The 62885-nt window shown below is 44.7% G+C and overlaps 4 protein-coding genes across 4 annotated transcripts in view; 2 read left to right on the top strand and 2 right to left on the bottom strand.

Moving 5' to 3' along the window:
• The first annotated feature begins 3674 nt into the window (after positions 1-3674).
• LOC115073223 (sushi domain-containing protein 6-like) lies at positions 3675-15429 on the top strand. Its single transcript, XM_029571491.1, has 5 exons — positions 3675-3920; positions 6455-6602; positions 8155-8358; positions 11095-11245; positions 13538-15429. Exons 2-5 carry the CDS (start codon positions 6491-6493, stop codon positions 13890-13892), a joined length of 822 nt encoding a protein of 273 aa, XP_029427351.1. The 5' UTR covers positions 3675-3920; positions 6455-6490; the 3' UTR covers positions 13893-15429.
• Positions 15430-23330: 7901 nt separating this feature from the next.
• On the top strand, positions 23331-40931 carry NCCRP1 (non-specific cytotoxic cell receptor protein 1 homolog (zebrafish)). The gene is made up of 6 exons (XM_029571624.1): positions 23331-23678; positions 24589-24663; positions 28530-28626; positions 36581-36679; positions 39588-39726; positions 40656-40931. The coding sequence occupies exons 1-6, from the start codon at positions 23468-23470 to the stop codon at positions 40791-40793; spliced, it is 759 nt and encodes a 252-aa protein (XP_029427484.1). The 5' UTR covers positions 23331-23467; the 3' UTR covers positions 40794-40931.
• A 1612-nt stretch (positions 40932-42543) lies between these two features.
• Positions 42544-43100, bottom strand: SYCN (syncollin). Its single transcript, XM_029571456.1, has one exon. It carries the CDS (start codon positions 43012-43014, stop codon positions 42616-42618), a length of 399 nt encoding a protein of 132 aa, XP_029427316.1. The 5' UTR covers positions 43015-43100; the 3' UTR covers positions 42544-42615.
• Positions 43101-52893: 9793 nt separating this feature from the next.
• The window catches only part of LOC115073464 (interferon lambda-2-like), a 10716-nt gene continuing 724 nt past the window's right edge, over positions 52894-62885 (bottom strand). The window contains exons 2-4 of the mRNA XM_029571894.1: positions 59521-59661; positions 55703-55777; positions 52894-53118 (exon numbers count right to left, since the gene is read on the bottom strand). Coding sequence (XP_029427754.1) covers positions 52960-53118; positions 55703-55777; positions 59521-59631 — 345 coding nt within the window. The 5' untranslated portion in view covers positions 59632-59661 and the 3' untranslated portion in view covers positions 52894-52959. The remainder of the gene's footprint in view (positions 53119-55702; positions 55778-59520; positions 59662-62885) is intronic.

The raw sequence follows: 62885 nt of genomic DNA, 5'->3' as shown, positions 1-62885 counted from the left end.
AAATATCACCTGGCCTTGTCCATGTGTCTGGAGCCAGTCATTAAGAGGGAAGCATTTTAGTGTCACCAGTATGCTGAATCCTGTATGATGTGGTTCTCAGCCTGGTTCTTGATGACAATCCGACTAGTCTGGATGTAACAGATACTGAAACCCTGGTTTAGTATCCAATCCACTACAAGCAAGTTCTGAACTTCCTGTACCCACCCCTCAATACCAGACATTCTCAACTCCAGACAACAATGGATGTACATAGGCCTGGTTTTCAGAATAATTAAAATATGCACCTTAACCCAGTTCGTGGCCCACGTGTGTGTCAATATACATGATGAATATTCATTGGTATTCTGAGGACCAGACCTGGTATGTGACCCTCTGGGATCAGAGTTGAAAATCTTTGCATTTCCTCACCCAGCCCAGCTCATCCCCAATGCATGAGTCTCTTGAAGGGTACACACGTGTGCACACACCAAATGTAGCCATTTTAGTTTTCACTGAAAAGAATTTAAAACTGAATTTGCAGAAACTGCTTAGTGTGTGATCATTTCTTCACAATCCTGTAAGACATGATAACAGATGATAGCAAAGTACAGGATGTTTGTGGCCATCCTCCTTGGTCTGCAAGTGGAGTAAGAATGTAATTTTAGAGGGGGGTGCTTGTTGGCTATGTCTGACTGCATTAATCAATGGTAAGTTTTTGCTTTGTCATCTTTAACCTATGAGAATTGAAACTCTAGTGCGGTTGTTTGTATGACCTGTTTCAGTCCTTAGTTAACTTGCCACAAACTTCTGTATATCAAAAGTCAGAATAGCTTGGTGCCTGACCTGTTCATAACCTCCTTTGGACCATATTGGAGGAGTATAAAGTTGGATCTCCACCAAACACAAGTTTTCAGTGCCATGTGAATTAGAGGAAAAAAAGTGACTTTTTTTTTTTTGTAATTCACATGCACTGAAAACTTGTCTAGTGGGAGAGGGGATGAATCTTTTCTTGATGTCTACAAGAACAGTAAATATATCCCTCTGCAGTTTCCTGAGTGTTGAGACAATTGCTAGATCTCAATTTGATTTAATTTCTTTCCAAATCTGAGCTCAAGGCAAGTTACAAATCAGTTACAGTAAGTATTTCCTTGTCCCGTAGATCCTACTTAATTTTTTTTCCTCTCTCCTTTTACGTCTATGGCAAAAATGCTTAGTAAAGTGGGGTCTTAAGAGTGTACCTGAGGTGATGGAGGGTAACCTGACCTGCCCACGGTCACAAGGGGTATCTGGGAGAAGCAGGATTTGAACCCTGGCTTCCTGCGTTTTCTAACCACTAGCCTACTCCTTCACTCCAAGTATCTTTTTAAGAGTTGCCTCCAGCCATGTGGTCACTGGATTTCTGATACCTAACTTTAGATTTACATACTTCTCAGTTTTATGTTCACATAGAGGGAGAATATTTAATACATTTTTAATGTAGATCAGCTATCCGCACATTCACAGATGATTTCAGCAGTACTGTTTGAACATAAGTAGGGACCTTCATTTTTAGTTTTTATGTAATTTTCCCTGGGAATTTCAATGGTATAACAAAAACCCACAAAACAGTGGAAAATTATTTTGTTATAACACACAGGAGCAAAAAGCAGTGGAAGTGTTATTTTTCCACTGATTTATTAGAGCATTGAAGTTCCCATGAAAAATAAAATAAAAACATGCTCACCAAGGTCACTAAACATAAATTATATATAGGGTGCATTTCAAGGGGCCCTTGAGTATTTCACAATTAACACCCTTTTAATGCACAGGTGATGTGGCAAGGGACCTTGAAAGAGATGGTCATTAGCAAGTGGGGGAAAAATAAGGCAGTGAATAATACCAAGTCTCCTCCATTCAGTTTCAGTGTGATAGCGGCACCTATAACGTGACAGGCTGTGAACAGGGAGTGAGAAGCCCAGACTGGGAGTGGGTGTTAGTGCAAGGGAGAATGAGAGGGAAGCAGAGGCAGACTGTTGGTAGGTGGTAGTCAATGAATGGGAAGGACAGATGGAAGAAAGGCAGGGAGGAGCTGCAGCCTATCAGCTGCTGAGTTGATATTGTAGTAAATGGGGCAGGTGCTGAGGAGGGGCTGAACTGAGTGAATGAGCGTAGGGGGGAGAGATGGTGCAAGTTTGTGTGGGGGTAGTAGGGCTACTGCTGTAGGGGCAATCTGTGAATGAAAGGATTAGAGGGGGAAGTCAGTGACTGATGGAGAGGAGTAGGTTACCTGCTGCTGATGCTATAACTGGAGGATGGGGGGGGGGGGGGTCATTGTGAATGGCAAGAATAGAGATTATTGGTTAATAATGAGGTTTTGTAGAAGCTGACGGGAGGGGGGGGGGGGTCATTCTTAACTGGGAATAGTGTAAAGATGTGGGGGGGAGATCCTTGCAGCATGAGGTGTAGGAGTCACTGTTCATGCTAGCTAGAGATGGAGTGGAGGAGGCATTGTGGGGTCCTTCATCAGTGAGTAGTAGGAAGCTTTGTCTATGCTGATGGGAGGGGGAGTTGTCGTAGATTCTGATTGGGGTATGGGGTCATTGTTGCATGAGGATTATGAGGTGAGGGTCATAAGTGAGTACGGAGCAGGAGAAGGCTGTAGTGCTGGCGTTATTGGTGAGGGGATAGGAGGCTCTGGAGATAGTGATGGGGTATATATGTGTGGGGGAGGGGAAGGTAGATGGTTGGTGGATGGGAAATAGGTTCTGTAAATCCTGACTGGACTGGAAGTGTAGGAGACTCTCTAGGTGGTGTTTGGAGTCCTTGGTTATTAAGGAATAGGAGAGTCGTGGTAAATCTGACGGTGGGGGTGTTTTGGGTTCCTTGATCAGTGAGGAATAGGAGTTTGACATGATGGGGAGGGGGGATTCTTGGTCCATGAAGAGTAGGAGGTTCTGTAAGATGCTGACTTTGGGAGGGGTAGTTGTCTTGGTGGGTGGGGGTGTATGGGCTTCTTTAAGCAGTGAGGAATAGGAGTCTTGGTAATTGCTGATTTGGGGGGGCGCGGTTGTATGGTATTCCTTGCTCATTGAGGAATAGGGTTCTGGTAGATGCTGGGGGCAGGGGTGTATGGGATTCCTTGAGCAGTGAGGCATAGGGTTTGTGGTAGATGATGGGGGGGAATGGGCTTATTAAGCAGTGAGGTATAGGGGTCTTGGTAGTTGCTGATGGGGTGGGGTCATGGTATTCCTTACTCATTGAGATAGGGTTCTCATAGATGGGGGGGGGGGAGAGTGTGGGCTTCTTGAGCAGTGAGGAATAGGAGTTCTGGTAGATGCTGATTTGGGGGCGGGGGCGGTTGTATGGTATTCCTTGCTCATTGAGGAATAGGGTTCTGGTAGATGCTGGGGGTGTATGGGATTCTTTGAGCAGTGAGGAATAGGGTTTGTGGTAGATGGGTGGGGGGTATCGGGTATGGGCTTATTAAGCAGTGAGGAATAGGGGTCTTGGTAGTTACTGATGGGGGGGGGGGGTCATGGTATTCCTTACTCATTGAGAAATAGGGATTGCGTAGATGGTGGGGGTGTGTGGGCTTCTTGAGAAGTGAGGATTAGGGGTCGCGGTAATTGCTGCTTGGGGGGGGGGGGGTATGGTATTCCTTGCTCAGCGAGGACTAGGAGGCTCTGCAGGGGGCTGGCAAGCGGCAGCGCGCGCACCGAAAGGCTGCACGTGGTTGCCTGGAATTTCCAGGCAGTGACGTAAAGGAGCGAGTGGGCGGAATTTCCTTCGTGTCAGACTTGTTCAGATGTGAACTGCTTTGCCGTCTGCGTGCATCTCTCGCTGATCCGGAGCTCCGAGCCGAGCTCACCTCTTCCCAGACCGTCCCTCTTCTTTGCGCCTTTGGCTCGGGGGGAATCGGTTTAGCGGACCTGCTGCTGCTCCTACTCCCCGATCCGGGACAGGTAAGACCTCGTCGTCCTTAACCTTTGCTGGCCCTTCCTTCCATGCCATCTCTCCTGCCCCTTACCCCAATTACCCTCTCTCCTTGACCATCCTTTACACCCCCTCCCTCTCTTCTGTCTTTCTTTTTATTTAAACTTTTGCAGTCACTTCTCATCCTGCACGTCAACTGCTCATTTACAAGTTGCTTTCTTTACTTATGATGATTGAACTTGGAAAATATCAACTTTTCGGTCTGATCGTGGCCTTTTTCCTCTTACCTTATGCTCTTTCTGTAACGGCGGTATAGACTTTTTCAGATTTACCTTTCCCCGTCCTTTAGGAACGGCAAATGGCTGCAGCTAATTCGTTGTCCTCAAGGAAAGCGGGACAAGGTTAGCTGTTGCCGTTTATGGAGTTATTACATATAAGGACTTTTATATGTGCAAAGGGAAGCTTCAGCCAATGGTCACCAAACGTCCTGTAGCCATGGTTTGTTTCCGATTAGTTGTCTGGGTGAGTGAGGCCGGGGGGTGAATATACCCGACCGTGGGAAGGAAAATGTCCGTATGCCGAGGGAGAGCTTCCAGCAGGTCTAGATGTGCCTAGCATGGTTTGTGTTTCGTTTCCTCTTTCTCTAGCTCAGGAATAGGGGACTCTCCCTCCAGGCCGAGCTGTGTCCGCTCGGTGTCACGTCTGGACTCCCCCCACCGATGACAGCACGGCTTCTGCGGTGGCCGGCGAGCTTAGAGCACATGATAAATCAGAAGTTTCCTCACCCAAAGGAGGACGGCTCTTCCCAGAAAGAAGCCGAGGCCCGAAGTTTACCAATAACTTGTAGTTGTACTTAAAAGGACACGGCCAAGACAGCGGGGGGGGGGGGGGTGACTGTCCCAGGACTTCCAAGGCAGCTCCTACCGGCTGCTTATTCCTCACTTCTCAGGGCCGGTTTTCTGGGCATTCTTACTATGTGAAGATTCAGATGGCATCTCATGCATATTTATTTTGCATAATCTAATGAAAGCCTGATCTCTTGGCTGAGGCTCCACGACCAGAGTGTAAAAAAAAAAAAAAAATGACCTCGTCTACAACCCTGCGCGCTGACCACTAGAATCCAGCCCACCCCTCAAAATAATAAGTTGTGCAACGCTTTTAAATGCAATCAACAAACGCCACTAGCCCCTAGTAGTGATGTTTTTTGGGGAAAAAAATGAAACCAACATACTAAACACCCCTAGAACCTATATGATTCCATGCAAAGTAAATGTATTTAGGGACCGTCATCAAAATGCAAATAGAAAATTATTCAACAAAGCCAAATACACTGTAATTGTAATTATTGGTCCACTTTATGGTAATCCCGGAATTGACTTGTTTATACTCCGGAATTTTTTTGTAAAAATCTCTAGTTTATAGTCCAGATGTGTGCAACAACTGCCCCGACATGGAGCCGCGTTTAGAAAAGTTCTGCCGGGACCGTATGAGAAAAGCGATGGGGCGAGGGCCCCTCCGATGCGGAACAGCTGGAAACGCGTCTTCACGTCGAGGCAGTTGTTGAATGCTTCTGGACCATAAGCTAAATGCATCTGAGAGTTTTTACAAAAAATTCCGGAGTATAGGCAAGTGCACATCTAAAAATAAAAATGTGATTACCGTAAGGTGGACCTACGATTACAACTGCTCAGCCTTTGGGTTGGTTTTTTTTTAATGTTTTTCTATTGGCATTTTGATGATGGTCCCTTAATCCATTTACTTTAAACAGAGTCATATAGACCGTAACTTTGAAACAGCCATGCGGACGCACATGTACAGGTGTTTGCTGGCTCGCAAACATGTACGCACAATTTTAAATGGTCGCTCGCGTGTGTGGTGCCGCCTCTACCTGCGTAAGTGGGGGGAATTTTATAAGGAACATGCACTAGGGGTAGCACTTCCAAACCCCCCCTAGTTTACTAGCCTTCTTTTCTCCCTGTTAGCCCCAACCCTTAAAACTGCTGACCAGCCTAGATTTTTTGTTTTGGTACTTGCACACCATCCGTGGCAGGGGACCCCAGCGCGGGCCTGGGCTCACAAGTATTTACGTGCACAACAGTGGCCTTCCCTGACACACCCATGCCCCTTTTTCTGAACTTTTTACTTGTGAGAGTGCCGGGAGATCCGCGCGTGCGCCTCTTAAAATCAGTGCGATGGGTGCCGCCCGGCTTTGGCGTGCACCAGGCTTTTAAAATTCACACCATAGGTTTTAGGGGGTGTTTAGTATGTTGGATGCTCTTACTTCTTATTATTTGTTACTTCTTATGTGTTCAGACCTTTTATTAAAAAGGCCCTTCCTCTCCTGTATCATTTTAAAATTAGAGTTCTTAAAAAAAAAAAAAAATCTTAAAAAATAGTTTTCTTTTGGTATTAGGAGTTACCAGCTAAAGGGAGCTCTTTGCAATGACCTACTGTGCCCTCCTCCCCATTCTATAAAATGCCAGGCGCATATAGCGCAATGTTCTAAGAAATACCTGATCTTCTCAGTTTATATTATATATATATATGTTTACTTTTTAAATAGGTATTCTTCCTCTGACATTAAGCCTTGTCCAGTGGAATGGGAAGCGTGGAAGTTCGGCTTGGACTTCATGTGTTGGCCCCTGTCTGGCCTGTGATTTTACTGTTCCTGCTGTGCTTTGTCTGCCCTTTCACCTCGCAAAAGATTAGAGGTTTGCAACTTTCTCTTTTTTCCTGAACTGTTTTGTTGTAATGCACGTTTGGGCATCTGCTAATGGCTGGTGATAAGGCAGGCGTGACTGCCCCTCCAAAGTACCTCTCACTCCTAAAAGGAGGAGCTTTTTGTCCAGCGAGCAGCCCGGGGGGGGGGGGGGGGGGGGGGGGGGGGTGTCTCTCTCGCTGCTGTTGGAGTGATACTGATGACTCATTTCTGAGTCTAACAGGTGGGGGTGGGAAGAAGGGGGAGTCCCATGACAATAGGACATCCTTTTTCCAAAGGCAGTCTTTATGTCAGCAGAGTCTCAGGTGTGACTAGGTCAATCACTCTGTGCTCAAAACACTTCTGTTATTGTATTTATTTCCTTTGATTTAACACAAAATTGTTAAAAAAAACAAAAAACAAAACATCAATGTGGTTTACATAAAATAAATTTATACTGAGTTAAGCTGTAGCTAAGGAGGGAGGGAACTTGGCTAGGGGAACAGGAGATGGAAACTGTTCCACTAGCTAGACAGAGGCGATCCCATGGCGCCTCTGCTGGAGAGAGAAGACAGGATGGAATCTCTTACCACCCAGTCAGAGACGGGTAAGAACAGACAAGAGAGAGATTGGTAGGGAGGTGGAGGAGGGGAGGGAGAGGACAAGCTCAGGGGAAGCAGTGAAGGGGGATCCCACCCTGTCACACCACTTATTTTGCTGTTGGGCGTAGAGTATGTCGAATGAAGCTGCATCCCCCTCCTATCCCTGGCAATCTCTGGGCAGTGGGGTGCTACTCTCCCCCTCTCCTCTAACAATTCCCTGGTGGACTGTTTTTGGAGACCGACCCAATAGAAATAATGTACCCAAATGCTCCATGGTTCCATGGTCAGGAAGACGCCCAGGCTTGGAGGAAAGGGGCAGGCGTAAGGCTGAGGCGCCTTAAGTAGGAAGACAAAGGACTGGAGGTTGTGAGTGATTCCAGTGCAAAGAGGTAAGGGGGAAGAGGAGATGTGGAAGAAGAAAGTATGGGGACATTGGCCCCCTCCATGTGCAGTGAATAAAAATGGCAAGAGAAACATTAATTTAAAAAATGAGGAAAGGAATTAAATAAGAGAATAAAATAGCGCTAGGGTGGATACTATGAGTGCTGAGGACTAAAGGATTTACTTTTAGATGTAATTAGCATTTTTGTAGTGCAATCGGTGATTTCCATAGCATGCTATAAATCCAGGATGCATTGGTTTTTCAACTACGGTAGTACGTCCCTTTGTTCCTTAAACTATTGAGCTTGCCCTGTAAAGCTAATCTTGACCTTGAATTAGGAGAAGTCTTCTTGATACTGGGCTGACACATGTGACTGGGATTTAACCTTCTCGAAGCTTTTCCATTGGCTGGAGATGCGCCCGGTATTTGGGTCCCTATGATCTGTCGTCTCTCTTCCCGATGCTGATAGTGGGCTGCCCGGGCACTGGCAAGACCAATCTTGTCTGTTTCCTCCCCCCCACCCCCCCACCCCCCAATTCTCGCTTCTGACTTTGACCCGTTTTTCCTGACTTTTTCCTCAGATTGCCAGTGGCCCCAGCCCCCTGAGCACGGCGGTTTCCGATGCGCCTCGTGTCCGCCCTTTGGTGGTGGCAAAGCCTTTACCAGCACCGTGGTGGAATATTATTGCAAGGGTGGCTACACTCTGAGCAGCCAGTCCAGAGTCTCCATATGCAGGAAGGGGAAGTGGACGATGACCGGGGAGATAACTTGCCAGCCCCTTCCTGGTGAGTTCTTAATCTTCTCCTTTCTTTTTGACTGGGTGCCTCTACCTAATGCTGTTCTTGAGCGTTTTTTTAATGCTGAAAAAGAGATTTATAGATGCGCAGCCTACTAATGCCTGTTAATGTCGAGTAGGCAATGTGTACGCCCACCGGTTGGACAAAGAGAGATGAATGGAGTAGATCCCGCTCCCAGCACTTCTCCTTTTCTTAGCTGATACAAGGGTCACTGACAGAAGGGCATGACCTTCCCATAAAGCAGGGGTGGCCAACTCCAGTCCTTGGGAGCCAGAAAAGGCCTGGTGTTCAGGATATTCACAAAGAATATGCAGAAGGTAGGTTTTCGCATAACGGAGGCAGTGCATGGCATCGTGGATATCCTGAAAACCTGGCCTGTTTGTGGCTCTCAAGGACTGCAATTGGCCACCCCTGCCATAAAGAGTCCTTTTGGTAAAGAACTTCTAAAAATAGCCTTGTGCAAGCCTAAGGCTTTTCTTCCATGGTATTTTTAATTAGAACTTAATAAGTACCTATTCATTCTTCCTGGTTTACTGCTAGAGTGCAAAATTACAGTCTTTTGAAGGGTGGCACACGCTGGTCAAATTAAATTATGCAATTTCATAACATGAGCAAATACATTTTAAGAATTGTTATTGCTTGTATCGCAAAAAAGAGACCTTTGCTTTTTGGACTTGCTGGTTTCCTCTTGCTTCTTTAAGCTTCCAGCTCAGTCAAATCCAGGACTGGGATTCGAGGTCATGAGCCTTCATTTGCAACTGCCTGGAGATTTTTCCCTTATTTCATATCCTCTCTCACCTGGCTTTACAATGACAGTCCTTGACCAGAGTCGGCTCAGTCAAGAAGCCTGCAATTATGTACCCTAAATATGGCCACTAGGTGTCGCTGTTGTGCGATGGCTGCCTGGGATTCACAAAACACTCCGAGCTCTGAGCATTGCCTCCACGGCTTCCCCCAGCCCAGAATAGTCCTGGGAGACAGGGTCCTGGCCTGGGAATGAATCCAGGCTCTCCACATGGTTACCACCAGTGTGCTAGCCCAATCAGACCTGCTTTCAAGGCACAGGACAGGAGTTTGGCAACCCTGCCCTGGACTCTGGGAGACCTAGAATACAAAGCATGTTTCCAACACCAGGTCAAAGCTTTTTTAGCTACAGTCATGCATGCAAATTAAGTCTGATCATCTGCCAGGTCACAGCAGGTTGCTGACTTGGAAGCTTTTTGAGCTTGCTTCCTTTTCCCCATTGCATCTGGAGTGGAAGGTGGAGACTACCATTGACTCTGACCTTGGTACCTTTATGTAGTACAGAAAATCCCCACTCTTCACTTTGCAGCTGAGGGCTGGTGCTTTACAACCTGCCACTGTTTATGGGGTTAGTGGGAGGACATTTGCAGCCCGGATTTGGGTGCCTCCCAGGACTAGATTCTGGCAGCTTGTTTGTATGTGGGCTGGAAGCAGCCTGTGTCCCCCACCTTCAGAGTGAGAATATTTTCAATGCTGCTGAATTGTGATGTCACAAACAATTAGCACAGGGGCTATAATGGAAAAAGCACTTCTGGTGTTTGTAATTTCTCTCTTGTGAAAGGAAATTGTACAAAATCAAGGCTGCCCTGGAGATGAATTTTGACTTGGCAGGATGAAGAAATACAAAGACTTGCTACCCAAAACTAGGGATGTGCAGGGCAAAATTGTTGATTTAGGTTCTTCTTTAATTTTGTTTACTTTTAGGTTTTTGTTTGCTTAATATTTATTTTATATCACTTCGTTTGCTGAACCAAAATAAACATTCAATTTTAACCCTATTCCCAAAAGAAAAAAAAAAAAAAAGGTCTTCCCCACTTTCCTGGTCACTCTTACCCTTCCATGGGGTCTCCAATATAGAAAGGGGCAGGAGCAATCTCAGTTGGTCCTGCACCACTGGCTCCAATTGAAAAAAGGCATCAGCCAGCATAATTTTGTCTATGGCCACATGTGACATATTCATAAAACAAAATGATGTTGGCTTCAGAGTCAACCAGATGGCTCCTTTTTCAAACTGGAGCCAGGGATGGGGGAGGGGGGAGTGGAGGTGGTGCACAAGCAGCTGGGGATAAGTGTGGAAGGACTACATATGGTCTTGGGGGCAGAGGTGAAATTTTGCATCTTCATTTAATTTTCATTGACTTTCTCAAATGAAAGTCACTGAAAAAAAAAAAAAAGGACAAGGGTTTTTCTTTTCGTTTTGTTTTTAAACAAAATGTGTATGTATTCATTTTGTTTAAAAATGAATGCACATCGTTAGAGAAAACTGCCTTGATGTGTGGAACTCATCTTCTCTGGTTTTTCTCTTTCAGGCTTGTTTGTAAGGGTGGGTTCAGTGGTGGTGATGCTATTTTTGAACAATACCAATAAATAGTCTTTTGTTTTATGCCCCTGGTGCAGTGTTTCTTTGAGATGCATTTTCTTCTTTCTTAATTCTGTATTTATGCACTAGGAAGAAAGCAAGTGACTGCATTTCAAACCAGCTTGAAATGTAATCCACAAAATTTGTAGACCATTTAATTTGCAGTGTAAAAACCAATTTGAAAATGTTTTTCCACTTGAGCAAGAAAGCTAACCGAGGCTACATTGTGGCTGCTTAACCCTTAGGTATTAGAATTTTTCCGGCGGGGACCACAGGAAGCCCTTTCTGAGAGAAGAATTTGCTTGTATTTGACATTTTAATCCCTTCTGTCTCTATTTCAGATTCCACAGTAGATTCTACTGCCCACGGTACACCCACAACTCCGTCCTTCCCTATCATGGCCGTGGTGGCTGTCACGGTTTCCTCCTTGCTGCTGACGGCAATGGTCTGTGTTCTGCTGAAGCCGATATCCCGCTGCTGCCAAGGGAGAAGGTGAGCTTCTGGAGCCATGATGCAGTGTGAGGCTTCCTCTAGACCTGAACATGTACAGGCAAGGGGCATGGGTGTGGAACCTTTTTTTTTTTTTTAGGGAAAATCCACACAGTCTGTAGTTTCATTTTGTCTACCCACACAACGTGTATGTATCTGAGGTTACACACACTTTTAGAGAATGCAAGAGGGCCGATGTCTTTACTCGGCCACCTTCCCATTGTTCAACATACTCAAGTTTTGGTCTAGTCTAGTCATTGAAACATTCCTGTACACACATCTGCTAGTAGCAGCTAGGAATGTTTAGTTTATTCTTTAAATATTTCTCTGAAGTTGGTTCAGTTAATTCAGATGCTAGATTATTTAAATCTTATTAATTGGAATTTCCAAAAAATTCTCCCCTAATTTTAATGCACATTTATTTTGGATTAGTTTCAAGCTTTTATCTTCCCCAGTTTCTGAATCCCTTGGGACCAAGTCCACTAAAGGTCACAAACATTTGTAATGCAAGCTAAATAGAGGTATAATCATTAACAATTTAGCATGGGTAAGAATGGGCATGCCTAATATTCAAATCGGGTGATAATGAGCTTGTTATCTTTTATCACTTTATTCCCTGTCCAGCTGATACCACTGGGCCCTGCTAAATTTAGCAGAAGTCTGAGGGTAGGTGTTAAATGTTAACATTTCACACAAAGAAGGGAGATCTTATTCTCAGGGCCTTCTACTAAAACAAAGGCTCTCATCTCCCAACAAATCAAAATGGCCCTTTGGATTTCTCCCACCCCCCTCCGGTCCTCCCGCTCCCCAGCCTTCTGGAATGCCCACTCACCCTTCCATGGACCACCAAGTCCTTGCCAGCACGCTACACTGTGAAGCGCTGCTAGGCAGAGTGATTTTCAGCTCAGCAGCAGAGCCAGCAGGAGGTGTCTGCACTCCCTCTTGCTAGAGAAGACATTGGGGGGGGGGGGGAGGGCTAATATTTCCTAGGAAGCCAGAAGAAGGAAGGGAGGTATGCTCTTGAGCTGCAGCGTGCACACCTGTTAAAAGACCTGCTCTTCCTTTACTGTGGCCCTTTAAATGTGTGCATGCTCTAGATCTCATTAGCTTAGTGATTTAATGACTGTTAATAGTGATCTTTTTTTTTTAAGATGCCATTTAGTGACTCAGGCCCTGCATGCAGCTTATCCAGAACAGGCTGTATTACCAGTCATGCTTCCCATCAACAGAGTCTAAGAAAATTGGAGGAGAAGGTGGAGAAAAGCTTTGACCTGATAGTATAGGGAGAATGTAAACAACTGCTGACACATTTTTGGGACTAATTAAGAAGTCCTTAGCTTTGAACACATACAGTGGTGCTGTGGGGATTTTTAGAGTGACTACACCAGCCCTGAATACAATTAGCCTGGTGCTCAGGGTGGTGTACAACATAGGTTCAGTATAGGCAAGGTATGGGCCAAGACTTTAGTCGTGGTAACAAATAATACCGTAATGATAATGCAGATAGAGTCCCAGAGCAACACAGAAGCAATAAGATTTGAGGACTTGACATAGATCGGTACAGTAATGGAAATACAAATAACGAGGTAGAAGGGTTGAGTTGGGCAGGTTAGGAGGTTGGGCCTTGCGATAGGATTAGTCCAGAGCAGGTTCTGGTTAGAGATCTTTAAGCTGATTCGGATGGATCAATGGGACTTATGTCATGTTCTGGGAAGGTGGGCCTTGCAGTGTTTCCTGAATCAGGTAATCCATGATGGCTCTTTCTCCTTTTGGGGCAATGTTCTACAGTGAGGGTCCCAGGCAAGAGAAGAATTTGTTGTCGGTTACAGACAATTTGGCCTCGGCCATGGATGGAGTGCATAACCAGATCTCTTGTGAGGAATGGAGCATTTTGGCTGGAGCATATCTGTTCAGCTAGTCTCTGAGATATGATGAGCCCTTGTCATTGAATGCCTTGATGACTATTGCAAGGATTTTGAACTTGACACTGCTAGCAATGAGTAATCACTGTAGGTCGGGAGTGATATGTTTTGGTAGTTTCAAGCCCAGCAGAAGGTGTGCTGCAGTGTGTTGGATATGTTGAAGGAGGCAGACTTGTGCATGTTGTAGGCTTGAATACAGTGAATTGCAGAGCCTAATCTTGTCCTAGCCAGGTTGTGGATATTGAAAGGTTGTAGGAAGAAGGCTTTGACCACTGTGGAAATGGTTTTCCAATTAAGAAATCTGTAGCTGGCTACATTTTGTGAACTGGCATAGTAGTTTACAATGTGTCATTCTTTTTTTTTTTCTTGTTAGCAATTACAGAAGAATGGAAGAGCCAGACATTCTCATTGTAAATGGGCATCCAGTCCTTCTTCCATCCTATGAAGAAGCAGTGTATGGACCTCAGGGAAACAGAAACCCCATGTCTTCGCCATCTGTGGCACCGATATCTATGATTTGGGAAGAAGGACAAACTCCAGAAACTCTTGGGATTCACCAGCTAGTAAGAGGAAGCCAGGTCACTGATCAAAACACTAGCATGTCAACTCCACCGCCAGCCTATGAAGAGGTCCAGTCATCAGCCCGGCATCCTCCCAGTGTCACTGATCAAGAGGGATCAAGAGTGCCCCCTCTACATTTTCTTTTTAGTGTACCCACCACCAAATAACCAAGGCTTGATTCTGCCTTCTTTTTGATGATGGTGGATCAATGTTTGGTCACGGTTGCACTGAGCCTTGCAGCCACTCCAAACCTTCTCCTGTCTTAGGAGCAACTTTGCTCAGAGTGCATAATGTCTGGGAGATCCAGTCATACCAAATGACAAATGGATTTTTGCTTTGAGTTGAGGAAGATACATTTTTACCGGAATCCAACTATACGGTTCCCCGAGGACCCAGTAATGACAGTCAGGTCTGAGAATCTTGCAGTGAATTGGTGAAATTACTGCACTAGCTCCATGCACTTTGATTATGTAACTTGAAAATGGGCATGCCTCTTGGGTTTCATTTACACCTGTTTTACAAAAATATTTTTTAATATAGGATATTCTATTTTTTGTAATCCTTTTTTTATAGAAGGAAAAAGTCCATAAGATTGTATTTTTTATAACTTGCGTTAAGTCTGCCTGGGTTGTGTAGAGAGAGGTGCTGGAGTCCATTCTCTCAACCACTGTTGGCAGTTTGTTTTATATTTTTTGTTTGACTTGGCAATTGGCCTCTTGCTTCTTTGGGCTTCCTGCTCCATCAGAACTGGCCTTCCTTGGGCTATGGAGCTATGGGCCTTCATTTGCAACGAGTCTGAGTTTTCCCCCTATTATATTTCCTTCCCAGCTCAGTTAGGCCATTCCTTAGCTGGGGAGGAGCCAAGAAGCAAAACGCCTTCCAGAACCCTGCAATCATGGGCCGTAAGTCCTACCGCTACATATCACTGTTGTACAATCATGGAGGGTGGGGAGAGGGCTGTGAGCACTGCCTTTGCAGACTCCCCAGCCCTGGTTGGGCCTGGAGTGCAGAAGCCTACCCTGAAAATCCAACCCAGGTCCTCTGCATGGCAGCAGCCGCCAATGAGCCACCAGGCTGGCCTGCACATTATTGGCGATGTAGCCCCAAGGATGGTAGAGCCTGAAAGCAGCAATAGCAGTAGTTCATATAGAGATCTTACTTGATACATTTCAGCCAAGGTGGGGAGTCAGATGGGAGGGGGAGGGGGGGGGAATGAAGCTTGCGAGCCTTCTCTTTTGTGAATTAAGGGAGCGTCTCCACTCACGTTCAGTACATTGGCCAGAATGCCTTACTTCCTGTAGCGATTCCTTACTTCCTAACCCCGAGCTGAAGAAGCAGCTGTACCAACATAGTCGTCTTTTGACTGCCCACAGTTCACAGATGTCCAGGGGAGCACTCCGCTGAGTTAGAGGAATGGCTCTGCTTGCAGGCACCATGATTTCTTACACTGGACGTTCAGCTGAGCTTTCTCCCAGCACTGAGTCTGCGAAGAGATCCTTGATGCCAGTGGAGTGGTCATTGCACTTAGACGCTTCATGATTATTTAAACAACTGTATTTTGCACAAAAATTTCCATCTGGATCCTAAATATATATGTGTTGATTATTTAATATTGCATTGAACATTTTTATCTGCAGACAACCCTCTGTGTACTGTATGAAATATTTATAGTTTCCATTGATCAGAAAATATAAATGACACCAATGAAATTCTGGGAGTTTTATTTTTCTTTTTGTTCAGAATTATTTGTTATTTTTAAAATAGTAAACACAATAACAGGAATGCATAACAAACAAGCTGCTTAATATTTACATAGGAAAGGGAGACATGTGCCTGTACATCCACAGTACTGACAGAAACATAAGAACATAAGAAATTGCCATGCTGGGTCAGACCAAGGGTCCATCAAGCCCAGCATCCTGTTTCCAAGAGAGGCCAAACCAGGCCACAAGAACCTGTGGAACATCAGTGGAACACTTATGTGGAAAAACAACGCAATGGGTTCCATATTTTTTGAGAGTCAAATAATTTACCCTTTTGTTCTGCTACTAGCTCATATTTGGAGCAAGTGTTCTACCACATGTTCATTTCCAATGATGAGTTATTTTTCCAGGTACTAAGAATTCATTTTAGTGCAAGGGACAAAAACATATAAAAAATCTAATGGCCTAATTTTAAAAAGTTGGCGAGTGTTAAAACCGGGAAATTAACACATATTTTCAAAGGGCCATGGCCATGCGCATATTTCCCGGTATGTGCTGACGACCAGCTAGAAAAAAAAAGGGCGGGGCTGGGACAGCGCCGTTAGGCACCGTCCCACTGAAGTACGCGCCAGCAGCCAGCCGGCCCGCGCAAACTACTACTGCTCCAGAGAGCAGGTAAGTATACAAACAAAAAACCAAAGTTAGATAGAGGGGTTTTAGGGGCCGGGGCGGATAGGGGAAAAGGGAGGCAGGTTACCTAGAGGGGGTTTAGGAAGTTCCCTTCCAGTCCGCTCTGGTCTGCGCACATGTTCTAAAGTTGGCGTGTCCATGTGTGCGTGCTGGGAACCGTAAATTTACCGTCCATTTACATGGACGGTAAATTTAAAAATTTATCTTCATGAGAACGTAACACAGTTCCAATTGCTACAGATTTCAATAAAAAAAATTTATGGAATAAATCTTCTTCAGGATGAAGGACATTGCAAACCTGACACCAAAAAGAGTTTAGGTTAGGACAATAGATGAGAAAAAGTGCCCATCCCTGAGAGCAGGACACGAAAATTTTATTTTGAAAAAGGAGGAGAAAATTAGAGAAGAAAAATGAAGCAAAAAAAACAACCCACCCTCATGAAAGAGAAGAAGTAATCCATGAAATGATGCAGGTTTTCATGGACTATGCCGCAAACCAGTTTCTGTTCTCATGCATCAATGATGTCATGTTTTTTGTTTGTTTTTTTTTTACATGCATTTTTCATAATTATTTCTTTGTTCTGTAAATTGTGGTAGAGAGAGAGCCTTCCTAATGAAGGTGACAGGAGCAGAATTCAAGTCAGCATGAATAAGGCCTAGAGAAATTCTGTGTGTGGCGGGGAAGGCAGGGTGAGGTTGGGTCTGCGAGTCTGGCAGACCGGGGAGAGGCTTCTTGGGGATCTTTAGCTGCCACCCTGTTCTCTGCTTCTACCTACTGCAGGCACAGTGCAGGGCAGCTGCCTTTTTAGAAAACAGGGGGAAAAGGTTATAGGTGAATTTTAAAAGCCCGGAGCGCACCAAAACCTTTAATAGCTGCCCGTGTAAGTGTGTATTTCCCGCTGGGTGCACAAATAAAATGGTTTAGAGAGAGGGATGGAGCAGGTGTGGTCTGGGCAAGCCATGGGCGTTATGAGATTCACAGTTTAAATTCACGTGTACATATGGAGGGAGCTGTCGGTAGAATCGAGGTATCTCGGGGCATAGGGAACTTGTAGAGGCTTAGAAGAATGGAGCTAATCGCCAATCACAGTGGCGTAGGGCTCAAAGGAGGTAATTATGGAGCAGGGGCTTTCCAACTCTGGTGACCCCCCTCCCCCCCAGCTATTTGGATTATCAGGATATGCACACTGAGTGTGCATGAGATAAACTTGCATGCATCAGAGACTCAATATATTCAAACATACTCATGCAAATAGTCATTGTTAAAAAGGGCATCAAGACATGGCTTTTCAAACAGGCCTACCCGGATACTAACCAAACCTAGACAAGGCCCACCCTGCCTCGCAGAACTCGCCTTGCAATATATTTATGTATATAGCTAGCCCAGTTACTTTATGTACTCTCCCAATGATGTAAATATACTAAGTTTCTATAGCTATTTTGGTTCCTCTCCACTTTTTCCTCTTTACTTCGTTTCAGTATTCTACTCTTAGTCCCTCGCCGCCCCCCCCCCCCCCCCCCCCGTTAAAAGTAATTTTCCTTTCTTTGAGTTAATTGTAAACCGGCGTGATGTGTTCTACGAATGTCCGGTATATTAAAAGTTCATAAATAAATTGTTCGAGACCCTGAAAACCTGACAAAAGGACCAGTTCCCATTCTTTCTATACGCTCTTGGTGCTGGCACAAAGTCGGTATAAGAAATAGTGGAGAGATTCTGGAAAAGCAATGTGATAAAGGTGGTGTGGAGCAGAGACATCCTGCCGCCTCTGATCTCCCTCCAAAGAAACTCCTCTCTCCGTTGTGAGCTCTGGCATTTGCAGGCAGATTGATGCTTCCTAGCTCCCACAGCCGGCACCCCACCCAGCAGAAGTTCCATCCCACGGAAACACCCACCTTCAGCTCCAGATGCTTGGGCATGTGCTAACCAGAATCTGTGCCAAAAGCCTTTTATAGCAGGGTCCTGCTTTGCGGCTTTTTTTTTTTTTTTTTTTTAAATAGATATCCTGTAGTTAACTTATCTGCTAATTACTAGCTGTCTGGTTATATGTAATGCCTGCCCTGTCCTCTGAGTCTGTTACTCTTCATAGAAAAAGATTCTTCTCAAAATCAAACTTTTCCTTAAATCAAATAAATGAATATATTAAGGGAGATCTGCCTTCAAGTCAGGCTGCAACCATGTGAGTTACAGAGATCAATGGAAACATAATTATGCAAGCAAAACAAAATATATTCCATTGCAAAGGCTACACCGAGCACTACAATCTGTCATGCAAGTATCACAGGGAAAGAGACATTGTGATATCACCAATGATCCAAAAAAAAAAAAGAAGGTAGCAATCAATGAAAATATGCATGTGTTTACAAAGCTGCGTGCCCGCTGAGTGTGGCATCGAAAGAATGTCTGACAGTCTCCTAGTTTATCAAGTCACAATTATGACTCAATAGGCACTTTATATCAACAAACTAATTATGGTTTTTATATATGCAGCTCTTCTTTTCTTGCATGTAAAAAGCAGGCTCAGGTGTAGGAAACAATTAGTGGCCACGGTAAGGTGTAAAGAGCATAGGTACACAGCTTACAAGGAAAGACTCTGAAGCCCAAATTTTCAAAAGGCTGCGCGCGCGCAAAAAACCAGGAGATACGAGTGTGGCCAGGCCATGTGCGCGCCGAGCGCATTTTAGAAATGGCTCAGCCATGCGCGTTTCTCCTGGTACGCGCAGAAGCGCCAGGCCGTTAAAAAGGGGCGGGCTGAGGGTGGGGTCGGGGCAGGGGCCTGCCGGGAAGTACCATTTTGCGCTGTCCCAGGGAAGCGCGTAAATAATAAAAGAAAAAAAAAATCTAGGGTAGTTAGGGTGGGTTTAAGGTCGGGGAGGAGAGGGGAAAAGGGAGGAAGGTTAGATAGAGAGGTAGGAAAATTCTCTCCCAGTCAACCAGTGGCTGTCAACCAGTTAGGAAAATGGGCGCTCAACTTTACAAGCATCCGTTTCCCTAACTTGTGCACAGCCACAGGTTAGGAAAATGCACGCTGGTTCATTGGGCTTCCCTTTTCCTAACCTGACCTCTGGCACACTTTTTTTTTTTTTAAAATTCTCCTACTTCGGTTCCTCTGAGTTAATGTCGCAGTGATATTAAGTCAAAAGAAAGAAAGAAAAAAGGTACAGAAAAGAAGTATTTTCCACTTTTCTGTAATTTTTTTGGGCTCCTCAAGAATTAAAGCCTGCTCCGGGCAGGCGTTAATTTTTGTGGGTTAAAATGTGTGTGTTGGGTGCACTTTTTTTTTTTTTTTAATCCGGGAGAATAGCTAATAGCCTCATCAACATGAATTTACATGTGATGAGTGCTATTGGCTTCATGGTGTGTTGGACGTGCGTTGTGGACGCGCTAATCCCCTTTATAGCATAAGGGGTTGTGGACGTGCGTCCAGCCACAGGTTAAACAGTGCGTTCGGCTGAGCGCACTGTATTGCATCGGTATCGCCCCTCCTCACCATATAAAATGTTTGTGCAATGTACAAACCATGGACTTAGCCGCTCCTTGTTAAAACCGAAAGAACATAACCTGTCCTGTTAGATAGCTTTCTTATTTTACCTTCTCTTCTTCTTTTTCTTTTTTTTTTTTACCATTTTACTCTCTTTAATTTTTTTTTTTTTTGGGGGGATCAAGCTATGCCCCTTTAAGGCTATTTGCCCTGGTGGGAGGTCTGGGTGAATTGAAGAAGGGGGGGAGTTCAGGGTGAAGTAGTAGAGGGTCTGGGTAAACTGGTGGAGGTATCGGCAAACTGGAGATTTCAAGTATGCATGCGAGTAAGTATTTTCAAAATGGTATTATGCACAAACAAACAGATACCTCATTCCGCATATAAATCAGGGATTTTACATCTACATGTCCTATTTTTTCATGGGCAGAATATATGCGTCTATTTTTTTTTTTTTTTTAAATAGGTAGGGAAAGTAAGTTCTTTCATTGCACTGCAAATACCTGTATGCACTTTCAGAGCAGAACTATGCTGTATTTTATAAATAGAAAATGCTAGAATAAACCTCTGCCCGTCCATTTATGCATGCAAATCCAGTACCGTGAATAGATTTGAAAGTTAGGCTCTTAATTTATAATGTGGCCTAGCTGAAATCACACTGGCAATGTGCTGCGGAAACCAGTCCAGCGCCAAAAGCGACAGCCCAACGCTGCCGGTGTTTCAGCGTACAACATGCCTGCTGCAGGGTACACCCAAGTAAATACTGCCTCATGGGACAGCTTTGAGACTCATCCATCATAAGGCATTGTTTGCCTGAGCGACCCCTGCAGCAGGCATGTTGTATGCCCAAACACCGGCAGCGCTGGGTTGTTACTTTTGGTACCAGGCTAGTTTCCACAGTATATTGCTGATATAGTTTTACCTGCGCTGGATTACAAGCTATGGGTTACCTTCTAAGCTGAAAACTTGTGTGCATATAGCTTGCTTTAACCATAAAATTGTTTTCCTTATTTGCACCTGCTTTATAACATGATTAGTTTTTTTAGGCATCATTTTAATCATATCCCATCGATAAACTGCGAGATTTACAGTTCTTATGACTTCCAGCACATTCTGATGATACCGCAGACAGGTATGTGCACATTTATTCATTTATAAACATCCGATATCCTGCCCTTTGCCGGGGCGGTCGCAAGGTGGCTTATAATCAAAGTTAAACTGCGCTACAGTCATGAAGATGCTTCTTTTCCTAACTCTGTGACATAGTTAGGGCTTCCGTTTTTTCAGATTTTAACTGATGAACGCTGATAAAATGTCCCCCTCCCGTTGAAAAAGGGAAAACGTTGCATCACGCCCCCTCATGCTGAGCTGTGGTTGGGAATTCAAGGGCTGTGCTGAACTGCAGAAATCAAAGCTATCGTGTGCCTATTTTTTTTTTAATCTTTTTTTTTTTTTTTTGGGGGGGGGGGGGGGCGGATAGAAGAATGGATAAATGTTTTGTTTTGGAGTAAATCAAATTGCTGAAAATGTTGCATGTTTACAACATTACAATCTGCATATTTGAATTAACCAGAAAAAGATACCAAGATTTCTACCCCAATTTTTATTACCCTCAGAAAGCCCCTAATCAGGTGCAAAATAAACACCTAAATTTACAAGTTATAAACACTTAAACACAGAAGCCCTATCCTCCATAGGAAGCAACATGAACAAGACTAAAACTGAAAAATGCTGCTAATTAGTTATAATGAAGTGAGACATTAAGTAAGTCACTGAGGAGATCACTGGTGAACAGAATGATGCTCTCCTGGTTGATTGGATTGTGTAATAAGTTACATATGATCTAGAAAAGAGAAAATAATTGTAGTGTGATTTCATAGTCATTTTGCTATTTCATTTGCCAACCTATATGATTATGGTCTGGGTTGAGGATACTTCTCCTTTCAAACTGACAATTCATTGGGAAATATGACTAAAGATTCACATGGCAAGATGTATGCACTGGCACAACAGCCATTCATTATAGAATTAAAATGAATCAAACATATTTAATGACATTGAAGGACAGGCATTCAGGATGGAAGAATTTAGGAACCCACACGGGCCAACCCAATGCAGTCTCCACAGTCATAGAGCCCTTCTAGCACATCCCAATGCAGCTTCCACAGTCACGGGACCCTTCCATTGCAACACAATGCAACTTCTGCAGTCACTGGGCCCTTCCAGCACATTCCAATGCAGCCTCAGAGCTCTTCCAGCCAATCCCAATGCAACCGCTTCAGTTACAGAGCCCTTCCAATACATCCCAATGCAGCCTCTGCTGCCATGAGACCCTTCCATTCCAACCCAATGCAGCTTCCACAGTCATTGGGCCCTTCCAGTGCATTCCAATGCAATCTTTGCATCCAAAGAGCTCTTCCAGCTCTTCACATTGTAGTTTCAATCCTAGGCCTTGGATGATCCCCCTTTTTATTTATTTATTTTTTTAATAATAATGATGTAGAAAGAAACCCATCCAGCCCTTAACTCCTATGCTAGCTCTAGGTATCTTTCACCTATGAATTCCTTAATCAATTTACTTTCCATTATCCATCACAAAGTTTCCAACCTCAGGTCCTTAAAGACACTTTGCATTAATTCTGCTTTGTAAGCTTAGCTGGCTTTAAAAAAGGATTGGAGAAGTCCATTACCTGCTATTAATCAACTTCTTAGGGAATGGCCTCTGCTACTACTGGCATCAGTAGCGTGGGATCTATTTAATATTTGGGTTCTTTCCAGGTATTTGTAACCTAGATTGGCCACTGTTGAAAACGGGATGCTGGGCTTGATGGACTCTTGGTCTGACCCAGTATGGCAACTTCTTATATTCTTAATCTTTTTTTTTTTTTTTTTAAAAACATTTGAGCGGACTCAGAATGCCGGCGAGCTCCTTAAGCCTCAGGAAAAACAAACAAACAAACAAACAAACAACTGAACTATAAAACATTTGGACGATGTATCTTCTCAGTTCTTTTTTAAAATTTATTGGCGGGGGCTGTACATTGCCATCCGGAGGGCTTGATTCTTCTCTCAGGTCCTTCTGCTTCCCAAGTCTGAAGGTGGGGCTGGGGAGGGGGTCATAGTCATGCACCATGGTGATGCACTAGTTTTAGGGACCATGATGCAGGGTAGAGGAAGGAGATCTGGTGCTATAAATGAGAGAGAAGAGGAGTGTAAAACAGTCAATAAATAAATTCAATAAATTCCAGGGTAGTTGTAAAAGGAGGCTCATAGCGGCAGATTCCAACCCGAGATGTAATGGGAGTGATTGGCACAAAAAAATGTCATTATGTTATTTAATTCCAAGGGAAGTATTCACATCCTCTTAAGTTACAGCAATGTGATGCCATCATTGATGTCACTCCCTTCCCAATACTGCTACTGCAGATGAGTAGCTCTACCTTGCCTAATACAATGTGGGCTCTGTTACCCGTGGTCAAATAGTTTTCCACGCCACGAATTTAATGATATCCCGAGGGCACTGGTCCTTTTTGCAGAATAGACTGGCACAGGGTGATGTTCTGTCCGGTTAAGTTTATCCTCGGGAATGTGATGGCTGAGATGTGGAGACTTGGGAGGAGCTGGAGCTGTTTTTCCGAAATGTGCATGCACTGCAAATCGCAGCCATCCCGGCCTTCGGAGCTGATCCCTGGGCTTCCTTAAGCGGGAACCGAGGCAGGGCTCCTCCCTCTGGGCGTCGCACAATGGGTGGGGGAAAAGCAAACAGGAATTAAAACTCGCAGACCTGTCCAGCTCGCCTGATCGTCCGAAGGCAGGAGGAAGCCAGCGGCATGTCCGGAAAACAGCCAGAAAGTCCCGAGCCAGCCTGCAGACATGGAGAAGGGATCCCGCAAGGGGGAGCAGGAACAGAGACCGCAGCAGGAAGAGCCCAAGGCCGAGGGTGCCAGCGACTGGAAAGCCAAGTGCGAGGCAGAGTGGAAACTGAAGGCGAAAGGGATCAACGCCCCCGACAGCCTGGACTGGCAATTCATTTATAAGAAGAAACCCTTTGGCAGAAACTTCCTGAAGTCCTCCAACCCTGAAGGTAAAAGGACTCTGCCTTCTCCTCCCCTCCCCTGCCTTGAGATTTCACCTGGGCCCAGATCTGGGAGGGGGAATAGAGGCAGCCAAAGGGGTGTGGGGTGTGGGGTCTGCACCGAATAAACAGATCGCCTGAGACTTGAGGACCCAAGGATGCAAACCCAGGAGGAGAAGCGGGAGAGAAATGATGCAGACCTAAAATGCACAAGAATCAAACCTTTTCAGATGGAAAGGACCCAGTAGAACTGGGGGTGACCACATGAAACTCCAGCGGGGTTAGAGGAAGGACTGTGGCAGAGCTCCTAAGAGAGAAACCCAGGGGATCCCCGAGGGCGGGGTCTGAATGGGCAGACTGGAGAAGCTGGGTAGGTTTTTATGTAAAAGGGCATGGAATAGGCACAGAGGATGAAGAGGAAGAAACGGGGTAAGCTTTGGGTGTAACCTGCACGGAGAGGCAGTTACAATCCTAAACACCTTGGCAGGCAGGCTGCATGCACTATTTCGGTCTTTACCTGCCCTCGTTTACTATGTCACTTACATGCTCTTCCCCAGGCCCTGCCAACCCGGATTTATCAATGAACCCACCTACTGTTTGACTGGGGAGGGGCGATGGAGACCCTCCCAGGCCTGGGCCCCTTCCCCGGGTGCATCTCTCGCCTCCAGACCGTCTGCTCCGATCCTTGCCAGAAAGAATACAAACCCAAACTATAAGGAAGGCAACGGGGTCCTTACAGCAGGAAGAGAAGAGCTCCCTCTCCCTCCCTGGTGCCCCCCACCCCTCTCCCCGCGCGGAAGTGGCTGCTTGGTTGGAAGGAGAGGGCTGGCGAGGGAGGGGACCTTCTGCTTTGTGGGCGTTCTTTCATGTTATTTTCAGCAGGGCACGGGCTAAAACGAGCTTGCTTTCTTCTGTGCAGGTTTGTCTACCGATGAGCCTCCGCCCCAGCCGCTGGCAGATGTGCCCCCTCCCAGGCAGCCTCTGGAAGAGATCGGTAAGAACAGGGATGGGGGGGAGGGGAGGGCTCCCCCTCAGACTCTAATCCTCAAGCTCCCCTCCCTGGCTGTCTGCATCAGCCCTTCAGCAGCTGCGGGCAGGCCCCCCTCCTGTTCGTTTTACTTCAATAAGGGCGAGCAGGAGAGGGCGAAGATCGAAAGGGCTTCAACGAAAGAGCGCAGGTGAAGAAAAGCGTCGCTTTTATTAACGGCGAACCTCGTCACCGCCTTTATTAGCACGGGCCTTTAATCTCATGGCCGTGATGAGGTTCGCCGTCGTTTTCGTCGTCGCGTTTATGAAGCCGTCGCACCTTTCTTCACCTGCGCCCCTCTTCTATTGAAGCCCTTACCGGAGGATACCGTCCACGCTTCCTACCCGGGCAGCCCAGCAAGTCACAGGCGCAGCACTCGGACCGACTTTCCAGCCCTCAGGTGCCCTCTGCTCCACCATCCCAGGCACCCGACCTGGATCCAGCCGGGCACCGTGATCCGGATACCTCTCCTGGGCCTCCTCGGAGCTCCACACGCGCTCCATGATCCCAAGGCGACTTTTCCTTGTACTCCGAGCCGCGGGCTGCGGCCGGCCCCGGTCCCGCGCGGGGGCCCCTGCCCGGTCCTCGCCCTCCGCTCTGGTTGATTGCTGCCACCACGGGGCCGGAGAGCGGGGAGACAGGGCAGCGTTTAAGGTGGGTTGCGAAGAGAAGCTGTCGGGCGCTCACGGACTTCCCACGACCGGCAGCCGCGCCCACATCCGGGAGATCAACCCGGACCCACTCGCCACGCTGTGGCAAAGAGGGAAGAGGCAACAAGTCAGCAAAACCGGTGGCTTCTCCCTAACCCGGCCATCGCTGTTACGAGGTTCGCCGCCGCTTTTAGGAAGCCGTCGCGCCTTTCTTCACCTCTCGCTCTTCTATTGAAGCCCTTTTTTATCCTCGCCCTCTCCTGCTCGCCCTTATCGGAGGATACCCTCCTATTCCACCGCCAGCACTTCCTTGTAGGAGGCGGGAGAGAAATCTTGGGGCTGGACCTCTGCAACTCTCCCTACCTGACAGGCAGACGCGGAAGCGCGAGCATTCAAGCCGTGCGCTGGCCGCCAGCGCGGGGGTTTCCTAATGCGCAACCCAAGCTACTGTGTTTAATTCGTGATGCGGTGAACTAATGTTATGCTAATGCATCGGGGGTTCAAATGTGTCAGCACAGGGTGGGTGAATGCACATTTTAACTTGGGGGGAGGGGGGAATGGGTGCAGTTTTTTTGCTTTTCATTTAACGCAGATGGTGGCAGGTTTTGGCGGTGCTGCCGACGTTTGGCCTTCGGGCTCTGTGTCACTGGAGGCTGGCTGGGTGTGCGGGGATGCTGGGTCCGGGCTCTGGGACGCGTCGAGGGAAAGCAAAACGGAAGCTGTGGAACTTGGTGCCAAGGAAGGGGAGGCCTCCCTGCAGTTTCATCAGTGGACGGAGTTAAAAGATCGGTGAAGAAATAAATCGTTTAAATTGCCATCTTCAGCCCTTTAGGTGTTTTTGTGCCCCTTTCCTCTACAGCCCTGTCAACAGGTGGTTTATGTTTGCAGAAAGGTGGCGAAGAATCCCTTTACTTTCCAGTTGCTTTGGAGAGATAAGAGATGCAATGCTGGATTCAGCAATAAAGATATTCCAGCAGCTTGAAGGCTTCTTTTTCATGCCACAGAAAGCTTAGGCACAGATTTGTCTTCATTTTGGGTGACGAAAGGACCTTGAGGGTGCCTCAGATTGCCCCCATTGAAGCCTCTGCAGCCAGCCCCGGACTCTGTCTGTATCCTGCAGGCGCAATGCCATCTCCATGATTTCTGGCCCTGAGCTCCCTGGACGGGTCCGGCAGGCAGGATTCTGCTGGCTGACCACCTTGTCCTCTGCTTTGCTGGGAGGGGGAGGTGGTTCTCTGCCGAGACCTGCTGCTTTGGACTGTGAATCCTTCTGCAGATGCTCTGAACGGGCTCCCTGCTGTGATTTTCAGCTTGTTGATTGATAGATTGTTACTCAAAATGTTCCAGTATCTGAGCAGCTTCTGTCAATGGACTTCCATTGATTTCAGTCACTGCCTGCCAGTCTCACATGAACTCGCCTTCAGAAGGGCTTTGGGAGGAGAAGGAGGAGCAGTCTAGCAGCTTGTCTACGTGGCAGCTAAACCCTATTCAAATAGTGCAAACTGTAGCGAGAGAGAATATGTAAAGGTGACGGGAGCTAATTATGTAGGATGGCGTGTGAAAGGCAAACTACCTTCTTAACAGGCCGATGCAATATCAGCCCGCGCCGAACCGGCGCTCCTGATTGAGCGCCTGTTCTCCTAAGGCGCGCTGAGCCACCTCTCCCGGGCGCCCGATTTAATATCTAAATGAGCTGCGCAGTAAAAAGGAGGCGCTAGGGGAAATAGTGAGTCCCTGGCGCCACCTTGAGTTCACGCCTGCTCTGGGGCAGGTGTCAATTTTTGAGAGTAAAAAGTCGCGTACACTTTTTTTTTTTTTTTTTTTTTTTTTGCATCGTGGGGGGGGGGGGGAATAACTAATAGCTTCATCAGCATGAATTTACATGTGATGAGCGCTATTAGCTACGCACTGGTTTGGACGCGTGTTTTGGAAGCGCTAATCCCCTTATTGCATGATGGGTTTTGGTCGCGTGTCCAAAATGCGCGTCCAAACGCGTGTACAGCCGTGCACCGGGCTGAGCGCATTCTACTGCATTGGTCTGTAAGTGTTTCAATAAGACCAATGATGTCAGGGCAAAGAGAGCAGGGTGGGATGTTAAACCGAGAGCATTAACGGCCACATGGGCGCCTGTAGGGACCGATTTCAAGCGGCCTCCGTGGGGTCTTGACCTTCCCTTATCTTCCCAATGTGCCGCTGCTGGCTGCCGGAGTAAGTGGGGGGTTCAGAGAGTTGCAGCCACGAGCCTCAGTTTCTTGGGGACTCTTCCTAAAACACTGCTTAGATCCCAGATTCCCAGCGTTTTCGCGCTATGCATGGAAAGCAAATAAAAATCTGCTTGCCACCTTCGTGGAGTGGGTGATGATGGGGGGGTGTGTGTGTGTGTGTTTGTTGTGCTGCTTTTTTCACACCCACACCGAGTCTCACTCTCTGCTTTAGTTCTGCCTAGACTTCTGACATCTTGCCCAACTCTAGGGATGATGATTTATATTTCTTTATTAACATGAGCTTTGCAGACCACATATCCCTTCTCCCAATGTGACTGTACTTTTTTTTTTTGGTGATCTGGCTTCTGAAATGTTTAAAATTATTAAAGCTTGTTAAATGCACCATTGCCTTCGATCTATAAAAATGATGAAATAGCTTTTATTTTTTAAAATGAAATGCACGATTAATATTAATATAATCAACAAGTTGTAAAAGTTGTTTCTAGAGGGCAAGCAGATCAGGTAGCTGGTGCACGGAGCCGGCCTGGGCTGGCTCTGCTTTTCTGCACACATGTATAGAATATCTTTTTTTCTACTTCATTAACGTTCTAATCTTGGGGGCCTACGTACTAAGCATTTTTCCCATAGAGAAGAATGGGTAAAACTCTTTAGTACATCAGGCCCTTAGAGACGATTGCAAACTTGGTCATTCTTTTGTTATCTCATTGTTAATCTCTCTTTTGCCTCCTCTACATTCCAAGTTGCATTTTATCCCTGTTTTATTGTAACTGCTACCTTATTCTTCTATCACATGTTAATGTTTTTAAGTTATTAAGTATTTATTCTGTTGTCACACCTTGTTATTTGTAAACCGGCATGATGCGACTCCCATCGCGAATGCCGGTATATAAGAAATTTAAATAAATAAATAAAATAAATAAATGTAACGTTTCTTCACCACTTCCCTTTTTGACTACAGGGGATTTTAGTGGCTGGCAAGTGACCACAGAACATATCCCTGTAGACACCAGTGGGATCCCTCCTGGAGTGGTGGTGTGCTACCTTCCAAACTACAGGTAATTATTCTCTGTAAGTGCCAGATCAGTGCTTATAGACTTGTCCAGATTGATTTATGCTGTACAGAGAACATTGCAAGGGAGAGCAGAGAATTTATATTAAAGGCAGGATGATTATTGCAGCATTACAAGTTTATGAGAAACAGTTTTTTGCTAAAATATCATGAAAACCACTTTGTGGTTACTGGCATGTGACTTTATTACCAACCTACCGTTTATCCCACAGGCCCTAAAAAAATTATTTAAAAACCAAGAAATGACGGGAGTCATTTTTAAACCCAGCTACACTAACTGCACTAACCACATCCCCTGGCAACAAATTCCAGAGTTTAATTGTGCGTTGAGTGAAAAAGAACTTTCTCCGATTAGTTTTAAATGTGCTATATGCTAACTTCATGGAGTGTCCCCTAGTCCTTTTATTATCTGAAAGAGTAAATAACCGATTCACATTTACCCATTCTAGACCTCTCATGACTTTAAACACTTCTATCATATCCCCCCTCAGCCATCTCTTCTCCAAGCTGAAGCCCTAACCTCTTTAGTCTTTTCTCATAGGGGAGCAGTTCCATTCCCTTTATCATTTTGGTCACCCTTCTCTGTACCTTCTCCATCACAACTATATCTTTTTTGAGATGCGGCGACCAGAATTGTACACAGTATTCAAGGTGCGGTCTCACCATGGAGCGATACAGAGGCATTATGACATTTTCCGTTTTATTCACCATTCCCTTTCTAAGAATTCCCAACATTCTGTTTGCTTTTTTGACTGCCGCAGCACACTGAACCGACGATTTCAATGTGTTATCCACTATGACGCCTAGATCTCTTTCTTGGGTTGTAGCACCTAATATGGAACCCAACATTGTGTAATTATAGCATGGGTTATTTTTCCCTATATGCATCACCTTGCACTTATCCACATTAAATTTCATCTGCCATTTGGATGCCCAATTTTCCAGTCTCACAAGATCCTCCTGCAATTTATGACAATCCGCTTGTGATTTAACTACTCTGAATAATTTTGTTTCATCTGCAAATTTGATTACCTCACTCATCGTATTTCTTTCCATATCATTTATAAATATATTGAAAAGTACGGGTCCCAGTACAGATCCCTGAGGTGCTCCACTACCATGCATTAGTCTGTCTGTTTTTGGTTGTCCAGTTGTGGTTAACTTTAATTGCCTGTTCTGTAGTGACTCTGTCTCTCTTGGCAGATCCTGAAGCTGAGGCATTGTGAGGCTTTTCATCTTGTGGCATCAGCCCTCTTCTTTCGTGACTCCCACTCTTTCCTTTCCCTCTCTTAAGTACATCCTCTGCAGCGTCCTTCTGATATTTTGGGGATAGGATAGAATCATCACTGGTGCTCATTACATACAGTAGTTGTGGTCATGGGACTGCAAGTGCCATGGCTATTTAATGCCTTTTCTTTGTTCTCCTTTCCGTTCAGGACAGGAGCTCTGATTGTAGAGTGCTCCAGACTCACCCGGGTGTAAGAGAGTCTAGAATGGAATTTAAGTCGTACATTGGGTTCAGCGCTACCATGGAGCCATCAGATTATATCATTGGGAAAGAAATCAGAAGGAAGTGATAATTTAACAGATTGGAAACACAGAAACATGACAGCAGAAAAATAGTGTATGGCTCATCCAGTCTGCCCATCCACCCAATTAATTTAGCATTATAATTCTCATCACTTCCTTAGAGATCCCCTGTATTTATCCCATGTTTTCTTGACTTCAGACACTGTTTTTGTCTCTACCACCTCTGCTGGGAAGCCGTTCTATGCATCCACCACCCTCTCTGTAAGACATATTTCCTAAGATTACTTCGGCAACTACCCTCTGTCACCCTCAACCCATGAACTAGAGCCTCCTTTTGCATGGAAATCTTGAGAAATAAAAACTCCCCGGATAAGATCATAGACAATTTTAAAAATTAAGTGAACATGCTTTTCTTGACATAAAACCATAACAATATGGATTTCAGGACAAAGTCAAACACAGTTACACATGTACAGTATATCCTTTTGTACAATTAGATTTTTTAGGGTGAATAGGTTCTATCTATAGAGGTCTTCATTGAACTGTCTTGTCACCTTTTAACTGTCCACCTCTAAGTCTCTGTAAAATGTTGACCCAAGCTGTCTTTATGATGATCTGGCTGTCCCAATAGTCAAATATCTGAGAGAAGAGGTGATTGGAACAATGCATTAAAAACCAAGAGATCTGGGTTCAAATCTTGTTTCTGTCACTGACACTCACTTTGACTTTGGGCAGGGTCACTTTATCTCCATTACCCCAGGGATCCATATAAAAGTGAATTTTAAAAGCCCTACTCACGCCAAAGCTGGGAGATATGCACAGAAGTTGGGCCATCACGCACTGCATGGATTTTAAAAGGTGTGCGCGAGTGGGTGAAGTGGGTTGTGACTCACTGCTTTGAATCCTTACCCACCCAATCTTCCCTATCCAGGGCTAATTATGGCTTTCAATGCTGCAAAAGGGAGAGAAAAGCTGTACATGCCTAGAGTACCTGCGGTGGAAGTGGTATGTCAGTACGATTCACTCGGAGAGACACAGAGAAAGAAACGGCCAAAGAGGAGGAGGTGAAGATGGCGGACATTTGGCTGTGAGCACCACTGCAAAAGGGCTGTGAGCACCACTGCAAAAGAGAAGTTGAAGGCAGCCGTGGTAGACACTTTAGAACTGGAGTTTAAAGAGATCGTGGAAAAGATCGAGTAGGTAACTAAAAAAAAAAAAAGACAGTGTACGAATCTCATTTCATGGACCTAGAACACCGGATGTTGGATAACCAGGAAGTGATTCAAACTTCATGGAGGAACTTAACAAGCTGAAAGCCTCAGTGAGAAAACAAGATGAACAGCTAGAAGATCTAGAGAATAGATTTCGCCATAACTTACATCATCAAAGCGGATTGCGTTCAGGTACTATAGGTACCTGTGAAGAGTAGACACGAGGAGTTTTGGGGGAATGAGAGGAGCTCTGATGTTGGACTGTGATTGCTTACCTAAGTGATCACAGATAAAAAACCTGCTGCAGTTTTTAGAATCATGGCTTAGGCCTCTCGTCTGCTTATGGTCCATTGCTCCCCTCTGTATGCGATTGGGATGTGTTGGGTGCCGTTTGTACCCAGCAAAGCTCAGAATTTCCCTGCCCAATGGAATGAAATGCTGTCAATCAGTTGGTGTCGCCAAAAGGATGGTGGAGGAATTGGAGGCAGCTAACAAAACCAAGAATAGTCATAAATTGATGAACTTGGAATTAAAATGGTTTGCTTGCGGACGGACTTCAGGTCTCCTCCCTATTGGAAATGTGGGGGAAGATTGCCAATTTTATTGGTCCTGTTTGTGACACTACTCTAGCTAGGGAAAAGCTGCCTTGCAGATACATTGTCTGTCCTAAAGAAACTGGATCCAAGAGTGGGACTCTACCTGGTAGTATTGGTCTTCAGATGGTCTATTTTCTTTGATTGCTGTTGGATCTCAAGGTTTCCTCTGTACTCGGAGCACAGAGGTGATCATCAGATTGTTATGACCAGTGAAGTGTCTTCAAGTTGATCTTTGTTGGATTAGGTAATCTGGTTCAGAGACAGTTTTTTCTGTTTCCCATAGGCTAGCGTGACTGGCGGGTTTGTTTTTTCTTTAAACGGAGTTTATAATAATGCTCAAGCTGGAGTAGTAATGTCCTGCAGATATATAATGTATTTAAAGTATATTGTATATATTTTATGGGCAGGGTTGAACTGGATAGATTCTTGATAGATGGGGGTGGAGGATGGGGTTATATGTGCTTAAACGTGATCTTGCTTGTGCTATTGGAGGGTAAAGGGAAGGGGGAAGGGAAGGATTATTTTCAAGGGAGGAGGAGTGACATATTATGCTTGGAGGGATGCTATGGATGGCTTATGGCTGGACGAAGTTTGTAAGGTTGGAGGTTTGTTCACCTGCCACACTTTATTTCATGAGTTCCTGCTGAGTAAAAACACTAAAGATTATTTCATGGAATGTCTGGGATGAATACTCCCATTAAGAGAACAAAGATTCTTTCTGCTCTGAAAAAAGACTGCTGATCTAGTGTTTCTACAGGACACCCACTTAAATGATATTGAACACAAAAAATTCTAGAGATGGTGGGTAGGTGGGGTGAGGTTTGCATGAGCAAACATTAAAAAAGGTGGAGTGGCGATACGTGTTCATAAAAAAATCTATCTTTAATAATACAAAAGGAAATTAGAGATCCCAGTGGGCGTTATATGATGTTAGTGACGGAATTATATAGGAAACAAACAGTTTTCTGCAATATATATGCACCAAATATTTATAACCATTTCTCTTTTTGTCGACCTTGTTCACCAGCTACTGCCATAGCTAGAGGATTTTCTGATTGTAGGGGTGGATCTGAATATAATGTTAGGCCCGACTATTGATAAAGGGGATAAAATATACAGGAGGAAAGGTATCTCCTTCCTAAATTCAGAATTACATTTGTTAGATGCCTGGCGGTGTGCTCCATCCACTGATAAAGATTACACTCTACTTTTTCGCAAATAGATTGCTTATTGTTCTCTAGGAGTGAGTTCTTTAGAAGAGAGAGTACAGGGATTGGTGAGATAAAAATCTCGGGTCATGCCCCAATATGGGTTGAATGTTGGTGTGATGGAGAGAGAACTTCTGGAATTCTCTGGCAATTCCCATATTATTTAGCCTCTGACCCCCAATTTTAAAGTCTATTTAAAGGCAAAATGGGAAGACTATGCTCCAAATAATGCAGTGCATCTTGACAACTCAGTCTTGTTTTGGCACACAACCAAAGCTATTTTGAGGAGTGACATAGCTTTCCTAATAGAAGGATTTGGATGGATGAATATTGGCAGGGTAACCGGGATTTCTCTCCTGGATCCCATTCAAAACTAGTTTCTTTTTGGAAGGAACAGGGTATCATATTTACAACATGTTTTATCTGAAGATGAGTGTCTCTATTATCCTTCCAAACCCTCCAAACTCAGTTTGGTCTGAGGGATGTTGATATTTTTTCATACTTCACATTCTTTCATTGCCACCAGCTGATCTGGATATGAATAAGGTTATGATCATTGAGGATTTCTTTTATGTGGAAAGATGGAAAATTTCCCTATTAAAAATGCATAAAGAATCACAGAAATTAGAGCCAGATGACAATTTGGGAGCGATGAACTAGGGAAGGTAACTTTTTTTCAGTGTCAGGCAATGTGCTAGGAACTTGAAGAGTGTATCTGCGGGAGCTACAATTTAAATTCCTACACAGAGCGTACATTTCTCAAGCTTTAGCATTCCAGGCCAAAATATCTCAGACTGCCACATGTATGAAGTGCCAGGTAGAAGAAGGGACATTAACGCATGCTTTTTGGTTTTGTGTCAAAACTTTGACTTTTTGGGACAAGATGTGGCAATATGTGAATGTAATTTTCAGGGTGTTCCATCCTTCTTACTCCGGAATTGGTGCTCTTTGAAGTGGGCCTGCCAAAATATATTAAAAAAAGAGGTGAGAGGAGCTTTGCGAGGAAGGCCTTTATTTTGGGGAAAAGATTGGAAAGAGAAGGCTGGGCCATCCTGTTGGTAATGGCGTAACGCGTTGAACGACGTGATGCTTCTGGAATCCATGGATTTGCATAGCACGTTCCAAATGCAGAGGTGCTTTTTTGGCAACATGGGACAATTTACATACAGAGCGTTTTGGAGCGAGCAAGGAGCCAAATTTTGAATAATTTTCATGGTTTATAGGGATATTATCCTTTAATATTACATAGTTGAACTTTCACATGGATGTCGAGAAGGGGGTGGCTTGTATGTAAGGGAATCTGTTGGGGGAGGGCCTGGAGTTACGGGGGATTGAATGTCCGTGATCTTGGTTCTGGAAGTCTGGATATACAAGAAAAAAGCATCCAGAATGTTATGCGGTTGTAACTATGGCGATAAGAGGTAGGGGGGTGAATATGGGGAAAATATAGCCAGCCGACATGATGTAGAAGGAACTATATAGATATACCTTTGTATAAATATGCGAGTCATTTGAAAGGATCATGACAAGCTCATGTATCTGTTTGATTGCTGACATTTATTTTTGTTCAAAATTAACACTGTCTGTGGTTGGTTGAATAAAGATGTTAATTATAAAAAGTGCGTGAGTACGCGTTTATCTCCCGGTATATGTTTTTTTCTTACAAAAAGGGTCAGAGCATGGGCGGGGTATGGGCATTTTTTGATTTCTCAATGAAATCTGTGCATAAGATTTTACATGCATAAGTATGTGCCTGGGTCCCCTACCGCTTAACTTTACTTCTGCTATGGATGGCGTGGAACTCATAAAACAAAACAAAAAAAACCCCTTCAAAACTAGTTAGCCATGTTTTAATGGTTGGGGCTACTAAATAACTAGGGGTGATTTGGAAGTCCTATCCTTAAACTGGGAAAGGACTGGCGAAACTGGTAATTGCTTCGGTGCATTTATGTATCAAAATCCCCCCACTTATGCAGTAGAGGCGGCACATGCGCACGTCCATATAAAATTGTGCACACGTGTACGCGCGTAAAGCCCATTTTATATCATACGCGCATATGTTATAACATGGCCACATCCATTAGCGGGAGGCGGCATACGCATGGTACGTGTGCGCCCACGCGGCTGTTTAAAAGTTACCATCATAGGTTGTAAGCTTTCTGGGGCAGGAACTCATTATATCTGTATGTGATTTGTGGCAAAGTGCTCTGGATTGGGGTTGCACATACTTGCCAGATGTCATTGCATTAAGGAACAGCCCATTCTAATCTTTTTGTAATTTGGCAGCTGTGAATTGTTCTCGTATTATGCAGAATGAAAGCACACAGGGGCGGCTTGGCCTATCGGGGGATTGGGCATCCCCCGGTGGGCCGATCGCTCCAATCACGTGGTCTGCCGTGCGCGGCCGTGACAGAGCTGCGCTCGGCAGATCACGTGATGTGTCCTGGGCTGGCCTGGGCGGCGAATACCCTGGCCGGTCCGACATCGTGAATCCGCCGCTGAAAGCACATAATTCTACTCTGGTAGTAATGTTATGTCTGTAAACATACTTGTAGTATCCATGCTGTTGACTCACATGATGTAAGAATGTCCTAGGCAGGTGTGTATAAGAGCCCTGAAAATTAACCTGCCAATGTCACTGGCTCATCACATACACTAAATGATCACTTCCTGTCACATGACCATGTTCTAAATATCCATATGCAGTCAGTGTTTGTTCATCATTGGTATACAGGATGCCCACAGCCTTTCGAAAGCCTTACATTCATTTTGCCAAGGAGGTTCACTAACATGAAATCATATTAAATCCACTTCCTGTCTAGAGAGAGCTGCACAGTCAGACTCTGAGATGTGGAGCCTTGAATCTAATTGACACTCTCCAACAAAATGTCCCTCCTTGTATGGGCCTTGGTGGTTTCCCTAAGTGAAAGGAAATCCCGGGAGTGCATGGTTAGAGTGTGTACCCCCGCCAACATGTCAGCAGTCAGCATGCACTCATCCTTTCTCCCCTCTTCTTGAATTTTAGACCTCACCGAGCCTATACCCCAGAGGTGGAGGGAGTAGCCTGGTGGTTAGACCAGTGAACCAGGGTTCAAATCCCACCGCTGCTCCTTGTGACCTTAGGCAAATTTCTGTTGCCTCAGGTACAAACTTAGATTGTGGGCCTGCTGGGGACAGGGTTAGACTTGGGGTACCTGAATATAATCTTCTTTGAAGTGCCATCTGAATCAAAGTCACTATAAGCAATCACTTTGGATCCCTGAGCGACAAAGATGCTGCTTCCTGAACCCCAGCAGCAGAGCTAAAAGTAGCAGAGAAAACGGTAACTAACTTTCTTCATACTCTCTGTAGTCCCTCCTAATGGACCTGCGTCATGCTCTCTTTTTTATTTGTAGCTGGTGCATCAAAGAGCAGTGCATTGATCTGAAGGCTGAGGGACTCTGGGAAGAGCTTCTCGATTCCTCCTCCCAGCCAGATATTTACATCCTCGACTGGTAAGTTTATAAGCTGCCTACTAAGCATGAGCACTTGTTGAAAACAGCATAGACAAGTGCCTTGACATTTGTCTGTTTCATGCCGTTTTCAAAATGAAACAATAAAAGAAAACGTGAAATTTTATCATTTCGTGGGTACTATTTCGGGAACCTAAAAAAACCAAAAACTGGGGGGGGGGGGGGGAACTCCCCCTGCACTTCCAAGAGAACCATCCCCTTCCCCAGCCTGAGAAATGTCCAAAGTTAGCCCCTGCCCCTTTCTGAAATCCCGTTCTGCCTTAAAAAGGCCATAATTGGCACCCCCCCCCTCCCGGTCCCCCACTAGCATAAATCAATGGTCTTGGGGCACACTGGGAGCAGGAATGCCCCTCTGGCACCTGAACCAAGGCCCTTGGACCCTCAGGTTTGAATGATAGCGGGGGGGGGGGGGGGGAGGTGACAGAAGTAACTGGGGATTTCTCCTGCCCCCTGGGAGATGCCAGACCTTATATTTAGGACAGGGGAATAAATGTTTGTGAGTGCTGGACTTTTAATGCTGATTACTGTATGTGAGGAGGGTGGGGGCTTTTAATCTGTTTTTTGTATGCAGTAACCTAGTTTTATTAAACCAGTTTTAATGTAACCTCCTCTGGGAGCTGATACGTATCAGGTAATTAATTTAGAATTATAAATAAGTAAAGAAGAGTGGGGGTCCAGGGAGTTTGGATTTTATGGCTGGGGGAGGAGTTTCTGAAAGGGGTTGGGCTTAACTTTGGATGTTTCTTGGGGGCGGGTGGAGGGTCAGAGGGTCATTTACATTACGAGGGGGCTTATAGGGTGGAAGCCTTGGGCAGCACAGGGGCAAGGTTTCCTCCTTGGGGCTTACTGGCCCTTTAACCAGCATTGGCTAAAATGACACGAATGGCGGCAATGACATTTCATTGTTTTGGATGGGAAATGACACAAAACGAAGCAATCAATGTCACTGCGTTAATGTCATTTTTAAAGGACGGTTCATTCCTCCTGTATGCTTAATCCTAAGGAGTTTTATCTATTGACCACATCCTGAGGGATGGATGGATTCATTGAATTGTGTAAAAAAAAAAAGAAAACAAATAAATGAGCTGCTTAGTACGAATGTGCAAACATTTGAAATAAAACAGGAAACTTTAACAAAAATTTCCTATTTTGTTTTAAAAACAAATGAAGTTTGGTTTATTTTTGTTTGCTTCATTAGAAAAAAAAAAAAGGTTGTCAGTAAGGGTTTATCCAGGCAGTTTTGGTTTGTTTATTAGTTTCATTTATTTAAAATGAAAAAAAGGAAACAGCCAACCAACAAAATTAAAAAAAAAAAAAAATGATGCCCTCCCCCTACACTAGTGCTGCCTCCCCCCCACAGCTCCTTTCTGGTCCCCCACGTCCATCTTCTCACCCCTTCGAGCCCTCTTACTAAATTTTACTTCCCTCATGCCAGTCGAGCACTCAGAAATGGCGAGGGCAGACCGAGGCTGGTGCTGCTGTGCATTTTATTCTGCACAAAATGGCACCAGGATCGGTGCAACGACAGGGCAGGAGCGTCCGGGGGTCGGTCACTCTTCTCTCGTGAAGACCCCTCAGCAGGGTAAGAGGGGTGGGGGAAAGCTGTGATGAATCCGGGGGGGCTCCAGAGGTTTTTGTTTTATTTATTTATGTATGTATGTATGTGCGAGTCTGGCAGTCTTATTTTATTTCTTCTACCATGAATTTAAATTTGATTTTTCTCTTTTTTGTATTAAAAATGAATTGAATCAAAATGGAAAATTTCATGAATTTCCAATTTCATTTCAAATGAACGTAAATCCCTAGCTGCCGATCTGTTACTGTAAGTCCCTTGCGCCCCCATTCCCAGGCCTCCCCCTGCCCCTCCAGCTCCTTGGAGCCTTCATAGAGCAGGAATGAGCTCCAGTTGCTCCTGCCCCACCGGTGCTTTAATTACAAATGGTGCCATTGTTAATTTCTTCCATACAAAATGGGGTAAACCTGGCTGGGCCCCAAACCAGCACCGTTTTCTGTGGATTCAATTAACAACTTCATCGGTCTCTGTCTGTCCGTGCCATTTCTATGCAGGAGTGACCAGGGATTGCTCCTGCCCTGTCGAGGAAAAAAATATGATAAGAGGGTTTGAGGGGATGGAAGGGAAGGCCCAGGATGGTTTTGGTTTTTTTTATTCTCTGATGCAGTCCAAAATGTATTTTTCTTTTGTTTTTGTTTTTTTTAATTTTAAATAAATGGACAAAAATCCAACCAATGAAACGAAGAAAAAATGGAACAAGAAAATGTCTGTGCACCCCTCCCCCCCCCCATTGCTTAGTCCTGTGCTTCAGTAATGTGTTGGGTGCCTGTATGGGTTGCCCTGTAAATCATTCTGAAATGCAGACCCAAGTGCAAAAGGCCAGGAAGTGACCTGAGACTGGGGTGGGCTCCTCCGTTTCTCACATGAGGGTGGTGACCAGCCCTTGCCTTTTTACAAGCTGAGGCAAAGCCCTCTCTCTCTCTCTTTTTTTTTTTTCTGCACTCTGAGCCACAGCTGGTAGACGAAGCAGTAGGAAATTCTCGCCATGCACTTATTAACTGAAGTTGGGAAGGCACATTGGATCGGCACCTTATAACCAAAAATTGGATTCATTGCTTTATGACTCGCAATGCGGCTGTTTGTATGTCATTGCATGGAATTAGGATTGCAGAAGACCACCGTTGGTGCAGAGATAAGGTATCCACACTGAACTTTAAAATATTCAAATGGTAGAGAAAGGGAATCTAATCCATGATTTGAAAGACCTGCCAATGCAGAGGATCAGAGCTAGGCAGGATGCGATGGGGTTGAGTCATGCGTCCCTATTCATCCTTTGCTTGGGTCTAACCTGCCTTTTCTCATTGTTTTGCCTTTCAGGTACGAAGACAGCAAACTGCACAAGCATGTTTACGAGCTTCACGTCAAGCTGCTGGCAGAGGACCAGAAGACTGTGATTAAGGAATTTTCTTGTACGCCTGAGAATGACATGAGTGGGGATACCAAAAACTGGATATACGTAAGTCACAGATTTCTAGAGTGAACTGGGTGGAAAATGTGCCTTGGGTTATGGCAAGTTCTCATTTGCAGTACAGCGAGTTTGTGCAGGTTTCATTGCCGGCTCCCTGGGAAAGCTGGAAATAGATTTGGGGGGGGTGTTGCCTCTCTGCTTAATCTGTTCAAGCATCAGATAGGAAGAGTGATTTAGGTCTCAATCCAGTCCCTGCAACATATCTAGCCAGTCAGGTTTTCAGGGTATCCACAATGCATATGCATGAGAGAGATCTGCATACTATGGCGGCAGTGCATGCAAATCTTTTTCATGAGTATTCATTGCGCATAGCCCGAAAACCTGACTGGCTAGCTGCAGAGATGGATGGAGAAAAGCTGGCACCCGGGGCAGGCTAGTAATTCCATGCCACCACCCCTCTCAGTAACTTGGCACCACTCCCCTTTCCCCATGACTTTTACTACCTGGAATGATGGTGGTGATGCTGCTTTCTTCTACCCCTCCCCTCCCCTCTCCTTCTCCATTACCTCCTCTCAGGCTGGCTCCTGGGGTGATGGAGGGGTAGCTCTGCAGGCCCAGTCTGCCGCCATTGCCGCCACCGTTCCTCCTCCCTCCCTTGGAAACGCGGGGGGGGAGGGGGGGGGAGTGCGTGCATCTGCACGGTCTCTCTTCTTTTTCTGTCACGATGGGCCGCTGTGAATTGGTGCAGGCGCACTCCTCTCCCCTGCTCTGATGTTTCTCCCGGTGTCCTGGGTGCATGCCCGGTTGGCTTGCCCTGGTTGGGTGGCACCCGAGGACTGGGTTGAGAGCCACTAACTTATAAGCAGTGTCAATATTGTTTGTTTGTTTTAACTTTTGTATTTAAAGCTCCTCTAGAATTTCAGAAGCATCATAGTTCAATACGATGTTTGTTTGTTTTTTTTTTGTCTCCTTCCAAGGTTTCGCACACCTTCACAAACTACGGCCCGGGCGTGCGCTTTATTCATTTCCTGCACAAGAGCAAGGACCTGTTTGTGGTTGGGTTCCACAGGACCCGCCTAACCAACAGCAAGGTGTTCGCACAGCTGAGGGGCTAATGGAGCTGGTGCCTGGGCATTCACTCGCTGCTTCTCTGGATATTTATAAAGAGAGAGAGTATCTATGAGATATGTCACATTTTGTACACATTTTCCTGCTTGCATCAGAAAAATTAAAAAAAAAAATATCAAACATGGCAAAGGGATTCATATTATCTTTTTTTTTTTTTGTCATTTTTTTTGTACATTTATTTGCTTTATCATCCATATCTTATTTTGTAGGAAATAAGTTCTTATATTAAACTAGAATATTGGAATATGAAAAGACCTGAGAAAACTGCAAACACACCAGAGCCATTTATTTCAAAACTGAGGTGCAAATGCCATTAAACTGAAGGTTGGGTAAGAGGGGAAGTGAAAGCAGCAGGATGTTAAGAAGACATTGCTTCTCTTTTCTGTATAAGAGAGCGCTTCTGAACATTGAGCTTGGTTTTGCAGTAATTGCACAACTATTCTTGTCATGGTAGATATTTTTTACATTTGAGATAACAATTATACACCACAAGAAGGAGAGAAACCGAGGGCCTCAACAGATCTCTTATGTGGCAACCCGCGTTTGTCAAATCAGCTGGAGTTAAGAGGTTAGGTTTTTGGTTTGTTTTTTTTTGCCACCAGAACCTGACAAGTGTCTGAAGCGAGAGGTCAGGGAGGACGATGTCTCAGGATTAGGCTCCCATGGCTGACCACGTCAGATTGAAAACATGGAAACAGAAACAACCTGCCTTCCTTTGCCTGTTGGTCTGCCTAATAAAAGAAATGTCTGAATTGTAGGCTCTCTAGAACAGAGGTGGCCAGCTCCAGTCCTCAAGAGCCACAAACAGGTCTGCGTTTTCAGGATATCCACAATGAATATGCATGAGAGAGATTTACATGCAGTGGTTTTCAGGCCTGCTTGTGGTCTTGAGGTCTGGAGTTGGCCACCCCTGCCCTAGTGATTCCAGCCTTCTTGTCAAGGGAGAGAAGAACTGGAGCCTACTGTTTTTATCTTGTATCAAGATGTGACCCTATGCCTTTGCGACAGTATAGCAACAGCTCCTGAATTCTATCCATACAGACTGGAGGTCAGGCTAATAAAGCCAGGCCTAGCTTAAGGACTGAAGCTCGGGTATGACGTGAAGCTGAGTCCCTTTCCGCATGGAGAGGAAATTCAGCTTTAAACTGGAAATGCGCTTTCATAAACCCATTACAAACCTTGACCTTACCTCCAATGCAGCATTCTCACCAGAACCATCTCTCTTTTTTTCATTACAAAGGGTGTGCACTTTTCTGAAAGTGCATCCAGACTTTAAGGAACAGAATACATTCTCAGCTGCCATCTTAGCACTTAGCTCAAGTTAAAAGAAATAAAAGGAAGGTTGGCGGGATGGTTTTATTGAAGTGCAAGGAAGGGAAACAGTAGGCACACCCGTAGCAGAGCAGAGGAAAAGAGCAAAGCTGGTGCCAGTGTTATGTTTTCAGACACAGTGAACACAAGAGGATGATGAGAGCTTCATTTCTTTGAAGAAAGACGCAAGCAGGGCTGGCTTCTAACATTTCCAATTTCTTTCCACATTGTTCTATTTTATCCAGGTGGGTTTTTTTTTTTGGTTTTGTTCTCGGTTCAGACTGAATGATGCTGGTGGTTTAAAATGGCAATGGGGGGTCGGATAGCAGACTGCAAGCAATTTTGCAGCCTGAAAGCATGAGCAGGAAAAAAAAAAAGGTTTGCCACAAGCAGAGGGCTGCCAGAGAATCGGAGGAGTGAGCTGATCTTTTCCACCGTCTCCTCTCCTCCCGTTGCTTTGTCTTCCGCTTCTGCTATCACCACTCCCCACTCTTTTTTTTAATTGCACTTGCAGTAATAAGATGAAATGGCGTTATTCCAGGTCCCGAAGAGCCCCTTCTTCACATCCTTCAGGCGGTAGACGATGCCGGCGTTAAACTTGCGCATGTTTCCATGCTTGGGCTGCTTGGACCAGACGGTGAGCTCGCAGCGGGTCGCCACCACCAGCGAGGAGATGCGGTTGCTCCACTTCAGGGGCATGTAGGGCATGTCGTCCCCGTTCTGGGCGTCCAAAAAGGCCCCGCCGCAGCACTGGTCGTAGTAGGCGTTGCTGTCCTCGAACATACGGGCGCACACTTTGTTGCCCTCCGCATCCTTGATTTCGTTGGGCTGGGGGCACTGGGCCAGCGCCGTGGCCAGAGCGAGGGAGAGAAGGAAGGAGACCTGAATCGGCTGCATTTCTGTGGTAGCTCTGCTCTGTGGAGACGAAATGAAGTGGCTGTGCTGGAGGCAGCTGCCCTATTTATAGGGTGCAGCCAGGCAGCGATCGGTCCCTTTGTGCGTACCCTGTGGAAATCTTTAACTCTTAACTAATGCCCCAACTCCCTCCTAGGGTCTGCCGGCGTTCCAGGTGCATCCAAGGCCAGACTGCACGCAAGCAAAGGCGATAGAGGTGGGAAAATAAGGACCTGCCAAAGGACTTCGTACACAACTTTTAACTCACCGTTGTCAGTTCAAGGCCCTGAAAGAGAGCTGGAGCCAAGAGCCAGACCAATTTTTATACTTTTCAACACAGAGAATGTTGGAAAGATTTACGTAAAAGGGATCCATGCCCATCTGTCTGTCTGCAGGCGCGACAATACCGCAAGAAAAAAAAAAAAAAAGGGATGGGAAATTCACCAAATTTTAGCATTCAGTAAGAAAATGGGAATATCTCAGAGATGGAAAACCAAAAACGTCAGATCGGTATTCTCCAAAAATAAAACCTCACTATTGCGTTAGAAGCTGTTCCAGTTGTTAGCATGCCGACCTGCTCTCCGTTCCCACACCGCCCCCTCCATCCCATCCCCTACCAGCACTGTGACAGAAAGCAACCACAGGCAAAGAGAGACCGAGACAGGGAAAACAACTGAAGCAACTGAGAGAGGTTAAGCATGACAAGGCACTTCCAGCAATGCCTACACAAACACTCACCCCCGCACCCATCACACACACATGCAGGGCTGGCCCTTCCAGCAGGCATTTGGTGGCTTCCTAGAGCACAGCAGTTTGGGGGGTTGGCACCAGGGGGGCTTTGCTATGCATGAATCTCAGGCAGCAGGGAACAGCCCTCTTCCTGCTCCAGCAGTGTGCAGGAAACCGAAGGGGGAAAAACTGAGTCCGGAGCAGGCAAAGCACAGGGCAGACCAAAGCAGATTTATTCTGCTCCTGAATCAATCCCTTCCCTCCTATGGGTTTCCCCTCTCTCTTACAGGGAACAGGAGGGAAGGGGAGGGGGGGCTAGAGTGGAAAGAGCAAAGCAAAGAAATGCCACTCTGCTCCTTAATACATTCCCCTTCCCTACTATTATTTCCCCTTCCCTCATGTCCATCAGGGGACAAGATAGGGTGGATTGGGTTGAAGCTGGAGTGGGCAATAATTAACTTTTTGTCTGTATATTTCTGTTTATAATTTGTGGTCTCTTACACTGTATTTGGTTAGGGTTTTTCTGTGCTCTGTATGCGTGGCCAACATGAGGTGTTCTGTTAATGTGAAGTTTCCTTTTCGTCCTGCAGATCAGTCTGAACTCCTGGGATTACACTCTTTCACCAGCAGGTGGAGGCAGAGAACTGTTCTTTATTTGCCGCTATCTATTCTGGGAGACCCAGAATCGCTGCCAGTAGTTCTCTGCCTGTGGTTGGTGGAAGGCTAGCTGGGATAGCAGGAGGTACAAAAAAATTTTTGTAAAGAAGGAGAACTTCGAAAGGAGCAAAGAATCAGTGATTTCTGGCTGACAGTGGGCCCTTGGTTAAATTCGGGTCTAATTCAGACTTGGTATAAGAGTCCCCCTTATCCCCACAGAATACTGGGGTGGGCAGCAGCGAAAGTGTAATGGAAGTGGGACCTGTGGCCCTAAGTGATTGCGTCAGCAAATATGGCTGAAAGGGGCGGGAAATGGTCCCAGTGCGGCCACCACAAACAGAGCTGCATAGCGAACTCTTTTTGCTGCAAGTGTGAGGCGCCAGACCTGCTGAAAGAGAGCACCCAGAGGGGGTCGAGTAAATGCTCTGGATGCGAAACAAGTGCCCCGGGGGAGGAGCTAATGCCACACAGGCCGATGCAATAAGACGAGCGCCCGTTTTCCTGACGCGCGTGCAGCCACATCCTCTGTGCGCCCCATGCAATATTTAAATAAGAGGCAGCATTAAAAAGAGTGTGCTAAAGGAGAATTGTGTGTCTATAGTGCTCAATAGTTTATTGCATCAGGCACCCAACTGCATCGGGCGCTCAGTATGAGCGTCCATTTTGATTTTTTTTTTTTTGCTATAATTCACTTCAGTGACCTCAGCAAAATATTAGGCATCCCATGTTGTGGATGTCCAAATAGTGTGGCGATAAAAGTGTTTTTTTTTTTTTTTTTAATGAAGTGAAAATATACAATTATTTTTCTCCACCAAAAGCAGTAAATGGAAGTGTCACAATGATACTAAGGTGGAGGATACACTTATCACAATACAGAAAATCTATTTTTTTCATGTTTTTCCTGAGCCCTTAACTGCAAATTGACCTTACTTCACCTCCAAGGCTGGAGTTAAATTTGCCGCATTAAAAAGTGCATGTTGGACGCCCAGTGCTTTACTACATCGGGCGTAATAGCCAATGCCCTCATCTACATGCAGTTAACATCTGATAGACGCTATCAGGTTCGTGTTTGTTACGGCACACGTTTTTGGAAGCTCTAATCTCCTTACTGCATCTGGCGCTATTCTAGCGCATCCAAAATGCGCGTCAAACCCTGCGTGTTAACCCGTGCACTAGGCTGGGCGCATTTTATTGCCTCGGCCCCAGAGTCAGAGGAGGATCGGCTGGGCGAGGCAGAGAAGTGGAGGGAAGTCTAGCATTAGATTCTGATAGGGAGTCAGGCCCATGTAGGACAGGGCAGTCTCCCAAATGATTAGATCAAGAGGAGGAAAGCAGCGAGCCAGACTTCTCCCCTGAATTTATTCTGATGATGCACAAAGCATAACAGGAGAAGAAGGGCAGCGATTTCAAAAGGGGCCTCCTTCCAGGTAAGCCCAAAGGGGGGGGGGGGATAGATGTAAAGAAGGCCCAAATAGGGGAACACAGCCAATGGGAATCCCTACAGGGGATGCAAGGTCTCCTTGGCTTCTCCCCAGCAGAGGAAAGTGGTCTGCCAGAGACAGGGGAAGGCTCGAGAGGGGAAGAAAGGGTACAGCTGTATGGCTGCTTAGAAAGGAAGAGTTAGAGCTCCTTATTCAGCAAGTGGTGCCATCCTTGGATTTGGGTGAAGAAGGAGGGATCCCATACTAACAGGCATAAAGAAGCCGGCTGGAGCCTTTCCCGTGCATCAGGACGTGAAGGGTGTGATGATAGAATGGGACACCCCTGATCTAGGGTTAAGATCCAAACGCGCTATGTGCAGCTTGTATCCACTACAGCACGATGAAGTGGAGCAATTTTTCAAAGGTGGATGCCTGGGTAGCAAGCAAAGACTAAGAAAACCATTCTGGTGGAAGAGGGTTCAGCAGTTAAGGATGCACAGGACTGTAAGATTGAGTCATTTGAGGTGAGAAGCCTCTCCCTACCATGGGTGACTTGTAGCAGTTACGTGGCCAGGGTGTTGATAAGATGGATTCAGAGGTGGCGTGAAACATCAGGATTAGTGGAGGATAGCACTTTCGAAACAGTCCAGATAAAGGCAGGGCGAAGTTTCTTGGCAGATACTCTGTATGATCTTGTCAGGTCCTCAACCAAACAGGTGCTGAAAGAGGTTATGGACAGAAAGTAGCTACGGTTGAGACACTGGGCAGCAGAGACTTCGTCAAAAGCCTGTTTAGGCAAATTGCCCTTTAAGGGCCCTTGCTGCTTGGTGAAGAGTTGGAGAAGCTAATGAAAAATTTAGGAGAATCTAAGATCCAGAGGCTGCTGGTAGAGCGGAACAGAGGAGCATTTAGAGGTCCTAGGTGGAGTTAGAAAGAATTCAAGCAAAATAGAGCTCTGAGGCCCTATATGTAAATTGGAAGGACCCAGGTAAAATGCCCCTTTTGGAGTAATCAAAAAGGAGTTAGGGAGAGGCCCTCCAAGGAGAGAAGAGGTCAAGAGGTATAAGAGGCCACTCTTTGACTCCCCCAGTAGGTTTTCACCTAGCAAAGTTTTACGAAGAATGGATCCAGTTCATTACGGACAAGTGGGTCCTAAAAATCATTCAGAAAGGTTATGCCCTCAAATTGGCCACCCCTGTCCTAGATTCATACATGGTATCCCCAGGTGGGTCACAGGTAAAGAAGAAAGCTATTCAGTCAACAGTGGAAAAGTTGCATCTCCTGGAAGCCCATCCCATTCAAAAGGGATATTATTCCACTGGGCCGGATTTTAAGAGTTACCCACGGGCGTAGATTTGTATGTGCAACCCGGCGCGCACAAATCCACGCCTGATTTTATAACGTGTGTGCAGCCATGCACATATTATAAAATCCAGGGTCGGTATGCGCAAGGGGGTGCACAGCCGTGAGCCGCGCAGCCTTCCTCCATTCCCTCCGAGGCCGCTCCAAAATCGGAGCGGCCTCGGAGGAATCTTTCCTTCCGCCCCCCACCATCCCTACCTAACCCGCCCCCCAGCCCTACCTAACCCCCCCCTTACCTTTATCTTATAAGTTGACCTGCCTCTGGGCAGGCATAGGTTGCGCATGCCGGCCAATGACCGGCCCGCGATCCCGGGCACAGCAAATGGCCGCTGTGCCTGGAGGTCCCACACCCGGGGCTTGTGTGCATCACCGGGCCTTTGCAAAATAGGCTCGGCACGCGCATGAGCGGGTTTAAAAGGGTTACACGCTTATATTACGTGCGTAACCCTTTTAAAATCCGCCCCTATATGTCATAGCTCAAAAAAAAAGAGGGTACGTTTCGACCAGTGCTAGATCTGAAGAAGGTAAACAGATACCTGAGGATCCCCAGTTTCAAGATGGAAACATTGAGATCTGAAATGAGGGCAATGAGAAAAGGGGAATTCCCTGGATTTAACAGAAGCATATTTACACATCCCAATCTGGGAGGTGCACCAGAAATATGAAAGATTCTTAGTATTGGGCTACCATTTCCAACTGAGAGCATTTCCCTATGGCCTAGCAATAGCGGCACTCACATTTACCAATGTAATAGTTGTGGTGGCAATAGAATTGAGGAAGCAGGGAATATTATTTGGATGATTGGCTAATCATGGCTGAGACATGGCAGGAAAGCAGATATTCCATGGTAAGAGTCAGACAGCTGCTGGAGAAATTGGGATGGGTGGTGACGAGACAAAGAGCCAGTTGGAACCCATCCCGGGCTCAATTCAACACGAGCATAGAAAAGGTCTTTATGACCCAGGAGAGAGTCTCAAATCTGCAGGCCCAAATAAAGAAACTGTTAATAGTGAGAAGGCCCAGGGTAAGGACTTATCTGTAGGTACCACTGGGCTCAATGATGGCGGCTATAGACTTGATCCCGTGGGCAAAGGTGCAGCGTGAGCTGCCTGCAAGCAACCCTACTAGCAAGATGAGCCCCACAGGGGAAGAATTACAAGAAAAGGCTGAGGCTGCCAGAGCAGGTCAGGGATGATGGATGCCAACATGCAGGCAGGAGTTGTTGGCCTTAATGATAGGCACCAACCAGAAAGGATGGGGGGTGGGGGGGCAGTTTGGAAGACAGTCAATACAAGGCAGATGGATGGAGATAGAAGTGGCCTGGTCAATAAATCTAATTTTGTTTTATGTTGTTTTTATTTTTTATACACTATTTACATTTGTAATTTTATATTTATTTTAAAATTTAAATGCATCTGTTCATATTATTTATTCATATTATTTATTTCTATTTAGGTTTTATATAATATTTTCATCTTATTTTATTATATAAAAATGTATTTATTTTATAAGCATATTTTGTTTTATTCTTTATATATTTTTAACTTTTATATACAGAGTTTACACATACCTTTTTAAAAAAATTTTTTTATTAAAATATTCATATTTATTTTGGACATTGTATTTAACGTAAAAGGCATTGTTCCTGTTCCATTCAAGTGGATAGACAAGTTGGAAAGTCAATCAAATGGCTCCTGTCCGGACATGACGTCAGTCGGTTTTGGTGGGCTTTTAGAGAACTGAAAATCCGCTGCTTAGCATCGTTCATTTATGGCTTCCCTACCGCCCGACTTGCCACAGAACTCTGACCGCCAGAACTGAACAGCATGGCTTTAACTCATCGGCCTCAGAACGTGTACTCGAGGTAAAAATAATTTCTCATTTTCATAGCTAGCATTTACATTGAAGTAGCATGCAAATAGGACCGATTATAAGGAGTACAGCGCCGCGGCAGACTTAGTTTTAAAATGTTCTAAGAAAATAAATCTGCAATGATTTAATATTATGAATAGGCTTATATTAAGTTTAAATATTATAGCCCGACTTGCTAAACATTTTTGCTTATGGTAATAACCGATTTAGAAGAAATCAGTACTATCCGAGGTTATCGGCCATTCTTTTAAGTATTTGTACATTGCTTTATAATTGATGTTTGACTGGAATGCTCTGGCTCTTGGATAAGTAATAAGTCAAAAGAGAAAAACTTTCTTGTGTGAGCTCAATGTTTATTGTGGTGACATATTTTAATGATTTTTGTGGCATGTAGAATTATCCTTAAGCTTAATCAAAACTATCGTTGCAAAAACGGTATCCTTATTAGGGATGTGAATCGGGTGCCCGAACGTTTGCACTTTTGGGTTCATGTGGCTACGGGAAAATCTGATTTTTCCACGGATCGGCATTTTTTTTTAGTGAAAAATCGTTTTCGGCTTAGTGCGCGCTAACGGGAGTTAGCGCGCACTAACTCCCATTAGTGTGTGCTAACAAAAATAGCAAAAAATAACAAAAAGTAAAAACAATTAATGTTTTTTTGTTAGTGTCCGCTAACTCCCGTTAGCGTGCACTAAGCCAGAAAATGAATTTTTGATGAAAATTAAGGGGAAATGCGATCGATTTCACCGATTATATGACGAATTAAGAAATATCATATGATATTTTAATTCGTCATAAAAACGATTCACATGCCTAATTCTTATGGGCAGATATCGTGTGCATTAATTAACTTCCACATTGCCCCCTTTGCCAAAACACTTCACTTCCATTAGAGCCACTGACATCTCCTCTCAGTTAGTCTCGATTGTTTAGCTTCGGTGTTTTTAATTTCATATTAGGCCAAAGTGCACCGTTAAATAAGTTGGTGCCATGGAAGCATTAATTCAAGAATCCTTTCTATTTAGAACCAAATATTATTTATTCAGAATATTTTTACTTACAGCTACCTTAGCATTTCTTTCCTTGCAATTAATTGATTACTTCTTATATTATTTTTTGGTATACATCACATGTTCTATTTTGACAGCTTTCTAATTTTGCCGGCTATTCCTGTATACAAGATTTATGTGTGCGTTGTTGATTGATTGTTTCATATATGTATACTTGATTGAGAGACTATTATACTAATTAGAAGGTATGTGATATAAAATATAATATGATATTATAATAATATTTAATCCCCACCTTTTTTTCTTTTGTATGCCTTGTAGTTATTTTGTTTTTTCTTTTAATTTCTAATATGGATCACATTATATAGAAAATGTAACTAATTTACATAAAAATAATTTTTGTTTTATTCTATGGGCAAAAATGATAACATTTATGTTATTTAATGATGTCTATTGAGTTTTTAAACTTGAATACATTTGTTATGATGTTTCTGTGGTTATGAATTGTGAAGTGTCTACTTCTGTGTTGTGTGTTCTTAATTTGTTTCCTGTGTTAGAAATATTGTGTAATTTAATTTTAATGCATATTTTGCTGCCTCGCTAAAGGGCGAACCTCGGGCACTATTGATGGGGATTTTTTAACCTTGCTATTTGTGGAATATTTGTTAAATAAAGGAGTCCTTACATCTAAGGAGATCGGTCCTTTCCTGTTTGTTTTGCCTCCTGACTTTACTGGACCGTCTACTGTCCTGTTTCCTGGCTAAGTGTGGATGTGCCATGAGGCACTTCTAAAGTTATCTCTTCCCAGTTATCCAGATAAATTTATCCAGATAACTTCCCTAGACTGCTTGCAGCTAAATATGGACATATTTATGCATTTCTTGACCTTTTCATTTTTGTTGTTTGCAGTTTACCCTAAACAAAAATCACACATTCATCAGACACCGTGACACGATTTCTTAAAAACATTTGTATTATCATATGGATATGGATGTAGGGAGATGCCCAAATTATTTTTGCACTACTATGGCATACCTTGGTGGGAGTAGAGAAGGCCCTAGGTGGGGAGACCACGGGGGTTATCAATATGTTTGTGTATGGGAAATGTTTAAATGAGCATGGATGCAGTATTACTAGTTGGCCACTGGATGGCACTTTGGGTTGTGAGCATTTAATATCTGATATAATGTCTGGTGGGGAAAATAGATCTTTTCCTTAAGGTGTTGGGGTTTGTCTTATTGGATCCCACATTAGAAGCAGGCAGTGTAAAAGGGGGAACGTTTTGGTGAGGTTTTGCCCTTTCCTCCCCTACCCATTCCCCAATAAGATGGGGATTAGGGACCTCCAGCTATGTAATTGACTGGAATACTCAACTTGCGAGCTGGGAGGCCCAGGGACCCTCCAAGTGGAGTGGGACCCTGTAGGGGCTCTTTCCTTCAAGGCCAGGTGGCATGGGGCTTATATCATTCTCTGGTAGGCAAGTGGGGGAGGGTGTGGTTATGAGAGGACCCTCCCCCAGGATGCTGTCAGGCGGATGGAATGGTGGTTGGGTCTAAGTCTGTATCAGGATGGATAGGGGCAGATCCCTAGTCCCCCTGGCTGAAAAGGGGTCATACTGAGGGGGAGGGATCCACCCTGACTGGTGGGACAAGTGGCTAAAATGGCTTGGGTGCATGCAGAGGTTATTTTTTTGAGCTAAAGTTTGGATGAAACTACCACACACTTATACTCCCCTGGAATATATTAGAATATTTGATTGGGATTTATGGGGTTAAGAGGTAGATTTGGGTGCTGGTGAGGAGGCCAGAGTTAGAGAGAATCTGGTACTGTGCCACAGAGAGCAGTCTGGACTCTTCATTTCAGCAACTGGCACTTCCAGGTTAAAGCTCCTTAAGCTTTAACCCGTACTCAATCGTATCTCTTTATAATTATTTACCTGCCTTTATCTTCTTTCCAGCTTGTCTTAAGCTTCCAAGTTCTTTATTCCTTGTTGATTGTAACTTTGACTTATTCCTATCTTTTGTTATCTATTGTTTACCAGAATTGTTACTTCAGTTTTTACCCTTGTTAAATGTAAACCGATCCGATATGGTTATTTTACTATGAAGGTCGGTATAAAAAACTGTTAAATAAATAAAATAAATAAACATTGTGGGGGAAAATGTCAGATGCTAAGCCGACCTGCAATTTAGAGGTAAGAATGTGAAGTTTGTATGTGTCTGGTTCTGTTTCCTTGTTTTAGGTTTCGCCCCTTACAAACCAATCCCTCAATCCTGCGGTTGCAGGGGAAAAGGAATGAGAGAGATGATATGACAGGCGAGGCGCACGGTTCGAGTGCCAGCAGCTGGTGAGGGGGCCTGTAGGCTGCTTTAGAAACTCCCGTCTGACTGCTTTTAGGAGGGATTTAGGGAAAGGATAAAGTCCTACCAAAAAGTGTGCTTCTTAATCTTTGCCACCTGGTGTTCCTGTGCCAGGAGCGAGCCTCATGCAGTCCCTAATGTGTGTGAGTGAAAGGCATCTGGGATCACTGACCCCGGCTGCTGGACAGATGCTGTGGGCAGGTCACACTGCCTTCAAATCTAATATCAAAGCAAATACCGTACTTTGTCATTGATCTTCAATCTCTTCACTCCTCCTCCATATTTCAAATAATTCTCTGCCTTGCCTCCCCCAACCTCTCCTTAACCATTTTCCTTGGGTCTGATCTGAGGAGTTCAGACCCCCTGGGGGACTTGCAGTGCTGCCACTCATCCACCATATTTTCAAAAGTGCAGCAATAAATGAGAAGGAAATAAAAGATGACAGAAGAAATAGTGGAGACTTCAGCACTTAATCATAGCTTTATTTAGAATACAGTTTTGATCTGCAGCTTTGAATCTGTGACACAAAGAAATAACTTAGACATTGCTAACAGCCTGGAGCCAGTTGCGGGGGGAGCAGGGGATACGTACAAGTGTAGAACGGCAGCTTTCCATGTGGGCTACATACTTGAGTTCTTCATTCACCAGCCGGAGTATCCCGTGTATCATCTCCTGCTGCAAGCACTGTGGCCTTTTCTGGAGATTACCAAGAAAAAGAAGCAGAATATACATGGATATTTCCTGAAAGAAAAACTTTCACCAAGTATTATTTAACAGAGTATGCTATCTTAATATACCCTACCTCCCTCAGAATGTCTTTTTGCATTGCCAGATTACCGTGGGGAAGGTCAGTAATAGGAAAAGGAAACTGTAGAACTAAGGGTCACAATGTGAGACTCTAAGACATTAACTTTCAAACTGGCGCACAGGTGCACGTGTTAGCACAAGGCCATTTTAAACTTATGCAGTATATGAGCGCATGTTATAAAATAGTCTGGCCATGCACAGATGTGCACCTAATTTTAAGTGGGTGTGCGCAAATCCCACTTCTACCTTGCAGGTCAAGGGATTTTAAAAATGGTGCGAGCCAACACCATTGCCAGTTAAACCAGTTTGACCCCAGTTTGCTCAGTTAAGAGAGAGGTCCTCCAAAAACCCCTAGCATAATAGCGTCATTCCCCCCAGTTAATCCTGACCTGTAAAACCCTGCAGATCTGCCTAGCTTTATTTTATAACTTACACCTCCTCCGTAGCAGACGTAAGCTTACACTGCAGGGGATCTTGGCACGTGCACAAGTACATATATATTTACACGCATCTCTGGTTCATGCCCCATCTAGATCCCGCCTCACCGCTGTTTGAAAACCTTTCAGATGTGCACACTGTGGGAGATGCGCGTACATCTGAGTAGCTTTTAAAATCCGCTCAGCACACACGAGTCCAACCTGTGCGAGCATCCCCTAGCAGAGGAGCGTGCCCAGTTTTTAAAATTCATTTAAGGGGGTGGATTCAGGAGGCCCTTTTTTCATGGAGAGGGTGGATACCTGCAGTGCCCTTCCGGAGGAAGTGGTGATGACAATGACAGTGACAGACTTCAAGCAAGGTGGCAGGAGAACAGTAATGAGGGTGCTGCAGTGGCCTTCACTGAGGGACGGCTGCAGCTCAGGGCAGCAGTGCTATGGCTGCGTTGTGCTTCCAGGATGGCATGGGGGCAATGTCATGGAGCAACAGATGCATCCCAAAAGGGGACACAGAGTATTTAGGGGTTGGGTTCCATGTGGGAATTTGCACATAAAACTGCTGCTAGGCAGATTGGGTGAGCCTTTTGGTTTATCTGCTGTCTGTCACTCATTTTGATCTCTCTCTCTCTCTCTTTGTTTTTTTTTTTTTTTTTTTGTTGGATTGAGAGCCTCCCAGCAATAAGGTGAATAGGAGTGAGACAAAGTGCCAGGCTAGAAAACACTCCCTGTAACCTGGGTAGGCAACCAGAGGTCACCAGCTTTAATGTCCTCAAGACAGGGCCTGATAGCTGAGAACAAGTCAGACAAGAGCTGGAGGATGCAATAATTTTCCGAACTGTTCTGCCAAGATGGTCAATGGTGACCTTCAATACTAATTATACATCTCCAAGCATGCCAACATGTGGCAAACTCAACTCAATAAACATCCATGAGGGGATAGTGAATCCCCTACACTCTTCTTTTCATGACACCATTACACCCTGAGATCTCTACTAAAATTAATAGTTATCATTTTTGTGGTGCTACTAGTATTCAGATATGATAAATCCCTGCTCTGAAAGACCTTATAGTCTATATCAGGGGTGGCCAACTCTGGTCCTTGAGGGCCACAAGCAGGCCAGGTTTTCAGGATATCCTCCATGAATATGCATGAAAGATTTGTAGGCAGTGCATGCAAATCTTTCTCATGAATATTCATTGTGGATATCCTGAAAACTTGGCCTGTTTGTGGCTCTCCAGGACTGGAGTTGGCCACCCCTGCTCTAGTCATTGTGGCACTTCTTCTTGTTAGGGAAGTATTAAGCCACTAATCCATCGTATGATCCAAGTTATTTTTTCTAAGTAGATGATAAGCAATAAGAACATAAGAAATTGCCATGCTGGGTCAGACCAAGAGTCCATCAAGCCCAGCATCCTGTTTCCAACAGAGGCCAAACCAGGCCACAAGAACCTGGCAATTACCCAAACACTAAGAAGATCCCATGCTACTGATGCAATTAATAGCAGTGGCTATTCCCTAAGTAAACTTGATTAATAGCCGTTAATGGACTTCTCCTCCAAGAACTTATCGAAACCTTTTTTGAGCCCAGCTACACTAACTGCACTAACCACATCCTCTGGCAACAAATTCCAGAGCTTTATTATGCGTTGAGTGAAAAATAATTTTCTCCAATTAGTCTTAAATGGGCTACTTGCTAACTTCATGGAATGCCCCCTAGTCTTTCTATTATTCGAAAGTGTAAATAACCAAGTCACATCTACTCGTTCAAGACCTCTCATGATCTTAAAGACCTCTATCATATCCCCCTTCAGTTGTCTCTTCTCCAAGCTGAACAACCCTAACCTCTTCTGCCTTTCCTCATAGGGGAGCTGTTCCATCCCTTTTATCATTTTGGTTGCCCTTCTCTGTACCTTCTCCATCGCAACTAATTCTTTTTTGAGATACGGCGACCAAAATGTGTACATATTTGAAGATGGCCGCAGGCACAGGAAAAATCTTACAGCCTGCTAATTTTATTCAAATTGTGTGGTATTCTCACCATTTTTATATTCTTGTTGAAACGACGAAGCCAACGGCTAAGTTTGCGGGAGGGCTGATTTAGATTCTTGTTGATCTGAAAGGGCATCAATAAAATATTTTACAAATCAAGGGAACAATGTGACTTGCTAATAATTTTACACAGTTATAATCTTCCTTCTGTTTAGCTTATGGAAATAATTCTCTTCACCTGGTTTGCTGCTTTTTTTTCTTTGAATGAATTCTTAGCTTTGACAGACAACTTTGTATTAATATCTAGCTGGGTATAATTGTATTTGTACTGAATGGGTCTGATATTCAGTGCCACTAGCTGGATAAGTACGGATTTATCCAGCTATGTGGCATTGTTTTTTTGTTTTTTTTTATTGACGTAAAACAAACAATCCAATAAGAGAACAAACCAAATCGTCAATTTTCCATTTTCTCCATATTACACACCATCCCAGGCCATAAAATACAGTCAGTAAAATGCATATTTATACCGAGTAATGGGCACCAATGAGAATATAAGTGAGTTGACAGATCATTAAGGATAAGACTCAGTGCCGAAGGTGATAAAGAGAAAAGATAGACCTCCCACCTAGGGCGGAACTATTCCACTTTTGTTATATATTTATCTAACAAACATGTCTGAAGGAGGTTACGCAATTGTGTTAAGGTAGGAGGATCAGCAGTCAGCCATTTCTGTAGAATACATTTCTTGGCTAATAAAATCACCAGGCGGAACCACCATCGGGTAGTCTGTTTTTGAAAAAGGATACCTTGGCTATCATCCCAGAGGAATACATTAACATGATAGGCAAATTGGATTGCACACATCTGTTGGAGATAGCGATGCACCCTCTCCCAAAAGACTTTGATTGTGCTGCAAGACCAAAATTGATGACCAAGCGTGCTGCGAGAAGCCCCACATTTAGGACAACGGCCAGTGCCACCTCGCCCCAATTTACTCGCCTACGCGGAAGCTATGTAAAATCTATGTAGAAATTTAAATTGAAGTTCTAGTAGAGGAGTGGGCACAGATAGGGACTGCGCTCTGGAAAAGCATTGCCTGTAATAAGGTGTGGTTAGAGAAAGTCCCAGCTCCCTGTTCCATCCAGCTACCACAGTATCCCAGGTAGGAGGGGTGTGGTATTTGCCCAACAGCTTATACCAAAAAGAGAGCCTATGGCGAGTCGGATCTTCCATATCTAAAAAATCCGACAAGAATTCCCAAGCAGGATGATGGGGATCCAGCAACTTTAAAGAACCAATATAATGACGGGCCTGCAAGTATGCGTAGAAGTGCTGGGACGGAATACCATAAAGGTCCTTTAATATAGAGTAAGAGTGAACTATGTTGGAATCGTCAACCATTTGCCACACGGACTTAATGCCTCTCTCATACCAATTCCCAGAGAGCCGGTTTTGCAGGCCTGGGAGGAAATCTAAGTTTCCTAGTTGGAACAAAAAATGGGGAGCACCCTGGGGGAACTGGAATTGTCGACAAGCCTACTTCCAAGCAACATAGATGGGTTTTATCAACACTGTGGCGAAGATGAAAAGGGAGCTTGTGCAAAGGTTTGTGGAGAACAAAAGCGAGCCTTAAAGACTTAACCTGCAATTGTTTAATTCCCAAGGGGGTATAGTAGGAAGTGGTCATGAGCCAATCCTCAGCGCGACTGGAGTTGACAAGCCACATTATATACCTTAAAATCCGGGAGGCCCCAACCCCCCTCTGTTTTGGTAAGCGAAGAACTTTTAGGGCTATCCTGGGTTTCTTGCCCTTCCATAAAAACTTTCGCAGCTGAGCATCTTTGACCCTCAATTCTCGCTTGGTACAAGCAATGGGAAGTAATTGCATCGCATATAGCCACTGAGGGAAAATTATCATATGATAGAGTGCAATCATACCCACCAATGCCAGAGGGATGGGAGACCACCTACAAAGCAGAATATTAGTTTTATTCAGAATTACTTTATAATTAAGAGCTTGGATTAGGGAAGGTATTTTACGGATGAGAATGCCTAAGTACTTAAGGTGATGAGTCGCCTGCGGGATAGGAAAATAGTCAGGTATCCAATTTTAGGAGCCAGGCATGGTCAATAGGAACACTGATTTACCCAAATTTAATTTAAGGTCAGCCAAGGGAACGTAAACATTCAACTCCTGCACTAACGCCTCCCATGAGGACCGCGGGGAGCTAAGATGAACCAGTAAGTCATCTGCAAAAGCCACTAGCTTATAAGGGGCGGGTTCACCAGGGCAAGGAGAAATCCCTTTTATGAGATTATTTCCCCGAATGTGATTTAAGAGAGGTTCCAAAGTATGTAGCATTGTTTTAACATTTGGTCGCGCACAGCAGCTGCCAAGTTGCTGGATAACTATTTAGCCAGCTAACAGGCTGATACAGTAAGGTGCAGTAGTGCCAGGTGCACCCTTGTTTGCCGCACGCACAGTTCGGATCACATACCGCTCAATACAGTATTTAAATTGGATGCAAATGCAAGACGCGTCCAAAGCGCGTCCATGAAGCGGTAGGCCTGAGCAATCCATTTTACTGTATAGAGCGCTATACAGCGCCTATACAGTATCCTGGGTGCACTGGTACCTGTCATTTCAAATGACAGGTACCAGGAAGTGGATGGTTCTCCTACGCTCGGGCATCGGGGATTGCCAGTCCTTTCTCCCCTCCCCCTCCCGAAGCAAGGTGCAGGGCGAAAATCGACTCGACATGTTGTTAAAGCAAATGTGAATAAAGTGTAACAAAAGTTACTTACTGCATGTGAATTTTCTTACAGTCCTCTGTGCCCTGCCTCCCGTGGGCAGCCGGCGGCGAAAGCGGCTTCCAGCAGCCCCTGCCGGCAAAGGTGGATGAACGCACGCCCGTACGTGCAATTTGGGCACTCAAGGCAGCGAAAGCGCATGAACGCACGCCGTGCATGACGTCACGCACGCCCAAATTGCACGCACGGGCGTGCGTTCACCTTTGCCAGCGGGGGCTGCTGGAAGCCGCTTTCGCCGCCGGCTGCCCATGGGAGGCAGGGGAGCCGCGGTGCGCGCCTCGGGAGGAGGGCAGAGAGGACTGTAAGAAAATTCACATGCAGTAAGTAACTTTTGTTACACTTTATTCACATTTGCTTTAATAACATGTCGAGTCGATTTTGACCGGAGCCTGCCTATTGCTGTCACACCACACTAATGCCAGGGTCAGGGTAGGCGGTAAATTTGCAGGTTAAGGACGCGGCAAAATAGACGGTTAAAAAGGTGATAATCGGGGCGCACGTTACTGCTAATCCGATCGTTTACATATCATATACATGCCGTGGGCGGAAAGGGTTACCCGTTGATTTAAAGAAGCGGTAAGGATGGGTTAAAAGGGATAGTGAATCATGGGTTGGACTTACACGGCCAAATTGTGGGTACAAAGCGGGTTAGAAGCAGGGTAACCGCAGCCGCGCTTTACTGTATCGGCCTGTAAGTTAGCTGGATAAGTTAGACCTGCTATTGATGAGGTCGAAAGTTGGCTGGATAAACTTTATTTGTGTGGTTTTATTTATTTATTTTATATTCTGCCTTTCAGCCACTACAATGCAAATTACATGCAGGTACTGTATATAATTCCCTGTCCACAGAGGGCTCCCAATCTAAGTTTGTATCTTATCTGGCTACCTTTATAAGTTGTCTGGGTATATTCAGCAGTGCAGCAATGACACTGAACATCCTGGACAAGTTAGCCAGATATGTTTAGCCAGCTAACTTGCTCAGCTGGATTAAGTTCTTAATATGGACCTTTATCCTCTTGGGTAGGATTCCTACCATGGATAGCTATTACTTACATAAGCGTTTAGATCGTCCTTGATGAACATCAGTAGCTCCAATGGCTTCGTCACATATGAGCGGAATCTTTCAGTTTCATTCTTTAGAATATCCACAGTCAGAGACACCATCTTTTCTACTACAACCAGACTCTCATTGACCTGAAAGGAACAGAAACATGGAGGGCAGGTGAAATGTTAACTCTATAAAGTTCATTTTATCTCAACTACCTTCCAAGGATTCTGAAATCGTTTTGGGGCTGAAGGAGGTTGGGGAGGCTACCATCAGGCTGTGGGATTTTGCAGGTATGGGGCATATTTTGAGTGTAGTTTAGGATGTTGGGTAGCTTATGGAAATTATTAACTTATGATTTTTGAAAGTATATTTTAACTGAATTCATTCTGTAGTGAGAGTGACAATTCAGTTGACTTAGAGATTTTATGAACTGTACTTAACCTTTTGCTATGAATTTGTATTCTATTATTGTATGTGATGACTTTTATATTGGTCTCTGCACAAAAGAGAGAATTTGAAGCTCTGAGACAGGATTTGTTTAGGAATAGAGTAATCTGAAGTTAAGACAGCTACACCTAGGGAACTTCATTTCCCAGGATTCCCAGGGTCAGCCTGGAGAATGATGTCACCAGTGAGCAGCTGCTCAGGGAGGAGCCAACCTCTTGCAGCAGTAGGCTGTCTAGGTTCCATAAGAAGGCAGCAAAGAGACAGCAAGGATGAGGGGAATAGCACAAGCACTTCTTCTATGGAAGATGAGGAGCCTGAGAGAGATGAACTTTTCAATTGTTGAGCTAAGTTATGCTTGAATTTGTTAACAGATACATTTGAAAGGTAATGCGCATATTGCAGCGCGAACAAAAATATGCCTCATTTTATAAAGTACATTTTATGTACATAGTTTACTGTATATATATTTAGTTATCTCTATTTAGCTATTCATGCTCAATTGCTGTAACTTCCGCCATGTTTCTCTGCCCCCCCCCATAACATCTGTAATCTTGTTTCAATGTAAAACGCCCATGGAGGCGTCAGTTTGATTTCATTGTAAACCGGTGTGATTTGTATATTATACAGGAACATTGGTATATTAAAAACTAAAAATAAATAAATAAATAAATAAAGTATGCATGTAGCATTTAAAATGCTGCTGCGTGTACTACTACAGCCTCTACATACTTTTCTTGAGAGAGAAAGATGCTCTGTATAGGGTCTGTCTGATACTCTCTATATAGGTACCACTCTAGAGGGGCACTTTGAATCGGGGTGGGTTGGAGTTAGGTGGGGGGTATTGCTACAGACACATTCAGAGGTATTCATAGGAAAATTGACATCAATAAAGAACAAGAGGAGTTGATTTATACACTGCAGTGCTAGCTGCATTGTACAAATCTATTCCTTTTCATCAGACATAACTAGTAGAAGGGATCTGAATGTAGGGTCTGCCCCCACGAAGGACTGGTTGTTCAAGTAGGACGGTGGGTAGCGCACACATGTACACCCGTGCGCTACTTTGAAAATCTACCCCTTATTGCAGAATGATGAGCTGTGGGGAAAAAAATGGGGCAGGCGGCCTCATTGCAGTGGTGCGTTTTTCATCCACTGTGGTGGTAGCCATGCTGCACCCTATTGCCCCAGTAGCACCAATGAAATGGCTGTAGCTATTTCCGGTACTAATGCGGGGGATAATGTGCGATACATTATCGCCTGCAGCGCTAGAAGCCCCTACACTTCCTTAACCCCGCGGAAACTCCTCCCCTTTCCTTCATTTAAATTTTCAAATCGTGATGCGGTGGTTTTTGCATACTTTTCAGCATTAGGGCACTTTTCTTTAACAGTGAGAAGTATGTTTAACATTAGCCTGTCGTCATTTGTTTTGATTACGAATGGGCTCTTTTGAATGAGATTCATCCAGGTGTCCAGTTTTTCCTTGGTTGGTGCAGGTCACCTCTCTCCTTTACATGGTGCAGTGACGCGAGTTTAGAGATGGGAGGACACCAGTAACTCCTCTGAAGCAGCATTTCGAAACATGAATTCATTTCAGGAGCAGCAGTGTGTGAGCTAAGTAATGTCTTATATTCATTGTAGTTGAAGAAACTATTATTGAAAGTTTGTTTGGACATTCATAAAGTCACTAAGTTTGGCACACTGAAGCATTGAAACGAGATTTTTTTTTCTAAAAATTGGACCAATGATTACAACAGCTCTGATCCTCCTGCCTGCGTCCGGCATATGATGGTCCTTCTATAAAAATACTTATAGGTTTGATTTATTGTGAAATATTTATTTGGTTCCAAACTTACAATATATTGGGTATTTGTATTAATGTATGATGTTTTATTCCTTCAATATGGCAACTCCACAGACTTATACAGGCAGCAGCTTAATGGCGTCCCCCGACACGGACCCGTGTTTCGCCGCGGGCTGCATCGGGGGGGATCACCACTTCAGGCATTCACACAATAAGCTGTTCGCAGCATTTCAAGATAGACGGGAGCGCTCCCGTCTATCTTGAAATGCTGCGAACAGCTTATTGTGTGAATGCCTGAAGTGGTGATCCCCCCCGATGCAGCCCGCGGCGAAACACGGGTCCGTGTCGGGGGACGCCATTAAGCTGCTGCCTGTATAAGTCTGTGGAGTTGCCATATTGAAGGAATAAAACATCATACATTTTATATGACCTTTGAAGTTTTGTGTCAGGACTGAACATTCATCTGCACTATCTGTATTCTATGATATTGCTTCAGGTGCAGTACCTGCTCATTGTGGTATTTGTATTAATGTCAGATTAAATGCCAGACAAGCAATACTCCCTCCAAGGAGTGACTAGGGGTGTGCACATTTTTTCCATGAGCAACAATTTTTTAAACTAACAATTTAATTTCTGAGTGCCAGTATTAGCATTGCATTTCTGTATATAGTACATAAAACAATTTGTGAGGGATGTAAAACCTATGAGCAGAACACCAAAAATGTATGAGTGATGGCTCACATGCTCAGCTTAGAGGGCACAGTGGTAAGGAATATAACAATAGAAAAGTTCACTTCTTGTAGCTGTGGATATAAAAAGTTAGACTTATTCAGATTATGAAAATGTAAAAAAAGTCAGTGTTTGGATATCAGATAATGTATTGTTAAACTTGATAAAGCAAGACAAGAATTAAACAAGGCTCATCAACACAGTTATTGTTAATTACAGTTTACATAATCTATGCTGTATAAGTAGCTTCTCTCATCATATTGTCTAGGGATCTTTAAGGATACAACAGAGCAATGTAGAGCAATTCTATATTCCTGTCTTTCATCTCTGCATTGACACTTACTCTGAATCCTTCCCTATAGTGCTCTCTCTCTCACTCTCTCTCACTCTCTC

This window comes from Rhinatrema bivittatum, chromosome 11 (genome assembly GCF_901001135.1).
Source record: "Rhinatrema bivittatum chromosome 11, aRhiBiv1.1, whole genome shotgun sequence".
Classification (NCBI taxonomy): domain Eukaryota; kingdom Metazoa; phylum Chordata; class Amphibia; order Gymnophiona; family Rhinatrematidae; genus Rhinatrema; species Rhinatrema bivittatum.
This window is presented reverse-complemented; position numbering and strand designations above follow the sequence as displayed.

Bases quoted from the DNA above. Each gene is read 5' to 3' on its own strand.
- LOC115073223 (XM_029571491.1), top strand. From the start codon at position 6,491: ATGGGAAGCGTGGAAGTTCGGCTTGGACTTCATGTGTTGGCCCCTGTC. The intron at 8,359-11,094 runs GTGAGTTCTTAA...TCTCTATTTCAG, and splicing joins AACTTGCCAGCCCCTTCCTG to ATTCCACAGTAGATTCTACT. The intron at 11,246-13,537 runs GTGAGCTTCTGG...TTTTCTTGTTAG, and splicing joins CGCTGCTGCCAAGGGAGAAG to CAATTACAGAAGAATGGAAG.
- NCCRP1 (XM_029571624.1), top strand. From the start codon at position 23,468: ATGGAGAAGGGATCCCGCAAGGGGGAGCAGGAACAGAGACCGCAGCAG. The intron at 23,679-24,588 runs GTAAAAGGACTC...TCTTCTGTGCAG, and splicing joins GAAGTCCTCCAACCCTGAAG to GTTTGTCTACCGATGAGCCT. The intron at 36,680-39,587 runs GTAAGTTTATAA...TTTGCCTTTCAG, and splicing joins GATATTTACATCCTCGACTG to GTACGAAGACAGCAAACTGC.
- SYCN (XM_029571456.1), bottom strand. From the start codon at position 43,014: ATGCAGCCGATTCAGGTCTCCTTCCTTCTCTCCCTCGCTCTGGCCACG.